The sequence below is a fragment of the Spermophilus citellus genome (assembly GCF_964194105.1).
Source record: "Spermophilus citellus genome assembly, chromosome: 1".
Lineage (NCBI taxonomy): Eukaryota > Metazoa > Chordata > Mammalia > Rodentia > Sciuridae > Spermophilus > Spermophilus citellus.
The window spans coordinates 277,307,705-277,379,793 of NC_138182.1; the positions used below are offsets into that span (position 1 = coordinate 277,307,705).

Genomic DNA, 72,089 nt, shown 5'->3' on the forward strand with positions numbered 1-72,089 from the left:
TCTAATTCCATTAAGAGACTGGAGGAGCAGATTGAAAGTCAAGATTCTATTTCATTGTGTCCAGACAGCTTTAGGCCAACAGAGTGGCATGGCCTTAACACAAGAGCCTTTATGTGGCTTAAAGGAGGTGAACCATAGGGAAATAATTCATCAACGTCAAATTTAGAAAAAGCATCCTGGAATTTAGCTGAGCACTTTCACCTGCTCTGGTGTACCAACCAACTTTTCTTCAGGACTTAGGGAATCACTCCACCCTGGCTGGTGTCTGTCTTGTCAGCTCACTGCTCACACTTGAGTTCCACTCTAGGAACTGCCCTCAGTGAAGGGAGACTGTCTTGTGCAAGATTATGTGTGCTTTCTTGGGGTACCCTAAATTTAATGAACTGATCTAGGAATGGAAGATGAGGCTCCCTTGCCTCAGTTAGAACAAGCCGAAGTTTTCCCAACCCCAGAATCCCACCACAATATCAGTTGAAACCACCCATAAAATTTCACCACAGTTTAATCTCTCTACCTGGCCTATCCTACTCTCTTCATTCCTCCTCCTGAATAAGCCACTTTTTTTTTTTGCAAACATCAGAAATTCAATATATTTGTTTCCTAGTAATCTTATTTATGACAGTTGATGACAACTGTTCCCAGAAGGAAGCTGACCCTGAAATGTGGGTTTCAAGCTGGATTGTCCAGTGATTGGCTGGCAGTGGAAACTGTATTAGTTGTGAAAGATGGAGCATGATTTTTCATGACATGGGGCTATGGTACAAACACTCAGCTCTCATTGTACAGCCCTGGGATGGAATAGTAGGGAAGGGAATGTGTTGGTATGCACACCATATCAGGTGTTTGATGAATTTGGAGCAAAGTGGTGCAGGAAAGCCTTGCTGGGGGATATAGGTGAATTCAGGAAGGGTAATCAGAAGTTGAAGGTGGGCAACTCCAAAAGAAAGCAAAGCATGAAGAACAGAAAGCTGTTGCTGCAGTACATGGAAAGCATCTTAGCACCTGCGATCGGTGGACAGAATAAATGAGAACCCAGTTCAGGTCTTATTTATGAAATAAGTGACAGAGATGTAGAAAGCACTGAATCTTCAACATCTGGTATACACAAGATCTGGCATGATAAGGTCAGGAAGCCCATTGTGAAGAAGTGAGATTCTTAAATCTGGAATGAGAACATCTGGATTGAACCCTCAAAGCCTCAAATATCCATATTCCTCTGAACTTGTCAGAAGCCACCCATTCTGTGAAAGACTAGAACTCTTCTTTTTGCTCAAGATTTTACAGAGGCTTCTGCCTTGTCAGACCACAGGAACCTCCAGGGCCTATTCTATCTACCTCCCTTCCTGACCTGTCTGGGAGAGTCCTGGGCCTGCACAAGCATAATGTAGACCAATGGGCTGCAGAGCTCAACCAAGATGCTCCATTGAGAGTGGATTTGTACCCAAATATGAGAAAGTTGGATCATGACAAATAGGATATAAAGTTGGTTAAGGAAGAGATGTGGAATGGAATTAAAGATCTTGTAGTGGGACATACTGAGATCCCTGAAATCCACTGGAAAGACAGAACTTTGAAACAATTGAGGCCACATGGCAGTTTTTCTAATTAGTACATGATATATATATATATATATATATATATATATATATATATATATATATATGTGTGTGTGTGTGTGTGTATATATACACACACACACACACACACTATTATGGTTCATTTTGACATAATTATACAAACATGGAATATAATTTGCTCGAATTCAGTCCCTAATACTTCCCTTTTTAACCCATCTTACTACCCCATTCTGTTTTCTCTACTGTAGTGATATTTCTTCTGTTTATTTATAGTTTTTTTAGGTTAATGAATTATGGATATGCATAAAGGTGAAATGCAGTGTAATGTATTCTTACACGTACATAAGAATGTTTGGTCCCCTCAATATCCTTCCTCAACTCCACTGATCTTTCTTCTACTTTCCAAATGGAAGTTCTTATTCATTAACAAGGAAAATGTTATAATATAAGTGTTGGCTCCCTCCAAAACTCATGCTGAAATTTAATGGCCATTGTGATGGTATTTGGAAGTGGGATCATGAAGAGGTGTCTCAGTCTTGGGGGATCCACCGTCAAAAATGGACTAATGCCATTATCTCTGGAGCTGTTTTATTATTGTGAGAGTGGGTTTGATTTACCTTGCTCACTCATTTGCCCGCCCCCTCTCTCTCCCCTCTTTTACCAATGTGAAGCACTCTGTCATGTTATGATTTAGGTGGGAAGGGACTTGCCCAATTCCAGCAACTTTGTATTGGAGTTCCTAGTCTGTAGAAATATGAGTCAATAAATTCTGTTCACTGTAAGTTACCAACTCTATCATATTCTGTTACAAAAGCACAAAACCATAAAGATATAGGAAAAATAATTCTAATGAATAACTAGATGAGAATGTCAACTGGGAGTCCTGACCACAAGAGTTTAAAATATGCTTAATAGAAGATAACAGTATCCTAAACAAGAAGTGTACCGGTCAATCTACAACCAAAGGAAACAGAGGGATGATCAGGAGGAGGAGGTTATGTACCTGAATGAAAAATCATGTCCCTGGAAGAGTTTCTGAACTTTAGATAAGAGAATCTGTGTAGGAAGTTCTGTGTCAAAATGAGCAAAAAAAACTATAATGAATTTTTCAGTTCTTCACCAAAGGGACTTGTTTTAGTCAGCTTTTTGGCTGCTATGTCTAAAAAATCTGTCCAGAACAAGTTTAGTGGAGAAAAAGTTTATTTTAGGGCTCACAGTTTCAGAGGTCTTAATCCATAGAAAGCCAGCTCCATTCCTCAGGGTTGAGGTGAGGCAAAAACATCATGGAGGAAGAGTGTGGCAGAGGGAAGCCGCTCACATCACGATCAGAAAGCAGAGATGGAACAACTCCACCCCCCAGATACAAAATATATACCTATAGCCATATCCCATTCCTACTTCCTCCAGCCATACCCTACTACTTCAGTGAACACCCAGTTGATCCCTATTAGGGGATTGAATCACTGATTGGGTTAAGACTCTTACTGCCCAATTATTTCTCCTTTGAATCTTCTTGCATTGTCTCTCATGTGAGCTTTCGGGGAACATCTCACATCCAAACCATAACAGGACTAGAGCCTTGTATTCAAGACTACTGGACAATGGCCATTCTTAGAATTGGTGCTTGGAAACTTCAAGCATCATTGTGGAACCCTATTAGGGTGGAGGAATAATAAAGTCAAGTAGTAGATAGATCCTTAGCCCAGTTTTGTCTCACAGATGATCCACTAGTTCTAAGGACCCACTGAGTAGTAATTTTCCCTTTCCTGCCATAATAGAATGAAGAATGTCTGGACTTACTGGCAAGGACTCTGAAATTGGGCAATGCCAGAATGACTTCTGACACTACCATTCTCTTGGTTAAGATACATAAAACATAAGGAATATTGCATTCATGGGGGACAGGAATCAGAGACTACTGTTATGTTTAAGGACAACACTTTTGGAGTATGATCTCCATCATATCCCCATTTAATTTATAAATTTGGTTATAAAAACAGATCGATCCTGGAGGATGACAGTCAATGATTGCAACTCAATCAAGATAAAAGCTGGAGTAAGTGTTGTATTATTACAGAACATGTTAGTGGGAGTTCTGGTAGGCGGTGAACAGCCATTGGTATGGTGCTTCTCATTCCTACTAGGAAGGAAGATCAGAAGCAGTTCACACACAGGCATATCAAGAGTGCACATTCATGGTCTTACTTCTGAGATGTGTTAATTTACCCTCTACCTTAACACATTCTGAAATAACTGGGAACATTCTGCAGAATACCACATGAATCTACTAAGTCTATGACATCTTATTAGTTGAAAAATAAGAGCAAAAAACCGCAGGTATGCTGAAGGCATTTGAAAGATATATGTACTTCACAGAATGGGAGATAAACCTAAGAAGTTTCAGGACCCTAACACATTGGAGAAGATTGTGGGGTTCAATGGTCTTAAACACACTGTGTTAGCTCCTTTTGTCACCAAGAAAAAAGATGAAAATCTGGTAGGTCTCTACAGGTCCTGGGCAACATAATCCATACTTGGCAACTACTCAGTTAATTTATAAAATGACAATGAGAGCTGCCATATTGTGATAAGGAACAGAGAAGGTAAAGATGCTGCAGGAGGTACAGTTTGCATTAGAAGCATACTTTCTACTTGATCCATATAAACGAACAGTTCCTGTGGTGTAGAGGTGGCTACAGTGGGTAAAAATGGTATGGATTTATGGCAACTCCCAGATGGTCAGAATGTATACACCTGAGTTGTGGGAGCACTATATGGCATACATGACAGGCAATTATATGTCACATAAAAGTTAGTGAGTTAGGAAAGAGAAGATAAAATGACCATAAGGCATTAGCTGTCCTGTGTTCTAAGGCATCAATCTATAACTGGATATATCAGTCCTCTCAAAACAATATATTCTGTTGTCCTGAAAGCAACCATGAAAAAAAAATGGAAAAAGAACATCTGGGTTTACACATAGACAAGGAAAGAAAGCACAAATAAGCTGCATAAGCAGCAACTGAGTCCTCCATATTATCCACCACATTTCACTAATGTCTACATGTGCTCACACCTATGGCCACATGGAGACTTCCTTATGCCACCACATTTCACTAATGTCTACATGTGCTCACACCTATGGCCACATGGAGACTTCCTTATGAACAGCTGATGGGAGAAGAAAAATATCAGTGTTGATAGATGAGTCTTCTGGGTATGTGCAAAATGAAAACAGAAGATCCTAAATTTCTCTCAGGGTGGCCTCAAAAACAGCAGTGATGTGAAATCCTCCCATTGGCCAAGTTCAGGCAATATATCATGTTGTGAAATTTGTGTGGATAGAAAGTCATCCTGAAGTAAAATAATATATTGGACTTATGGGCAACAAGCTTGGTTTAGTAAATGGCTGGGCATGAAAAATAATGGACGATCAAAGACAAGAACTATGTAAAAACTGGCATATCTGGCTAACATATATAAGTGGGCATAAAGTGTGAACATCTTTATATGACATAAATGTTCAACAGAGCACATTGACCTATGTCACCTGCCTATATCAGTGGCAACTCTAGTGCTTGCACAGTGGACATATAAATTGAATGTTCATGGTGCCCTTTATGGTCATACTTGCTGGAATGTACGTTGTCTCTTGATCCAGCATGGACTCCCACTCACCTGGATAATTCACATTTACTGCTTTGGAGAATTCAATCCTGAGGTCCTGACGTGACTCTGTCTCTTGAGGAAGTCAACCCCCACTACAACCTTCACACTTGCCAATTTGTCCTTCTCGCTTATGAGACTCTCAAGCTTGTCTGCTCTGCAGGTTTCAGTTTTGAGAGGGGGATGCTTCCATTTGGAGATGCAGCAAAAGTTCTACTGAACTTAAGACTATGAAGCAATCCATGGTCCTGACTGCACAGAGTTTTGCCAAGATAGATAAAGGTTAAGCCCTTATATGGAAATTGACATTGTCAAAGAAGCTGCCTTTCCTAGGGGTATAGAACATGACTAATAGCAGGTCCATGGAGTAGACATAGATCCCATCCTCTTTCCCCAACTGGGAAAAGTCCAAGGGGTTTCCAGTTCCCAATCGCAAAACATATCACCAATAGCTTCTCTGCAACTGCACCAGGACTCAACTCCTCCATCCTCCAGTCTTACTTCCCTCACTGCTGCATGTGATTTTCTAAAGACCACGTCCCAATATATACACCTTCTACAAATCTCAGCATTCTGAAGTCTGTTTCTTGGGGCATGTGATCTACAGCAACACTTAGGGTAGAAACCAATGCTGTAAGGAGAGTCTCTAAGCCACAGAGGCTAAAAAGGAGAAAGCACTAATTTTAGCACAGAAGATAGAGACACTGAGTTTGACTCCTAGAGGGGATCCACTGAAGGTCAGCTGTGCTTTGACTCAACATATCTCCATTCAGAGAGCTAGTCTGATGGAACTCTTTATCTCTGTCATTGGCCTTCCTGTGGCAGAGAGGAAATAGGTCATGGAGAATTATCAGTAGCTCTTCTGTATCCTCCCCAGAATGAATTCCTGTCACTGCACTCAGACATTATTGCCCAAAACACATCATGTGGCCATACTTTACACAGTGATGTTTCCCTGGGGGATGGAGCCATGGAGTGGAGTTCTCGACATGGATAAGCAGTGCTGTAGGCTACCACCTGGACTATGGCAGGAACCACCAGACACGGCTTAGGTAAGAGAATTTGAGCACAAGTGGCAGACAGGTTCACAGGGAAAAACTAGAAACTATGAACTTGTGAGAGCTTTTGACACCCCCAGATCAGAGGTTATGTGTTTAAATTATGTAGTTCAAAGCATGTGGGTTGGCTAAGAGTAAAGTGTATAAACTCTGTAGCCTCCGGAAAATTCTTCAATATATATTAAACTCAGAAAATGACACAATAGAAGTTACCATGTAGTGTTTTTGGAAAGATGCAATGAGATAAGTCTTATAAAATGAATAGGATTCTGCCTGGCCATCTAGAGTCTGCTCAGTGGATATTAGCTTTTATGGTCAGTAAAGGTGATTTTTGCTCTCTTCAAGTAGTAGATCAAAGTTGATTTGATATTTTTTTTTCTGAAATCGCATTTTTTTTTGAAGATTACAAGTATCCCTGAATTGGTAGTGGGTCAAATAGTTGGTGAATGAGAGAAAAAGGATACAAGGAAGGCATGGGACTATATTTCTAAACGTTCTGGCCCTCTCTTACAGAAATTAAACCTTTCCATCTTATAGTACAGGTATATTTTATTAATTTTGTCAAGTATATGTTAAGTAATTTTTCCTTTCTCAGCCCATATACTATCCCTTATTAAGCTTGGTTTTCATGCAATACCATTCCCAATTTAGATGATTATGATTTATTAATAGGATCTAATGTTGTCTTTCCTGTTTCCATTATTATAATTCAATTTTTTGTTTAAAAATCATGCAGGGGAATAGAAGTTCATTGGATTTCCAAAAAAAAAAAAAAATGGGTGTGCAGGGAAGGAAGGGGAGATACAAATAGGAAAGACAATAGAATGAATTGGACAAAACGTCCTTTGTTCACATATGGATACACAACCAATGTAACTCCAGTCATGTACAACCACAAGAATGGGAAGTTATACTCCTTGTATGTACGATACGTCAAAATGCATTCTACTGTTGTGTATAATTGAGCAGAACAAATAAAAAATTTTAAAAAATCACAAAGGGTATGGGTACAGCTTGGATAGTATCCCTCAAAAGCTCATGTGTGAGATAATGCAAGAAAATTCACAAGTAGAATGGATTGTGTTATGAGAGCCTTAACCTAAGTCAGTGTATTAACCACTTGAAAGGATTAACTGAGTGATACCTGCAGGCAGGTAGGGTGTAGCTGAGGAGATGGGTCACTGGGGGTATGCATTAGAGGTTTATATTTTATTCATAGTCATGAAGCTCTTCCTGCCTCTTTGTTACCATGTCCCAAAAAAATTTTCCTCTGCCACACGCTTTCACCGTGATGTTCTGTGTCACCATGGGTCCAGAGCTCTGCAGTCAGTGGTATAGAGGCTGAAACCTCTAAAATCATGAGCCAAACAAACTTGTCATCTTTCAGTGGCTCATGTTAGGTCTTTTGGTCACAGTGGTGAAAAAGCTGACTAAAACAGGTGTCTCAGATATTTTTTGAGTTTTGACTTCCTTGGCTTGCCAAATAGTATCATTTATAATCTGGTTCCAACATAAATTTCTAGTTTTATTTCCTACTAACTACCTTCATGCACCATCTAAACTAAGCTATTTTTTTATTTTTCTGTACCTGTTCATAGATTTTCTGAAGTCCCAATTTTGGCATATCTCTTAATTTTATTCCCATTTGTGGTTATTAGACATCTTTTATCATACCTTTCCTGCCAGTCACCCACATTGCTGTTCTGCTCCAAAACATTTAAAAGATTTCCTGGTCATAAGTAAATGTAAAAAACATATTAAATTAATAAATAAAAAGTTGGAGCATGACTAATCAATACAGACCCAAGGACTGAAAAACTAAAAGATGGCAGGATGAGTCTGGATGCTGAGACTAGTTGGTTTCCACCATGTAGAGAGTGGTTCATGCCCATGAGTAAGCTCCTTAACTGCCTATGTGTATCTGAGCAAGGAACAAATGGTCATATGCACTGGGTTGGATGGCAGTGTGTTATGGACTAAGACACTGGGCTAATGTTGTGGCTCTAGGCATGAGTTCTGGGCCCCCAAATAATCCTGCCCTGTTTGTAATATGAGTTTCCCCATGGAATAAGAATATTGTAGATAACTGTATAAGCAAAACTAACATTTTTGGATTTGGACTCAGTTATGACAGCATTTTAAAACATTGTTTTCATTGTTCTAGGCAGACTTTGTTGTATAACAGAAATATAATTTTATGTACAGTATTGAACTTAGGTCAGGGGGCATATTTTGTAGCAGCTTAATAAGAAATAAGAATAGAATGAATTATGACTTGAAATTTTTTTCTGCATTAACAATGGCAATTTAATCTAACCATCTAAGATCCTATTTTATAGAACCTAGTATGAATGGTTTATTAAAAATTTAGAGTTGGATGTGATAAGTGTTTCTTGTCCCCCCACCCCCCAAAATGCCATCTTTTCAGTTTCTGGTCCTTGGGTCTGTATTTATTAGTATTAAGTCCATACTCCAAGTTTTTATTTTTTTAATTTTTAATTTTTTTACATTTACTTGCAACCAGGAAATCTTATAAATGTTTTTGGGAAAGACACTTTAATATATTCAGAACAAAAAAACATAAAATCATGGTACTTAATTTTTAATGAGACAGAGCCTTCTATAGACATAAAAAGACAGGTGTTCCATGCACATGGATTAGAAAAGCCTATTTAAACACAAATTTGATTTCATGATTGCTATTCGGAAAATATCTCAGAATAAAACAAATAAAGTGTGGTGCTACGTGAATGTGAAGGATTGCAAAAATGAGTTTGAAATGAAACTGTACCAATTTAACTAATCTAAGTGAAAATTAAAGCATGCTATAAATACCTGGATATGTTCTCCACATGTTACCAAATGTCCAAATATGTGGAAACATTTGGCTAATTTATTATTGTCATTTTCATTGACATAACTGGTGCTGTGGCAGAATCACAGAAGTAGGGAGATGAAATCGTCCATGTCATCGAGATGAACAACGTTAACTCAGCAATGAGAAAATTAAGACATTACTTAGTCAAGCACAGCCTATGGTAGAGCTGATAGAGGGGCAAATTGACTACTAGCTAAAAAAATATCCCACATTATCTCATAGTTCAAACTCTACTACAGTTTTTGTGTTCAAATAGAAAAAAAAAAACAATTTTGGTAACACAGTGGTGGTAAACCCTAATAACTAGCTTGGGATTGCCCAGGACTGACTCATGAAGACTCGTGGAAACTAAGGACTGGAAGTAAATTGATCTCCCAAGGGATTAGAAACAGAGTCAGGAAAGGGTGCTGGGGCAAAGCTCCTCTGTTCTTGCCACAGGACTGGACTGTCCTCCTTTTGGCCTTTGTTCCATTTGTCCTCTCCACAGATCAGCTTTCTCTTCTCTCCATCTTGCAATGGGGGCGTGTGGCATTCCCAGCCCATAGTCCACCTTACTGCCCTCTTTAGTCACTGTTTGTACCCCAGTTCTCTCAACTACTACTTCTGCAAGAATAAGGAAGGATCTGACTAGATTGCTCAGGTCAGTTGTACACCACAGGGCCGGTCACTTGTGGCCAACATAGAGGAGACTTTACTACCTACCAGGTTCACCTCCAGCTGGGGAAGGAGTCTTCTCAAAAGTGGGGGTTTGAACTTGCAGACATTCCGTGTAATCTGACAGAATAAGTTTTCTTCATTCATCATGCATTTACTGAGGACCCCATACTGCATTCTAGGTTGAACAAAGAACCCATGTGCTTGCATTCTAACCTACAGGGCACAGAGATGCATGCAGAGTGTAAGTGTCAATGTGACACATTCTCTCAGCTTACAGTGAGTTAGTTGACTCACACACCAGTAAGAACCCAAGTCTAGAATCCTAATAACTGAAGAGATTAAGTACTTTTACAATTTACCATTTATGACATTACCAAATAAAATCTATGAACATTTTTGAGTACCAACTAAGTAGTATTCTAGGTACTTCATGGGATATATAGATGGAATAACGTAGATCCTGCTGACAGGATATTAAACACTGTCGGAGTAATAATTTATACTGAGAACAATTATAGAGGTTAAATATATGTGATTAAGTTTATGCTGAGAGCTATAAATGAAAAAGGCAGGTGGAGAAAACACAAATCTCTGCAGGCTGGGGTCACTAAGGAACACGTGAACATCCATCTGGGATTTGTATTTGGACAGAATTCCAATATGAAAATAATTTTAGTTTCTATGAATTATAATCTTCTCTAGTGAACTGTTAAGAAATGGTATTTTTTTTTCTGGAGGTACTTCAGGCAATAGGGTTTTTTTCTGGAGGTACTACAGGCATGAGTAGGTATGAACCCTAAATACCAAGATGAGACATGAATGGCAAGGATAACAGATATAGGATTTCAGGCATGTGTGATACTCTGGGGTTTACTGAGGGATGCAGGTGCTTCCCAAAGGCAGATTAGGTGAGAAAACTGTCATGGGTCAGTGCCAAATGCCCACCCATAATGGAAAAAGTAAATCAAACTTCCTTCCTTTCTTCCTCCCTTCCTCCCTTCCTCCTCCTCCTCCTCCTCCTCTTCCTCCTCCTCCTCCTCCTCCTCCTCCTCCTTCTTCTTCTTCTTTCTCTCTCTCTCTCTCTCTCTCTCTCTCTCTCTCTCTCTCTCTCTCTCTCTCTCTCTCTCCTATTTATCTATTTTTACAGGATGAAACCCAAGGCCTCATGCATGCTAGGTAGAGCTCTACCACTGAGCTATACCCTAACAAAAAGTGATTTTAATATGGCTTTAAAATTATACTTCCTGTACCTATTTTCCCTTTCCTCAGCACTCAACTACAAATATCTGCAAAATTATGGATCATGTTATTTTACACTATGCTTTATTACTGTCATTTGGGGGGGGGATTTACATTACTTAAATTTCAGATCACTAATACATTTCAGATCCTGGAATTTCCTGTCGTTATTGCAGACTCTAAGGTTTTAGAACATATAATTTGGGTTGAAGAATTCTTAACCAGTTACCATTTCTTTTTCCTGAAGCACTCTTTCCTGAAGTCTTCTCCCAAAGGGAGAAGGCGACGTGCTCAGTCGCCTTCCCAAACAGTGAGATTCAACACAATCTTTCTTCTTCTCCTGTGGGCCTAAAATATTTTCCAGGTAAAACTGTACACACATCTGTAAAAAAAGATGGATTCTGATGTGGGAACATAAAGTTCAGAGAAGATGAAATGTGGATGATAGAATTAACTGTCAAGCATAGTTAATATTCAGAGAAATTATACGAAAGAATCACAAGCTCACTGCTGGTTGAAATCTCACCTTGAGTGTTGAGATGGCCTTGGATGGTTGTGTCCTTGAAGAATGTCTACTGGAAGACTAAAGTATAGATTCATGGGCAGAATGAGGTAACTTTTCTTACTTTCTCTGAACAGGCTGTAGAGAACTGTCAGGGTACTATAGAAAACATGAATCATGCACAAACCTTTTAATAAGAAATGTGCTCAACACAATAGGTGCGGCTGTCTTTGAATCAGGCCACAGTTTTATTAGTTTGATTTCCCATATAGAAATCGAGTGAAATCTTATTTAAGGTTTCACAGCTGAACTTCTACCATTTCCTTCCTCAAAATAACACACATACACACACACACACACATACACAATATGTACACATGTACACACAACTAAAAAGGTATACACTGACACACAGTACTCATATATATCCTCAAACACTATAAATATGTACACATACCCCACAAACATACCACCACATGCACATATTCTGCATATTTCAAAATTGAAGTCTTACCTTTGTACAAGTCATTTTTTATGAAGTAGAAAAGCAGAGAAAACTTACCTTTCACAGAATTCCATAATAATCAGAACAGAAGATTACTGAAAAACTCCTTTTTGTGTCTACACCTAGACTATCTCCCTTAGCCTTTGACACATGAGGAAACGGGAGTCTGCCAGCTTTCTCCAGACTTGAGCTCTATGTGGAGACGTGGTTCCAAGAAAACTTCACTGATGAGTTCTGTCAGCACAAGATCTCCATATAGCTGTATTCTACTCCTGAGTCACAAAAGACCATTTTGATTGTCAAAGGCAACATATCTTTCTCTCCCCTAAAACACTTTCATCTCTCTTATTCTAGAGAACCAAGTCCCCCACACTGTCCTTTTCCATAATATGGCTTTATTCATCTTTCTAGCTTTATTCCACACCCGTTTCTTTCTGCTGACTGCCTTGTCATTTCCTTTCCTGAGTAAAGTTTGAGTTAGTGGTCACTGAAAAGCAAAAGTTTTTATTATCAAATTTCTAGGCAGTATTGAAAAGATATTTGGGGGAAAATAACAAGGAAAGTTATTTTTTCTCTGGATCCTCCAGCTGTCTATGGTTTTATTAAATTGACTTGTGGGGTGATTATCTCCCCTGTTTCTGAAAATCAGACTATTCTGGAGGCTACACTGGGGACAAAGGAGGAAGAACTGCATGTTCCATAGCATTACAGCCCTCATGAGGACCAGAGGATGCTGAAGCTGCATGCCCACAAGTTTTCCCAGGTAAGCATGGGCAAAGGGACCCACATCTAGATTTTTGGGCTGCTATTTACTCATTTCTAAGTTCTGCAACTTGTAAGTAACAGTTTCCGATCTTTAATTACTTTGACTCCAGTATGAATTATAAGGCTAATTATCACCTCCAAAGGAAGGCCAGTGTTCTCTGCAACTGTGTTCAGCTTCCTGGCCAGCCTGCACCAAGCCCTGGCTGTTGGAAGTCCCCTGATTGGCTAGAGAGCAAAGAAAGCCATTTGCCTCCCAGTGAGGAGTGCTTCTGTTAAATTGGGCTGTGGGGCTTCTCACCAACACTGCTCATAGAAATACTGCTGTGAATTAACTCCCCAGATAATGACGAGGTAAAGAAAATGATAAACCATTGCCTTAAAATATCCTGTACAGCAGTTTGTTCTTGGTTCTATGCCCTGGAAGAAACGCTTACTGTGTTTAATGTGGTGTGATTTAGGTCATATAAGGGAAAATATCACATTGTTTTTTATTCCATTTTCTCCTACTTTCCACTTGTTTTGTCTCTATTAAAATAGTAGAAATTTCTTCCCAATTTTCTTTTAACAATTGGAATTAAAAATTCCCTTTGATTTATACTTATTCTCTGGGAAACTTATTCCTAAATTATTCTCCAATTCATTATCTGACAAGAGATCTCTTTTTTCTCAAGGACATTTACAATTTCTTAAAAATTCTTTCATAAGTGAAACCATGTATGAAGTTAATCTAGATATTTTAAAGTAATTAGAAAAGTTATATTAAATGTTTCTATTGTCCAGTGTCTGACACAATGAACCCACCAGAATATGGACTCTGTTACTTTCATTTATTTTATTCACCATTCCTGAGCTCAAATCTAAGCACTTTAGTACACTTTATATGAATGTTAAAATTTAAAAATAAATCAATTGTCTTTATTATAAGGAAATAGAATTCTAACATGCAAGAATTATGAAGACATCTACACAATAACTGATGGATACTGATAAAATTCCTCATTTAATTTGGATGTAGTTGAAGCTAGTTTGAAGTCCAATGCTAATTAGAAAATTTTTCTCATTCTTAACATTTATTCTTATTGATATTGGTCTTAAAAATTTAGAAATAATATAAATTCTTTGTATAACATACCCAAGAAGACTAAATGGAAATATATGTATATATAATAAGTATATATATATATTATATATATAATGAAAGAGATAATGAGAAAGTATATAAGGTGTTAATATAAAAATCAGATGTGCATTTTATGGTATAAGTAACAGAAAGACACTTTAAGATAATGCAAATTCATACCATAAACATTATAGAATGTTGAGTAATTGTGGTAAAAATTTAAATTTTAACTGGGCATGGTGGTGCATGCCTGTAATAACATTCACTTGGGAGGCTGAGGCAGAGGGGATTTTAAGTACAAAGCCAAACTCAGCAATGTAGCCAGGCCCTGACCTGTCTCAAAATAAAAAATAAAAATGTGATGTGCTCAGTGCTTGAGTACCAGGTTCCATCCCTGGTACCTAACTAACTAAATAAATAAATAAATAAATAAATTTCCTGTACAGAACTAGGTGATATTAACAAATGTAATGTCTTGATCCCACAAAAATAAAATGTTTCTAAAACCAGTATCTGCATAATGTAGGGAACCAGTGTATCCCAAATGAGTAATAAATGATGTGAGAAAATCACGACTGGGTAAATGATCCTTCAGATTGAAAGAAAATGAATTTTTATGTAAAAAGTACATAACACAAATTTAGATTCTAAATTATAACTAATCATTAATAACTCTAGCAAATCACCACTTGTCAAACTTTATTATTAAAACAAATAATTTCCACAATTGTATAAAAATTCTTTTAAAAACTTTTCCATTTTTAAACTTCATGTATGTGGGAAGCAAGAAATAACCCTGCTGTGATCTGTTAAGCCAAACATGAAAAAATGTGCAAAGCTGTAATATAATTCTACTCTCTCTCTTTTTTGGTGTATGTGGGGGTAGAATATGGTAAGATATAGTATTTTTTTCATAAAGACAGACTATTTATATGAACAAAATATATTTATTAGTAATTAAAATGAATTAGTAAATATATATTTAAAATTTCATAGTTTTAATTTGTAATGTGGTAGATTTATATATATAATTCCACAAAAATCCCTTTATATCCTCAATCTATTTATGTAATATAAAGTGTTCCTGTGAATGAAAAAAAGTTTTAGAATTTATAATCTAGAGAGTTGACATATTTATATTGTTAGAATTTTGGTGGGGGACATAGACAACTGGAAATTGAACACAGGAGTACTTTAACACTGAGTACTTTTTTCAAATCTTGAGACAAGGTCTTACTCAATTCTTGAGGTCTCACTAACTTGCTGAGGCTAGCTTTGGACTTGAAATCCTCCCATCTCAGCCTCCAGAGTTTCTGGGATTACAGACCAGGAGTGTGGCAACACACTAAGCTGTTGTTTGACTATTTTTAAAAGAAATGTTTTCTATAAAATCTTGTTTTTCTCAAAAACTACTTTTAAATGTGGTATCTTTTTTTAGGGGGAGTGTATCTCATCGAAGACAGAATGAATAAATTTGTTTAAATCAATATTGAGTGAATTAATTTGTCTAAAGGAACATTCATCTGCAAGCAATAAATATTTCTTTCTTTTCTTATTAAATTTCTTTATAATAGAAAAAAAGAAATCATGCTCCATGTCACATTGTATTTCTCAGTCTCTTTTCCCAGAAGCAATGTTTGCTGAATTCATGCCCAATGACTAAAAGTTACACAAATGGGATCGTGTAGGAGCTGATATAATTGAAACTCTGCATTAGATCATGCTACTTCCTTACTCCATGATAAATCAAACTGAATAAAAATTTTCACTCTAGAAAGTACTATTTAGATTCACGAAGAGATATTTTATCAAATATTATTTCAATTAAGTTTTTTTAATGTTAAATTCTATTGCTTAAGATATTTAATCTCAAAGGGTTTCCATCTAATTATCCAGTTCTATTTGTGGCCTGCAATGTAAAAGCTCCTATTAACATTTCAGACTCTTCTGCTAAAAATAAAAGCAGTGACCCAAGATGGGTGTCTGCACCTAGCAGAGAGATAGGACACCTGCTGGCTATTTATTGGTAGATATCTACAAAAGTAGTAAGTAAGTCAAATTTAGCAGAAGGAAAACATGTTTTTTTTTTTTTTAGAACTAAAAGATAAATCATTGTTTGAGGGTAGGGGGAGGAGGTTTAAAGTCATCCTGGAATGTGAGAATTGCCGTATAAACAAGAAATGGCATACCTTTGTATTCTCAGGTTTTTCTTAGTAGTATGGGCATATTGATTCTTACATCTGAACATAGTATACCTGCTATATACACAGTATATCTAATATGTATTTACTAGTCATCTTCTATTTTTCTCATTAATGTTCCTTAATTTTGAGAATACAGATCATTCAACTTTTTAACTAAATTTATTCCTAAATATATTTTTGATGACATTATAAACAAGATTAATTTATTTTTCAGATACTTTACTCTTAGTGTATAGAAATGTTCACTCTTGGATCTTGCAACTCAATTGAGTCTGTTTATTAGTTCTAACACCTTTTTTTGTGGAGTCTTTAGGGTTTCCTGTATAAACCCTGTTTCCCTTTTTATCATGTCCAAACAGAAAGAATTTTGCTTCTTATTTTCCAATTTGAAGGTCTTTTGTTTTTTTACTTGTGTGGCTGCCTCTGGGTAGGACTTCAAGTTCTATATTGGATAAAAGTGGCAAGTCTGTGTATTCTTGTTTTATTTTTGGTCTTAGAGGAAATGTTTCAATGTGCATGATGAAGACTGGTTAGCTATGGGTTTGTGATGTGTGGCCCCTATACATTCCTTCTATACTTAATTTGGTGAGAGCTTTTACCATGAAAGGATGTTAAAATTTGTCAATATTTTTCCTGACTATTGCATTGATCATATAATCAGTATCCTTCATTGTGCTCATGTAGTAAATAGCACCATTATCTGCAGGGGAAAATCCACAGAACGTCCCACAAATGCCTGAAAATATGGATAGCATAGAATGATATATATTTGTGTGTGTGTGTGTGTGTATATATATATATATGTGCTATTGTATAATAGTTCAGAATAGTCTTTCTGAATATATTGTATTTCTGTGGTATCAGTTATCGTGTTATGATATCTCTTTTCATTCTTAATGTTGTTTCAGTCTTCTGTCTTTCCCTGTTAGTCTATCTTAAGATTTATTAATTCAGTATATGTTTTCAAGGATATCAACTGTGTTTTGTTGATCTTCTCTAAGTGCATGTGCATGGTATGATTTTTTTTTTCTACAAACATATACCCAGGAAAAAAAATTAATTTAAAATTAAACACAGTAATGGACTCACAACAATTTATCAATTTAATTGAACTGATATAAAATAAAACAATTAGAACAATACTCTAAAATACAAGTTATTTAAAACTTAAGAATTCCTACTTTCCTCGGGAATATCGACCTATAATTTCCTTCCTTCCTTCCTTCCTTCCTTCCTTCCTTCCTTCCTTCCTTCCTTCCTTCCTTCCTTCCTTCCTTCCTCTCTTTCTTCCTTCCTTCCTTCCTTTCTTTCTTACTTTCTATTTTTTGTATCTCTTTCTGGCTGTGATTTCAAGGTAATGCTGCCCTTGTAAGAAAAAAATGGATATGTTCTTTCTTCTTTAGTTTTTTGAAAGAGTTTAAGGATTAAACTAAGTCTTCAAATGTTTGGTAGAACACACCAGTGAAGCCATTAGGTCCTCAGCTTTTGTTGGATGGGAGATTATTTTAAAAATTAACAATTAAATATCTTTACTCATTTTTGGTCTGTTCAGATTTTTATTTATTCATGATTCTGTGTTGGTAGGTTGTATGTGTCTGGGAACTTACCCATTACTTCTAGTCTGTCCAATTCATTATTGTTTAATGGTTCAGAACATTTTTTCTGATATTCTGTATTTCTTTGGTATCAGTTATAGTATTAAAATTTCTCTTCTTTCATTCCTGATGTCATTTCAGTTTCTGTCTTTTCCTTCTAGTCTAGCTTAAGATTTATTAATTTACTGTATTTTTGCAAAGACATAAACTGTGTTTTGTTGATCTTCTCTATAGTTTTCCTAGTTTCTATTTATTTCTGCTTTTTAATATTAATTTCCACTTACTACCTTTGGACTTAGATTCTTCTTTTTCTGCAACATTAGACCAGTCATTTGAGGTCTTTCTTATCTGTTGTCCTTCATAGTCTTGTTTTTGCCCCCATCTATACATTAGGATATTTCCATTCTTCATTTGTCTCAAGGTATTTTTAAATTTTCCTGTTTGAATTCTTACTTGACTCCTTGGTTGTTCAGGAGTAATTAATTTCCATGTATTTGTAAAATGTCCGCCATTTTGTTGTGATACAGAAAATTCACCTGGTACAACTTCATGCTTGTTAACTTTGTTTGACTTGTTTTGTGGCTCTGCACTCTGTCTGTCTTAGAGAATGCTCCACGCACTTGTGGGAAGGAAGTGTGTTCTGCTGGTGTGTGTGCAAGGCTTTGCAACTTGTCCTTCTGGTCTAAGTGTGCTTAAGTCCTGTGATCTCATTGACAAGACAATGAGAAACTTTGGTTTCATGGAAGAATTGTTCTTTTAGTGCCTTATTATTGTTATTAAATTGCAGTCTTTATTTCTCTTTAGCTCTATACTATTTTTTCATATTATAAGCATTTTAGTGTTGGGTTTATATAGAGCTATTCTATCCTTTTGATGAATTGAGCTTTATGAGTACATAATAATCTTTTTTTGTTGTTTCTTGGGACAGTTTTTAATTTAAAGTCCATTTTCTCTGATATAAATATAACCACCCTTCCTATCTTTTGGTTTTTATTAGCATGGAATATCATTTTCTAATACTATATACATTCTTAAAGCAGAAATAGTCACTTTTAGGTAGCTTATAATCAAATCTTATATTTATTAATTTTTTATTCATTTTAATTAGCTATACATGACAGTAGAATACATTTTTGCACTTTGATATATCATATATAGATCAGATATAATTTCTAATTTTTCTAAGTGTACATGTTACAGAATCATATTGGTCATGCAGTTGCATATATACATAAAATAATAATTACTGTTTCATTCCATTATCTTTCCTATCCCCACATCTCTTCCTCTCCCCTCCCATCACTTCCCTCTACCTAATCTAAGGTAATTCTATTCTTCTCTAGTGCCCCACACTTTATTGTGAATTAGCATCTGCATATTAGAGAAAACATTCAGCCTTTAGTTTTGTGGGATTGGCTTTTTTCGCTTAGGATGATATTCTCCAACTTCAACCATTTACTGGCAAATGCCATAATTTCACTCTTCTTTAAAGCTGAGTAATATTCCCTTAGGGAAAAAAAATATATATATATATCACATTTTCTTTATCTATTTATCTATTGGGGGACGCCTATATTGGTGCCATAGTCTAGCTATTGTGAATTGAGCTGCTATAAAAATTGACAAGGCTGCATTACTGTAGTATGCTGATTTTAAGTCCTTTGGGATAAACTGAGGAGTGAGATAGCTGGGTCAAATGGTGTTTCCATTTCCAGTTTTATGAGGAATCTCCATACTGCTTTCCTTAAGTGATTGCACCAATCTGCAGTCCCACCAGCCATGTATGAGTGTGCCTTTTTCCCCACATCCTTGCCAACAGTTATTGTTGTTTGTTGTCATAATAGCCATCATTCTGATAGGAGTGAGATGAAATCTTAAAGTAGTTTTGATTTGCATTTCTCTAATTGCTAGAGATGTTGAACACTTTTTTTTTATATATTTGTTAATCAGTTGTATTTCTTCTGTGAAGTGTCTGTTAAGTTCCTTAGCCCATTTATTGATTGGGTTATTTGTTTTCTTGATGTTACGTTTTTTTTTTTTTTTGTTTTAGTTCTTTATATACCCTAGAGATTAATGCTTTATTAGAGGTACATGTGGTAAAGATTTTCTCCCAATCTGTAGGCTATCTCCTCACATTATTGATTGTTTCTTTTACTGATAAGAAGCTTTTTCATTTGAATCCATCCCATTTATTGATTTATTGATTTTACTTCTTGGGATTTAGAAGTTTTGTTAAGGAAGTCAGATCATAAGCCAACATGGTAAAATTTGGGCCTACTTTTTCTTCTCTTACTCTCAGGGTATCTGTTCTAGTACCTAAGTTTTTGATCCTCTTTCAGTTGATTTTTGTGCAGGGTGAGAGAGAGAGGTTTACTTTCATTTTGCTACATAGACTCTTCTCCAGTGAATGTTTTTGGCACCTTTGTCTAGTAAGACATAACCACATTTATGTGGGTTTGTCTCTGTGTCCTGTATTCTGTACCTTTGGTCTACAAGTCTATTTTGATGCCAATACCATGGTATTATTATTTATGTAGCTCTGTAGTATAGTTTAAAGTCTGGTATTGTGATGCCTCCTGCTTCACTTTTCTTGCTAAGGATTGCTTTAGCTATTCTGGGTCTCTCATTTTTTAAAATAAATTTAATGATTCCTTTTTCTATTTCTGGAAGAATGTCATTGGGATTTTAATATAAATTGCATTAAATCTGTATAACGCTTTTGGTAGTATGGCTATTTTGGCAATATTAATTCTGCAATATTAGTATGGCTAATAAGTATATACTTTTATAGTATGGTTACTTTGGCAGTATTAATTAAACTTTATATTTTGTTAATTTTTTAATAAATTGGAGATTTTTCAATCTTCTGAGCTTAGGTTTTCTTCAGTTTCTTTCTTTAGTGTTCTGTAGTTTTCATAGTAGAGGTCTTTTACCTCTTTTGTTAGTTTGATTCCTAGGTACTTTTTTATATTTATTTTTGAGGCTATTGTGAATGGGGTAGTTTTTCTAATTTCTCTTTCAGTGGATTCATCGCTTATGTATAGGAATGTGTTTGATTTCTGGGGGTTGATATTATATCCTGCTACTTTCCTGAATTCACTTATTAGTTATAGAAGTTTTCTTGTGGAATTTTTTGGATCTTCTACATATAGAATCATGTCATTAACAAATAGTAATACTTTGGGTTCTTCTTCACATACTTAGATCCCTATAATTTCTTTCTTTTGTTTGATTGCTCTGGCAAGAGTTTCAAGAATAATGTTGAATAGAAGTGATGAAAGAGGATGTCCTCGTCTTGTTCCAGTCTTTAGAGGGAATGCTTTGAATTTTTCTCCATTTAGAATGGTGCTGGCCTTTAACATATATGGATTTTAAAATATTGAGGCACATTTCTACTATTTCTAGTTTTTCTAGTGTTTTGAACATGAATGTGTGCTGTATTTTGTAAAATGCTTTTCCTGCATCTATTGAGATGATTATATGATTCTTCTAAGATTATTAATATGATGAATTATCTTTATTGATTTCTGTATGTTGAACTCTCCCCACATCCTTGGGATGAACTCCACTTGACTATGGTGCACAATCTTTTTAATATGTGTTTGTATGCAATTTGCCAGAATTTTGTTTAGAATTTTTTCATCTATGTTCATCAGGGATATTGGTCTGAAGTTTTCTTTCCTTGAAGTATCTTTGTCTGGTTTTGGTGTCAGGGTGATATTAGCCTCATAGAATGAGTTTGGAAGGGTTCCCTCCTTTTCTATTTAATGGAATACTTTGAGGAGTATTGGTGTTAATTCTTCTTTGAAAGTCTTGTAGAACTCAGCCGAGAATCCATCTGATTCTAGGCTTTTCTTGGTTGGTAGGCTTTGGATGGCATTTTCTATTTCAGTACTTGAAATTGATTTGTTTAACTCATGTATGACTACCCATTCAGTTTGGTTAAGTCATATATCTCTAGATTCCACTCTACCCCAGTTTATTTCAGGTTATACATGGGAAAGAACATCTCAAAACCTCCCCTGGATGCTCCACTTTGTGCAATTATTCTCACTGTACCTTGTTCAGCAGGATGGCTCTTTAATACCTACTGTAAGAGAAGGCACCCAGCAGAGCTTGTGGGGGGGTGTGAGGGTGCTAGTGGCTCTGAAGTGGGAAGTCATTCCTATGAGGAGGACATCTGGAAAACAGAGCAGTGATGTCTCCAGGAAAAATAGGCAGTTCAGTGGGACCAAAGCCAAACAGTATTTAATGTTGAAGGAGCCTAGAGGAGTGTTCTCATCCATCATTCTCCTGCAGGAAAAACTAGGAATGAGGAAAATAGATTTTTGTTCCTTAGCCTGCTCACATATCTATTTCATAATCTGACAGATATTTTTTTAAAGTTCCTTCCATTTCTGAAATTCTTACAGCACTTGAAAAATGCCGTGATTTTAGAGCATGTGTTTAAAACATTACTTCATAACATCAAACAGAACAGAAAACTCAACCTAAATTTTTCAATAATAATTTCTAAGGACCTAGATCTGCGTTTGATGAACTCAGTCTTTTCTCAGTTAACATCTTAGTCAGACCTATGCACTTGGTAAGTGGAAGATCCAAAGAGAGGATGTAGCTTAAGACAGTAAGACAATGCAGTTAAGGACCAAGGTCATGCCTCCCTCCATCCGTGCAATGCTTATTTGCTTCCTTCACATTAAGCTTATGTTGCAAAAAAGAGACAAATATTACATGATCTCACTTACATGCATATTGCAAAATAGTTAAATTCATAGAAAAAGAGAGAAGAATGGTGGTGACCCAGGATCAAGATAAAAAGAGTAGGGAAGAGCAGAACTTCATCAAAAGTAAAAACTCACAGTTCTAAGTTGTGGAGAACTAGTGTATAGCATGGGGACTATGGTTAATGATAATGCAATGTTTACCTGAAATTGATTGTAGACCTTAAGAGCATTTAGATAGGTGGGTGGCAATTATTAAAGCTGCAGCATGTGTTGTTTCTATGTTGGTTAAAAGGAATCAACTGTAAACTTTTAGCAATCTCTATAACATACAGAGGGAACAAAAGTTTTGATAGCAAGTATGGAAATTAAAGAAAGGGAGTGGAGTTATAGCTCAGTGGTAGAGCACTTGCCTAGCATGTGTGAGGCACTGGGTTTAATTCTCTGTATCCCATATAAGTGAATAAAATAAAGTTACATGAACAACTAAAAAATATGTATTTAAAAAAATTTAAAAGAAAATTAAAGAAAAAAAAATACAAACTTTATTCTAAAGAAAGACTGCATCAGGGGTAGATCATATAAAAATCAAACTTTAACTCTTAAGGCTGTAATTATTAAGAGTCACCACTTGCCAGGTATTAACAGCCAATGCAAAGGGCTAGGGTGTTGCAGGTCCTTGGCACTTGGGAAGAACAGCAATGTGACGCATGTGCCTGGACCAGGACAGTGAGGTTGTAGGATGTGGGGATAGCAGGTCACAGAGGTAAGAGGATGTCATATTGTATCTGAGGGGCTTTATTTTGGAAAAAAATAGAAAATTAAATATTAAAAACAGGAAATAAATTTGGAGGGCTTTTAGGAAGACAGAATAGTAGGCAACTACTATTTTTATCAACTTCATTCTGGCTGCTGAACTGAGACCAGGCTTTCATTGAAAGATTTTGCTTTAAAATTATGTTCATAAATTATTTTTCACCAAAAGATTCTCCATAGAAGCCCCCAATCACTCTCTCATTCATTTGTACATACATTTATATATTCATTTATTCATTTGTCAAAATCTATGGAATGCTGACTGGTTTTCCAGCACTGTTCTGTGTATGGGGAATATCCTGAAGAATCTGAGATTCTCTGCTCTTAGTAGAGGATCCTGAGAGATGTATAAAATCAGTAGAGTTTACCGAGCTAGATGAATTATATGATCTTTTTAAATTTAAAAAAATAGGTATCAGTGGAAGAGAAATTTTACTGAGAGCACACAATATTATTCAAAGCTTTCAAATGTGTGATAATTTGAATGGTTCTATTTCATAAATTTATTTTATGAACTATTAAATATATTCTGCAAAATTTTATATATATGGAATGATACACAAGAAAAGTTATGTATTACACATGTATACATATTATATATTATTCTTATGTATACATTGCATATTAGATGCATACAATACATACATATATGCTATGTTTACATGTTATACACATATATGTACATATACACTATATATACGTGTGTGTATATTTGCGGATGTGAGGGGGGATGTAAACTCAAAGATTTCAAAATGTTGAAAATAAGCAAACCACTTCAGGAATGTATCTCAGCCCTAAAAGAAAAAATGTTTTTAGTCATTATAAAGTTGTGAAGATGTGAGATTTCACGGAAACATATTTAACTCTAACTGCTTTAATTCCAAATGCATTTGCTGCTATTAAAATAGTTCATATTGTGTTTTCATTCATTTGACTCACAAAGCAAGTTAACAGTTTTTTTATGGAATTTTCATTTGTTTCCTATATTCAATACACTAGAAATGATGAAAAGTTTTTGGATGGCATTTCCCTTGAATGTAATGTTTACATTGATTCTCCCTTTACACAAAGAAAACCATGTCTAAGGAAGTAGAGAGTTCATTTCCCCATCAGGGAAACCAGACTAGTGGTTGAAAATATATATCCCCTTGGGATTGGTTCAATGGTAGAGCAGCTCCTTAGCATGTGTGAGGCCCTGAGATCAATCCCCAGTGCCACAGGAAAGAAAGAAAGAGAGAAAGAAAGAGAGAGAGAGAGAGAAAGAAAGAAAAAAGAAAGTAAGTAAGAAAGAAAGAAAGAAAGAAAGAAAGAAAGAAAGAAAGAAAGAGGAAAATATATCACCTTATTAGGCATCTTCAACAGTTGACTGAAGGCTACTTGTACACCTGGATATTGGAAACTGAAAGGTCTCAAAATTCCCATCATTGATTTGAGCAGGGTTCACAAGACAGCTAAGAAATTTGGATTATGATCTCAGTGTAGGTGTTACTCACTATGTATACTGACGTGCAGTTTGCCTTTTCTAGGTCAAGTTTTCTGATTTATTTCCCCATTCAAGATTCTGTGCTTTCTGATATCTAAACTCTTTTGTGAGTAATCTGAAATTTTATGACTTTTTATTTTATTTTATCTCTTCTTAAAAAACATAGTCTTTCTATAATATTTGGAAAGAATTTGTGAAGACAGTTGATGTCATATAGCCATTTCAATTCAGCAAGTAGTTTTTTAAGCATAAAACACAGATCTTGTTTTACATACATGTAGTATATGAGATGAGTTTAGCAATATGTGTTACAGTAAATGTACACATAAAATTTGCTGGAGAACTTCTGCCTCTGGGTAGCCTTTTGTGAATGTCTCACTATAGTTTAGGACTCTGCTATATTATAGTAATGAAACAGTAGTAATGACTATTATTTACAGAGTATCAGACACAATTCTAAGTAGTTTACATCTACCAATTAATTTACTCCTTTGCATATTTTGGTCTCTATCATTATCAGAACATGGGAAAGCAAGGCCCACAGAATTGAAGCAGTTTCTCAAATTCACAGAGCTACAACGTGTCAGATCCAGTATTTAATCTTCTATAGCTTGATTCTCCACTTTTCTTCCATGAATCATATTTTAATGTGAAATTTTAAAAACATATACAATGCTATTGTTACTGACCCAGCTTTTTTTTTTCCCATAGCACAGTATGCCATTCACCGAAACTACAGGTTTTGCAAGAAAGAAACAGCTTATTCTCATGATGCTCAAGCTCAGAGATGTGATAATAAGTCTAAAATCTGCCACCCCAAAGATAAAGTTTAAGGGTATTGGTGGGATAAAGAAGCAGGGTGGTCTGAGGAGTGGATAAAAGCATTGTATGAAAGCAGAGAGAAGTAATCTGTGGACTGCATATGTTTAATAACCTTCATGCTTCTTCAGAGAAGGCGTACTCAGAGCATGGCTGCTTCTAAAATCAGAAAGGAAATCAAGCCACTAGGAGCAAGCTAAATTAGAGACTTATTCAGGTTTTCTGTTAATTTCACTCTTTGGTCTCCTAATCCAAGGAAACAATAACATGGATAAATTAACCATTATTTCATGACTCTTGCCTAAGACTTGAAAGATCTAGAGTCCCGTTTTTAATATTCTCATTACACAGAAGTGTAGCATGATTATTATGAAGCTCATCAATTATAGTTTTTCTGCTCAAACTCTAGAACAATTTTAATTCAGTGCCTACTATTTACCTACTTTTAAGTAAAAATAAATTACTCATGAATAGGAGGCCCAATATTCTACTTTAGAATGCCTTATTCCCTGGTTAATTCTTTTTTACTGTGTTCTGTTATTTCAAACAGAGGATGATTTATTTAAAAAAAAAAAAACAAAAAAACGTGTTGGACGTTTGTTTCCTGTTACTTGGAAGTTCATTATAGCTGTAACAAAATGACACTTCTCTCATCTTCTGTCCCTTCCATATGGAGGCATTTCTTTAAGGTGGCTCCTTGAAAGTAGTACAAAATTCTATTTGGTATTTTCTTTGGATTTGGGATACATTTTATGATCTGATAAAAATAATAAAATATTAATTGTTTATTTTCTGTGGGTAGTATAAAGTTGTATTGATTTAATAATTTATAAAAACTTCTAAGTGAAAGGTTGAATGTTTATTTTGTCTCCTGGAAACTAGAGAGAAATAAAGAAATAAAATTAAAAAAAAAAAACAGCTACTTAACAGTAGCCCAGGAAAATAGAAGAAAGATCAGTGAAGTGGAGGAAGAGGATCAAAGGGGAGGGAGCAGGGACAAGAAAAGGGAGAAACTGTGGAATGAAATCGACCAAATTGTGCTGTATACATGTGCCACAGTGAATTCCGCCTTTATATGTACCTATAAAGCACCAACTAAAAAAAGAACAAATAAATAAAAGGAAGACCAGTAGAGGAGGGGGAAGAGAGGGAGGGAGGAAGGGAAGGAAAGAGAAAGTACTGGGGATTGAAATAGAGTAAATTATATTCCATGCATGTATGAATATGTCAGAATGAACCCCAATATTATCTATAAATATCATGCACTAATAAAAAATCATTTCAGTAAAACCTTCTAAATGGAACTCACACCCACATGGACCAAGTGAATTAACCTTGCTACTGGGGGAGTCATTCAAAGATCATTTAGGACAGAAATCCCTCCATACACAATTTGTAAATTATTAGATTGGTCCATTGCTCACACCAGATAAATTATAATGTCCCCAACTCATTTACAAATTAGGGTTTCTTCCTTCTGGAGAAAAAGAGAGTGTTCCTCCAAAGAATGGAAGTCGTTTTACTCAAATTCTCTTGTCTCTTCTTTGTTCAAATCCCAGGGTGTAGTTATTCAAATTTTATGTCTACTCATTTTTCTCCAAGTTTTATTTTCTCCTCTTTGATTATTTTGTCATAGTTAATATATTTCCTATGTGCAGATATTTGATTCAGCTCTAAAATTTGAGACATTCTACTTAACAAGTGTAAATTTACAATGGAAGAGGAAAAACAGTTATTTAAATTAATATTTTAAATTTATAGAACAGATTTTCTGTAAGTCTTTGTATAGAACCGGATTCAGAAATAAAATGAATATATGGGATCTGTTCAAGACTTATTAAGAATTTTAAAACAATTTAACAAAACGTTTAACCAAGCACAGTGACAGTCTGATCCGGAAGCTCTGTAGGATTAGAGTCACCTTCATATAAAGCCAGCTCTGTCTTCTTTTCTCCTGAATGGAATGCAGGAAAGAAAAAATGTTCTGGAAATATTGAATATTTATGTGTGAGATTAATCAAAGTTGTGGTTTTCTACATGTTCTTTTTAAAATCAATATATGTTTCTTCTTTTCACCACCCTGGTCCGTCCCTCCCTCCCTCCCTCCCTTCCTTCCTTCCTTCCTTCCTACTTCCTTCCTTTCTTCCTTCCTTCTTTCCTTCCCTTCTTCTGTCTTTCTTTCATCAAATGATTATAGATTGCTTAGGAGCAAACTATAATCACAGTTAGAGATGAAACAAATGTGTCCTGGGGTATATACTAGTAAAAGTCATAGAACTGATAAAAAAAAAAATGTTGACTTTAGGAATTTCAGAAGATTGTCACGGTAAAATCTAAATGTTTTGTGTAGTCTGAGTTTCACAAGATCTGTTTCTCCTTATAAACATCAAATAATTCCGTATACAAACATCAAATCCATTTATGTGATGAAAGGAAATTCTGTACATAAGAGAAACAGAAAGCTAAATTCCTACAGTGTTTTTAAATGCTACCTAGCCAGATTTCCTTTCTCCAATTATGCTTGGAATAGGGATTTCAGGAGCCTATAAAAATTAACCTAGAATTCTAGGAAAATCTTTATTTTGAAATTACTTGTTTTAACTAAAGATGAATTTTAATTTTATTTTGGTCCACTGTTCTTCATGTTTGGACCTGCTTCAGAAACATCAGAACCACCTGCAGTTTCTTAGATGCACTCTTTCTCAGGCCCTGCCCCAGATCTTCTGAGTTAGAGAGCCTGGATGGGGGGGGGGGGGGGCGGTACTTAGGCCAGCAGTGTGTTTAAGGAGCACATCAGCTTATTTCAACGCAAGCTGAAATTAAGGACGTGGCACTGGTCTATTTCCTCCATTTTAAAGCCTTTAAATGAAGATTGTTATCAGTGTAATGAAATAGTAAAGCTATTATTTAGATCAATTAACCTTTTAAATGTTATAAATTCATAGGACTTTTAAAAATTGAAAAGTAAACAGATGTAGGCATTGCATGATTAGAACTGGAATAAGTGCTGTACTTATAATGACAGTCTATGATCAATTACATCTACAAATAAATACAGTTCCTATAGGGAATTTGAAAAATGTTTTATTCATAGTCTAAATTTTATTTAATTTTGTATAATCATTTATAGAAAAAAACATAGCTCTTTGTGAAATTACCACCATACCTCAGATTTATATCATGCAAACATCTCTCTTTCATTTCTAGTATTTATCTGTAAGAATTTATACCTTTGTAAGAAAATACTTTTGTATGTTGTTTGCCTGAAGTCAAAATCGAAATTACAATAAAGTTTGCTTCTGAAATGGAAAATCCCCTGAAAAGAAACTTCCAGCCAATGAACACATTCTTAGAAGAGAACTTTCCACAGATTTAGAAATGATACAACACATTTTCATTCATCAGGTGAACAAAGAATTAAGTATCTTGTGCATCTGAACTAGACTCTCATTTATATACATGGACAAGTAAATTGAAGAGCACATATGCCAGAATTATACCAAGTTTGCATTTTTTTGTGTTCAGTACTGACATTTTAGCTTACAGAGCCAATATTAGTAAAACTTTTCTTTGAGGAATTTGGTACTTTTTGTCTGTGCATGTGTGTGTGTGTGTATGTGTACATACATTATAGTTATACTATGTGAAGATATCTCTATATAATTACATATGATATGTATATACACATATATATATGAGTTATTATATAAATTGAAGTAGTATAATATATATTAAATATAAGTAATAGCTACAGGATATGAACATTTGTAGGCTTTTTCTGAGAGTAATATATTCTATCCTTCAGAAAACTCTTCCATATTCTGCAGGTAACTGAGTGAAATCCAAAGGCACCTGTACAGAGTTTGCAGTGGGGAGCATGAGGCCTCCTTTGCCCTGCATCACAAATGAGTTAGATTTTTTGAAAACTAATATGGAATGGCAGACACATTGGTAATATTTAAAGATTTAGGAATCATCAGGCAGGACTTCATTCTCATTATCTTCAGATAATGTAATGATAGTATCTAGGATCTTGAGACTTACATAGGTTAAAATAATTTTCATGGAAATTTACTGCTTTATAGCAGGTATACCACAGTGCAATATTAGTTCCACTGTTTAACAGTATATATTTTTCTTTCAGGCTTATATTTCACAATATTTTCCATTTCCAAAATAATAGGTATTTTAAATTGTCTACAGGAATTCAACAGCTGCTTTCTCAATTTTCATGGTGTGAACAGAAACCACTACTTAAAATGGCAGGGAGAAATTTAAGGACTATGTGCAAATCAGGTCTGTGAATAATGGTCATTACCAGGGATACATATTGCTGGGAAGCTGTTAAGCAAGAAATTTGAAACATTTTTTTCTCTTCAAATGGAAGATCTTATTCTATAACTTGAATTCTAATGTTCAATAACAGCTTATGCCTCGTTGGTCACTCCATAAAATGTGTGAGATACAGACCATTACATTCAGGTTCCAGTTGATCGGGTTTTAAGTGTGAAGCTTCAGGAATATTATTCACTGAAGTGGGATGTGAAGTTTAAACATATCACTTTTGTTCCTTTTGACAAACACATCCAACAGGAGCAATGCTTACACCCAAGAAGGCAGAGACTTAATGGGAATCAGATCAGTCTTGTGCTGATACACACTGCTCCCCCAAATGTGATCTATCCATGTAACAATATCTAGTTCCATCATAAAAAGAAGTTCTGACACATGTTAAAATAGGGTAAGCCTTGAAAACCAATGCTAAGTGAAAGACATAGTCATAAAAGGCCCAAAGTTGTACAATTCCATTTATTTCAATTATCTAAAGTAGGTAAACCCCACAGACAGAAAGTAGATTAATGGTTACCTTGGGATGAGGATAGCTTATTTAACGGATCTGGGGGTTCTTCTTGGGATAAAAAAAGTTCTTGAATAGATAATTGTGAAGGTTGTACAATTGTGTATCTATCTAATGCCATTGATTTGAACTTTTTACAATAGTTAAAATGGTAGAGATGTTATATTTTAAATTATGTATATTTTCTTGCAATAATAAAAAAACACTCAGGAAAAAAATAAAGGAAGAAGGGCCAAGCTTACATATGAAACCACAGATGGTCTCCAGTGATATTTTTTTATAAAGACAAGATCTCTTGAAGAAGCAGGTCTCTCTAGTTGGTCATGGTGTCAAAATTTCCATCATATGCAACTTATTTCTAAGTTGAAGTAGCAACTACATCTAGAAGAAACTTTAAAATGTTTCCTGGACAAACTTAAAAACCTTTGGAAGAAGCAATACATTTAACTGCTTCCAATTCAGTGGATGTTAGTCTAATAGAGAATGAGCAGTCTGTCTTTCAGAAGACCATGGGTGTAGACAGCTTCTCTCTTGAAGAAAGTTGGTCAAATTCTTCCAAGTCTGGAGCATCATGTGATGGCAGAGAGCAAGGTATTCCCTTGGATGGGCTCTGTACCTGGGGAGTTCTTGTCAACCACTGTAGAACATGGGTATGAATAGCTGGCGGAAATGAAAGAGAAATTGAAATTTAAAGACATTTTTGCACTTATATCAAATATCTGGAATAAGTATATTTTTAAAGATAGAAAGTAGATGAGAAGTTTCCCACAATTAGGAAATAGGACATGAGAAATTTTTGACTGGTGAAAATAGAATTTTTGTTAGCGGTATGATAAATTTTGTGAAAAAAAAGGTAGTGATAGTGATAGAATACTGCTAGGAAAATTAATGTCCTTGAACTTTACAGTTAAAATGATAAAACAGTAAAATTTATTTACATGTATATATTACCACAATTTAAAAATGAGGATAAGTGCTGGGTGGGGTGGCTCACTTCTCTAATCCCAACAACTCAGGAAGCTGAGGCAGGAGGATCACAAGTTCAAAGTCAGCCTCAGCCACTTAGTGAGGCCCTAAGCAATTTCATGACCCTCAAAATTTAAAAAATAAAATAAAACAGAAAGGGCTAGGAATGTGGTTCAGTGGTTTAGAGCTCCTGGATTCAATCCACAGTTCTGACCCCCTCAAAAAAAAAAAAAAAGAGGGAGAGAGAGAGAGAAAGAGAGAGAGAGGAATGGCACTGAAGGGTGGGTCTGCTTGATCTCATTTTGAGGTTCTAGACTGAACTCCCCTATCAGTCAATGCTGGTTGTAGCTTCTTTCTTGCCTGGGACAGCAATGTATAGGTGCATTCTGCTCTTGCTTTTAGGGATCCCATAGTCAAGTAGATTATGAAATATATGAAACAATAGGAAGAAGTATTATTCACTGAAGTGGGATGTGAAGTTTAAAAATATCATGTTTGAAATATTGCCTTAGATGGTAATGTCTACATGTTACTCAACTTGAAAGACAGAATGTCAAATATGTTACTTTGATCTGAACCAGGATCAATTAAATGGGTAAGATAACAACAACAACAACAACAAAAACTTACCATTATTTTCTTTGAGAATTTCTTTTCATTTTAATATTTTAAAGTAGATATTCAGATATTATTGTTCTGACACAGCATATTCACATGATCAGAGAACGTTATTTTGTGTGTAATACCCCAGTATTCACCCTGCACCCTTATTTTAGGTAAGTATTGTGTATACCCATGCCTAAATATATATTTCATGTGGACAATTATGGACCAGAAGAAATTCAATTTGTATGTTATCAACAAGTGGAAACTGAAGTGGAAAATTGAAGCTACTTTCTGAATAATTCAGTATTCACCACTTTCACTAAAAATATAGAGATTTGATTTTAAAATGTAAATTTGTGTGAATGCCTTAAGAATTGTTTGAATATATTTTATTTGGAAAATCACTTCATTCTTGAAACATGATTTTTATACATTATGTTTCTAAATAATCAATAGTCCTAACATCTTGTGGTATTTTCAAATTTTCATGCATTATTATGAAAAAATAAATTACCAAACAGAATTATTCACATTTCCTTGTTCTCAATACACTGAGTTATTTAGCTATGGTCCAAAATTTAATTCCCATGTATTTATGGAAAAAATAAGGGGAGTCTTTGTGGTATTTCATTAACTAGAAATATTATTTATTACTGTTCACAGAAAACTTAGATTAGAAACATCCAATTTTGTTCAATTTTAAGATGTTAATTCTTTATGACTTAAGTTGTAAAGAAGAGAAATTAGTCATCTGAAGCTATTGAATTAATTATCCAGATGATTTAGCCTCATGAATACTTAAAAAAATGGGGCAAAAAAATTAGGGTATATCTACTTGCCTCATTTCTACTTCCTTTAGTAGACACTATAATTTACTCTTTTTTTCTGTTCTTCCCTGCAACATGGTTTGACTGAAGCCCATGAATCCAAATAAACCACACGCTAAAGCAAAAGGGCACAACCTGATGTTTATGGGACTAAAGCCTTTTTATTCCATTCTACATTCTACTGAAAGAATCCCCCAAAGCTCATTATGTGTTCATCATTATCATGGTGCAGAAGGTCAGGTCCACCCTCATTACTCACAGCACAATTTTAGATGGGAGAAGAGAGAAAGATTTGCCCTGTGGCTCCACACTGAATGACCCCCTGTGGAAAGGTCAGCAGGACCTCTCACCCAGGGAGGTGCTCCTTTACTCTTTGCTGTGGCAAACCTTGTCATTTCTGTGTCATCCACAGCTGTATCTTTATGAGCAGACATAACGCTTCTGCTCACATTTAAAAGCTTCACTAGGTAAATAAGATGCACTTTATTTTATTCTATTCTGCTATTGCCTAAAGTTTTGGCTTCAGCTGGCAGGGTCCAGAGGCCTACTTAGATATTCAGATTATTCAGATTAAAATAGCATCTAAATACGACGGAGACCTCTCTCAACTAGCACTGATATACACAACACACACACACACACACACACACACACAAAATCTTGTACATTGGGTTCTAATTCATCTTAACCTTGGCTCCCAGAAACTTGTTCAAACTGAATCATATTCACAAATTGTCACCAAATAAAATGAAAAGTTACTGCCTAAGTTTTTTGAGCTAAACAATAGCTGCATGTAGAGCAACAGGAAGTGCCTTGGTCAGCTTGGTCTACTGTAACAAAATAACAGACTGGGTGGCTTAAACAAGAATAATTGCAAACTGAGGAGAAAGAGTCAAATACAGGTAGTCTAAAATTCTCATTTTGCAACACTGATGAAATTGAGGGAGAGGTGGGACCTTAAAGACCACTGTCACATTATAGCCTTGTGATTGCTGTTATTGTGCTACCACAGAGGCTATGCATGGGGGGGGGGGCTATGTTGATAATGATTTAAGGACGTTCAGACCTGGTGACTGTAATCCCAATTGAAATCACAATCTCATTTCTTAAGAGAAATGTTCAATGTAGGTTAATGTGGTTTACTCATTAGCCATTCTCACCCCTGAGTTATTACCAGGCTTCTGAGAAAACCAATCATCAAGATAATTATGCTTTGCAGTTTAGTGCAGGATTAAGACCAACTGTCTGTTTTTTTTTGGAAAAACAAAAATAAGTTTTTAACTTTCAAGAACATTGACATAGTTATATATAGGGACTTGGACTCTAGTGTGATTAAAAAAAATCAGATAGTATTTGTTTCATATATTTAAAAACTTAGTGAAGCCTTTGTTGAAAGAGTAGGCTATTTCTCCTCTAGCAAACAGCAGGAAAAAAAAATCAGAGGAAAGAATATGTATTTTAAGTGAAGATGAGGAATTTCACTTAGAACACAAAATTTACCAAAAAACCCCTAACATTTAATATATGGGCTCTTGAAGTATTAACCTTGCTTTGCATGATGTCTTGGGACTTCCAGGGCTCCTCTTGATGTGAGTGTGCAGCACCAATGGTGGGAATGGCATGCATGACATCAGGTAAGTCCCTTTATTTTATTTTTGTGTCAGTTGGATTTTTGTTGCTGAGATCAAGATACCCGAGAACGATTTAGAGAAAACACAGGTTATTTTGGCTCATGGTTTCAGGGGTTCAGCCCATGGTCAATGGACCCCATTGCTCTGAGCCCAAGGTGAGGGGAACATCATAGTGGAAGGAGGTGGTGGAGAATCTGTGCACATGAAGTCAGGAAGCAGAGGGAGAGAGGGAAAAGGACCACTGGGAAGATGCAGACTCCCAGGGCATGTACCAAGGACCCACCTCCTGCAGTCACAGTTACCATCTGCCTGCAGTTACCATCCAATGAGTCCATTCAAATCAGGATGGACCAATTAGGTTACAGCCCATATAATCTAATGATTTCACCTCCAAATATTCCTGCACTAACACAGGAACATTGGGGGAATTAACACCTTAGAGCCAAACCATAATTGTCTTTATCTACCCCCAACCTTCCCTCTTTCTTTCCTTTCTTTCTCTCTTTTTCTTTTTCTCTTTATCTTCCTTTCTTCCTTTCTTTCCCCCTTTCTTTCCTTTGTCTTTCTCCCTCTCTCCCTCACTCTCTCTCTTTCTCTTGCTTGCTTTCCATGCCAGAAATTGAACTGCAGCCTCAGACATACCAAGTACCTGCTGTACATCTGAATTTTCTAATTTGTAACCTATGAAAATATTTATTTATCCTGAAAGGTTTTTTTGGCATCATGAAAAATAAAAATATGATACTTTATTAGAAAGTATCTGAAATAAATTGTATCTCTTTCTATAATTAACTTCAGAGAATGCTTTTGAATTTTTCCATTTGCCATTGAAGTCCTTCATGAATTTATTTAGGCAGCAAATAGCTCTGGAGCATTGTCTATATTCCCGGGAGCTCTAGCGTTGCTGACTTGGCTCTCTTGTCTTACCTCCCAACACGCTGGTCATTGTAACAAAGTCATTCATATTCCTGTATTTAGTTCTAAACAAAAAGAAAGAGGATGCTCTTTTATTTTTTTAAGAGAGAGAAGAGAGAGAGAGAGAATATTTTAACATTTTATTTTTCAGTTTTCAGTGGACACAACATCTTTATTTTATTTTATTTTTTTAGGTGGTGCTGAGGATCAAACCCAGTGCCCCACATATGCCAGGCAACCATGTTACCGTTTGAGCCACATCCCCAGCCCAAGGATGCTCTTTTATTTGAATTCTCCTGTCATTTTTATATTAAATGGATGATGTATTCTAGAAACCTTGAATGCTTGCCCATGTTGATCTCTTCTCTGTGATGGCCTGTCTCCACACACATATTGTATCTCTTACATATTTGTGAAGTCATTTTATGCCAGTTGCAATCTCTAAAGCAGATAAAGACCAGCTGGAAATGTCTCTTTTTATTACCAGTCTAGATTTCTTGTTATTGCTGTTGTTGTTGTTGTTGTTGTTATTGTTGTGGTTGTTATGTGGTACACAGAATCCAACCCAGGGCTTTGTGAACACAGATCAAGTGCTTTAGCAGAGAACTATATCCCTAGATCCTGTAAATCTTCCTAGCAGTGAGGAGTCCATATCTCTGTTCTCAGGACAGTGATAAGGGTAGAACTACATATGTAGTACACACAGAAGCCCAGAGGATGGTCTGAAGGTGGACTTCAAAAATTATCTGCACGCTCTATTTCCTTGTCTTTTAGTCATTCAGGGTTCCATATCGTCCCAAAGCAGATATAACTCCCCTGACAAAAGAGCCCATATCACAATCTTTACACATCAAAAATACCTGGAAGATGGCTAAATATGACTCTGCTTAAATACATTTTGCACCCTTTTATAAACCTAAATTTCTTTGTGTTTTAGAATGAATACCTATAAGTAAATCAAAAGAATAATGTTTATAGAAATAGAGCACAGCATGTTTAAATTCTACGTATTTATTAGATGACCTTATTTCCGATTATGTATTTACATTTTAGTAGCTTTCATGAGATCTTCTTATCATGACACATGATATAAAAATACAATTATATGTTATAAAATATATCAGACCTGTGGATGAAGAATGTTAAGATTTTCCAGTTTCTCCTGAACCATACAAATAGTATTTGATATTAAAAACTATGTTTACCTGAGATTTTTCTGTTGTGTTATTATCACTTTGAAACAATTTGAACACTGGCTTTCTTATTTATGATCTACACTAATGTGTCTGGGTATGTCTTTGAGTCTCAGTTTGTTAATATTTGTAACAGATTCTGCATTAGTATGTTCCTCCAAGGATTTTTTTTTATTGATTAATAACACATAAAGTGTTTTGAACCTGCTTGGTTTATGATAAGCAATATGCATATAACTATTAAATAATTGGACATCCACAGGTGACAGGGAAGCATTGGTTAGAACTGAGGTGCTGGGAATTTCAACAATGTTTTCCTAAGTTGACCCCTTGACTAGGGATCATAGTAGAAGTACTATAAACCACTAAATAGGTTTTCCCCAACCGACAAATGCCACAATTTCCAAAATTTCATTCAGTGATCCTTCAGTAGGAATCAAGAACACAGAAAATTGATGTAATGCAGATTGGTTGTAGAAAGTCTAATATTTATTTAACCACAGAAAATATGTTACAAAGAGCCAAGTAAAATTTTGAAAATTTACTTAGTATCATACATGCATGAACAAAAGACAAACAACATCCCCCCCCAAAAAAAGATTAAAATATGCCCCTCTATTCTTTAATCCATCTCATTAATCCCAGATATAATTTAAAGCTAGATAAATTCACCTCACATATCTTTCTTTGGTCTCTAAAAATTGTTCCTTACCTTTCAGGTTCCCAGGGTAGCTGAAGTTTTTGATACTTGAAACATTCCATTGCACTTTTCAAAGCCTGTTTTACAATTAAAGAGAATTTCTTTCTTTTAAAGTTATTCATTTCTTTCAATCTGGCATAACCAAAAAGGTGTCACTTTCCTTGCTTGTCCAGAGAAGTGGTTTTTGAGTGCTCATCCTACTGAAGGCTGTTGACCTTTGAAAGTGAAAACAGGATAATCAAATGCCTTTCTCCATGGGGGGCTGGGGGGGGGTTGACACACAGTCCATAGCTAAAACCCTCACTCTTTGTCTAATAACAATTGATGTCTTTTAACTATGACACGGTAGCTACCATTTCAAGCCTTTTTTTTTCACGTTTTAGTGTATTTTTAAATTATTATAATTAATTATACATGATAGTAGAGTATATTTTGATAAATTTTATATATATGGAGTATAACTTCCCATTCTTCTGGTTGTACATGATGTAGAATCACATTGGTCGTGTACTCATGTTTGCACATAGGATAGTAATGTCTGTTTCATACTACTACCTTTCCTCTTTTCATTCCCCTTCCCTTCCCTTCATTTCCTTTTGTCTAATCCAAAGTACTTTTAGTCTTCCCTAACACTCCTCCTCTTATTGTGAAATTAGCATTGACATATCAGAGAAAAGACTTAGATTTTTTGGGATTGGTTTATTTAACTTAAGATGATATTCTCCAGTTCCACCCATTTACCTGCAAATGTCATCATTTCATTATTTTTTATGGCTGAGTAATATTCCATTCCATTTGTGTGTTGAAGGGCATCTAGATTGTTTCCTTAGTTTATCTCTTGTGATTTGAGCTGCTATAAACATTCATGTGACTGCATCACCATAGTATGATGATTTGAAGTCCTTTGGGTATAAAATGAAGAGTGGGATAACTGAGTCAAATGGTGGTTCCATTCCAAGTTTTCTGATGAATCTCCATACTGCTTTCCAGAGTGGTTGCACCAATTTGCAGTCCCACCAGCAATGTATGAATGAACATTTTTCCCTATATCCTCACCAACATCTTTTGTTGCTTGTATTCTTGACAAATGATTTGAATTTCTTTAATTGCTAGAGATGTTAAACATGATTTCATATATTTGTTGACCAATCATATTTCTTATTTGGTGAAGTACCTGTTCAGTTCTTTGGCCCACTTATTGATTGGGTTATTTGGGTTTTTTGGTGTTCAATTTTCTGAGTTTTTTTTTTTTTTTTTTTTTTTATATATATATCCTGGAGATCAATGCTGTATCTGAGGTGCAGGTGACAAAGACTTTCTCCCCTTTTGTAGACTCGCTCTTCACATTATTGATTGTTTCCTTTTATGTTGAGAGGCTTTTTAGTTTAACTCCATCCCATTTATTAAGTCATAATGGAAATTCCTTGGAGAAAGGGTGTATGGTTCCAGAGACCCTGCCAAGGGATACTCTTGGGGGCAGAAGGTAGATTGTCTTCCTATGTTCATCAACAGGTCACTGTATTGAAGCATTCAATAGCCTGGAATTCTTTTATTAGGCTTGGTGGGAAAATCCAGAAAGAAATTGACATTTTTGTCTCAAACATTTGGTTAAAACTCTTTCTTAAAAGAATCAGTTGCTTTTTTGACATGGCAGTTAATTTTGCTAAAAGTAATTGCTGAAACCTCCTTCCGTGACTTGGTTTTGCTCAACATCTTACTGTACAAACCCATGTCTGAGGAATGAAAGTGATCAGACTTCATAGATACTGCCCTGAGGTGTATTGTAGAATTATATAGAGAGACAATCCTTAATTCCTCTTTTAATGTGAATTATCTTTTGTTTATTAAATTAATTGATGAGGTGTAGAAATAATTTGGCTGAGGTTTTATTCTATAAATTTAACCATTAAAATATCTTATTGAAAAAGTGTTTATAAATCATCAACTGCAATATTAATGTATAAAATTGTGTGCTTTTGATTGACTTTACAAGTGCAATGTTACCATTCTATTATTTCATTTTCCTTAGCCTATCAAATTGTAGCTAGATGCATTAAATTCTAGCAACCATTATTTGCATTAATCAAAATGCAAAATATGTTAAAACATGGTATAAATCTTTATGGAGCTAATGTACAGATACTAAGGCACAGATCAAAAATATTTGCCCCAATTTAACAATGTCCAATTTTCTTTGAATTAATAATAAAACAACACTTTTAGGGCACATTTTCAAAACAAGAAAGGAAATTATCCAATACAAATTTCCATTCTTTGAAAAAAAAATTGGCATTAGTTTTGTCTAAAGCTTGTTAACAGTTTTTACAGAGAAAAATTGTATTTTTTGTTTAGTTTTCACAATTATATTTTCCAAGACTTCAATGTGGCCTTTTTTTTTGTTACAGCAAAGAGAAGATATTAAATGCAAAATATTGTATTTAAATGCAAATGTTAGAATTGAATCTAACAGAAGGCCATAATTTGCCATGAGATCCGATGAATACTCATTAAACTGAAGAAGTGCTAGTTTTATTATTTATGAATTCATTTTAAGAGTTGGTACAAATGGGAATATTCAGGTAGTTCACTGTCAGAAATATGTATTTGTGTGAATGTACACATACTACATATGTAAAAAAATATATATATTTAACACATAAATGTATATCTACTTATTGCCAAAGTATAGACAAATAGCTTTATAGAAATGTAACACCGTACATAGTGAGTATTTCAGCTTCATTTTCATATTCCAAGAAAAAAAATTACAGGTTAGAAAACTGAAAATAAGAACATGGCATTTATATACTTTTTAAAAAATTCCTGAAACTAATATTAAATTTTATTTAAATCTTCCAGAAAAGAGTCTTCAGAAGCCTTTCCATCACTGATTCACAATTTGTCATGTCTTGAGTTTTAGGGCCAGTACTGTCTCTAAGAGAGGAAATCAGTGATGTAACAGCTATATTCATCTCTTTCAAATCTTTTAACATTGAAACTTCTAGGATTCTTGGAGTTTTACTGTCAGGGCAATAAAATGCCCAAATGCACCCAGCAATAGGTGTACCCAAACAGCAGGAGGTCTATGGTTCAGAGATGGTCTGCAGAGACCTACAGTGATAAATGTTTTCTCTGATGTTCTTAAACTCATGAAGGAAGAATTTCTTGGTTGTTGTTTACCCCAGGCCTACCTAGAGTGCTCCAAGATCTTCCATTTAACCTGACATTTAATTCCCTAGACAATGAAACAAGGTAGCTTTTGTGCATCAGCTTAGAACAGGATCCTCATTACCATTTCAGAAGTAGAATCTTTCCAAATATTTTTAATAGTTTCTGGCCCAGATGACAACTCTTCCCAGTCTTTTGCTCTCATGGTTGCTTGTTGAAAATCAAATTTAATAACCTTGGACTCACCCTCTTTGTCTGACTTTCTTCTAGCCTCAGAGACCAAATCACTCAATTTCTTCTACATGGTTGTGCTAAATCATTTTCAGACATCAAGGTGAAACTCGGGGTAGGAGGGTCATCATGAGATGGTGTGGGCAGGTAGGGAGCTTGGGCAAGTTTACCTCTCATGAATATCTTCATTGCCTTGATCATAGTGATGAAAGGAGTTTTCCTGGGGTTCTGGGTTTCAGTTGTGATCCAAATTCCCAAGGTTACAGAGACCTCAACTATTCATCAACCAGATATCCAAGGGTGTTGTGCACAAAAACAGGCTGCACCTGGGATATGAATTAATTCAGTCTTTTTAAATTATCAGATGTCTTTATACTGTTGTTATTTTTTCTCTAACAATTAAATTCAAGTCACTGAGGCATACAAACATGTAGACCGATTTTTCTAAGATTATCATGTTTTGAGGAGTCACGACTGCTTAAGTAGTCACCAACTACCTGTAAGAATATTGGGTACCTGGGGAAGGGACACCTCACTTCCTGCACCCTGACTGTCTACCTTCTCAACGGAAGCATTTTATTTTCAGTCAGTAATGACCTATTTCACAACCCTAAGTAGTAACCCTAAGAATAACAGTTGTGCTTTCTTTCAAAATGAAACTTTCCTTTTCACGGATCAGAATATATGGCATATAAAATGAAGAAGGGGATAAATCACAGTGAAATGAGCTAAAGGAAGAATGATCTAATTAAATATCAGCTGTTTGTGTCACAAGCCTTGAGAGCAATTTTCATAAAATGAAACTTTTTAAAATTAAAGTCTTAGTCATCTTTCTCTCTCTCCTCTTTCTCTCTAATTAGCAAAGAAGAAGATGCAGTTATTTTCTCCTGGAGTGATAAAAGTAAAAGTGGAGCAAAGATTTGCATGAAGCTTCACATGATTGAGGATGACCTTTTGGGTGAGGAGTAATTGTCCCAATCAGTCTGACTGAAGGCACAGTGTATAAGACCCAGGTCCTAAATGATGTTTAAAAATCACCATCCATTCAATTTCCATACTTTCCTTGCATCTCTTCAGATTTCAAATATCATCTTTAAAACATTGTCTTTGCTTAAAAATATGTAGATCAGAAAAAGAGGCTTCTTGGTGAATGATAGCAAAATATTATCTTAAATGGATTAAGGTAAATATAAAATCATTATATTTCTCAATTTACTACTTTTTGACAATTACAAATTTCATCTTACTTGGCTTGTCTCTGAAAAAATACGTTATATTAATTTCAAAAAAATAAATATATGAATGTGTTGGTATAGAACTAGGAATGCAGAACTACAATGTGTGTTGGGAACATCGAGTAGAATTTCCTGCCTGCCGAAAGCTGAGTGGTTGGTTTAGCCTTCTCACCTGCTACTATGGGCTTGGCGTTGAAGGACTTCAGATTTATACTTTAGGGACCCTGGAGGCCCACAGTTGAAGGTCACAGTGCCATAATTTAATGCCTCTAGTTCTCCTCCTAGCCATGTTAGATGTTTTTTTCAGTAATAAGAGAACGAAGATGGAGCCTGTGCAGTAGACATCCAGGGTGTTGGGGGCTATTTATTCCAGGTCAGGGTGACCTCACAGCTAGAAGGCTAACTATCAGAAACTATTACTGTTTGTGTTATTATTGCTGTCATGTGTTCAGATGCATTTATCAGTTAAATTTTGTTTTGTCCTCTTTATGTGTACATGTTAAATTTCGGGGTTATATTCCCAAGTACTTTTCACAGGAACAGGTTGAATTCCACAGTAAACCACTTCCTTGTTTTACTTCATACTTTGCAAGAGGGCTTCATTTTAACAATTAAGAATTATATGGATTGAATTACAGATACTTTTATTTTTTTACTGAACATTAAGCTTTTTTAATTACTTCAGGTTGCTGCTTCTGGCTATGATACATTCATTATTGTGGGCCACATTGTATTTACTTATTATATGGGTATATCATAAATTATCAATTTTATATTTTGACATCAAGGTTGTTTCTTTATGGTGCTCTCATTAAATTGTTGCTCTGAACTTGTTAGCAAATATCTTCTTGAGCATAACTCTTACTGTGCTTACTGAGACATGGGTTTCTATTTTCAGTATGGTAGTTCATGATGAACTATTTTCTCATGTCATGATGTTTTAAATACTTCCCAGCAGTATTTTACAATTTCTTATGTTCTTGCCAATTCTTGATAAGATCAACTTAAGAATTTGAAGCATGCTATACAAAAACAGTGAAGCAAAAATAAGTATACTTTTCCATATGTGAAAATATTTGACCCAGCTGTTCCTCTCCTCAGTCTATACCCAAGGACTTAAAAATAGCATACTACAGAGACACAGCTGTGATTATAGCAGCGCAATTCACAATAGCTAAACTGTGGGACCAACCTAGATGCTCTTCAGTAGATGTATGGATAAAGAAAATGTGGCATATATACACAATGGAATATTACTCAGCAATAAAAGAGAATAAAATCATGGAGTTTGCAGGTAAAAGGGTGGAGTTAGAGAAGACAATGCTAAATGATGTTAGCCAATCCCAAAATACCAAATGCCAAATGTTTTCTTTGATATAAGTAAGCTGATTCATAGTGGGATTGAGAGGGAACATGGAAGGAATAAACAAACTCTAGACAGGGCAGAGGGGCTAGAGGGAAAGGGAGGGACCTGGGGTTGTTAAAGATGGTGGAATGTGATGATCATTATTATCCAAAGTACAGGTATGAAGACACAAATTGGTGTGAATATACATTGTATACAACCAGAATATGAAAAATTGTGCTCTATATGTGTAATAAGAAGAGTAATACATTCCACCGTCATATATAAATTTAAAAATTTAAGAAGTAAATATCAAAGAACAACAATAACAAAAGAAGTAGAACATAGAATGTACTAGAAGCTTCATGTTATTTCTGTGCAGTGGCTACTGCTCCACAAAGTCCTCTACCCTAATCTCTCGTTCTATTTTTTAGTTTTGCCACTTTTCCAAATTCTTATATGTGCATTGTACAGAACATGTTCTTCAGTTTCTAGATTTTGTTTCTTAAAGTTTTTAATGAGTTTATTTATGTTATTACAGGCAGAAAGCATTTGTTTATTCTCCTTATAGATTAATGCTCTGTTAAGTAAATATTCCACATCATAGTCAACCTATAAATGTGTTCATATAACTAGATAAAATTGTTAAAAAGTAATAATTGCTTCTAATTTTGGCAGCTACAATTAGAACTCCTTGAACATAAATATGATTTTTCATCGAATATGTGCATAGAAGCGCTGCAACTTGGGATATGTGCGTGTTGGATTTACTAACTTTTGACAATAGGGCTTTTTCTCATATAGTTGAACCTGTTTGCTCTCCTATGTGCAGAGTCCCTGAGTTCTTGTGCAACATTCAAATAAAGACTTGGTTTTGTCTATACCATTTTAGCCATGCTACTGTATTGCATCAGTATCCCATTGTGACATTCATTTGCTTTCTTTAATGTAAAGAATTACTTCTAGATAAATGTACTCATAATTTTGCATTATCTCTATTAGTTACTTGTCTTTCCACTATTGGGTTGCTCTTATTTTTTATTTATTAGTTTATGCAAATTTAAACTATATTTTAGGTATGAACTATTAGGTACTTAGCATGTTGCAAATGGCTGTTCTGATTCTATTGCTCCCAATTCTCCCCTTATTAATTTTGTCTTCTGGTGAACTTTCCACAAACTTTGAGAAAATCTTAAAAATTTAAATTTTAATAGATAATATTAATATGGTCTTTCATTTTCGACTAAAATTTAGGAAAAATATTTCACTAATATCTCTGCCTATTCCCATGGTCAAAAGCATGCTCTTTTTCCTTCTTTAAGATTTACAGTTTTGTATTTTACATTAAAAATTATTTAATTTTGTACTAAGCAATTTTTGCATATCATATGTTTGGCATTGGAATTCATTTTCCCATACAACATTCTTCTGGTATAGAATATATATATATTTCCATTTTTGTGTCCTGAATCAAGTTTCCACAGATCTGCACACCAGGATCTAAGATATCTATCCTTTACCATTTGTCCATATATTTATCCATTACCACACTGTATTCATTACTATAGCTTTAACCATGAGTTATCTATATATAATTTTTGATATCTAGAGAGGTTGCATTGTAGTAATAAAACATATATTTCATGGTTTTAATTTGACTGAGGGTCACATTTTTATGTTTTTTATTTCTCCATATGTACTTTATTTTTAATATTTTAGTGCATAGTGTAAATTATGGATGATACATTATAAATTGTTTTTTTATTATGTTCCTCTGAAGTTTATCTTGGGTTTTGCCTTAGAGGGCAATTAAACTACCAGCAATTATTGTGGATTTTGTGAAGTTTTTGGTTTCGGGTTTTTCGAAGTAAGTCTCTTTCCTTTTGAAGCTTTATCTTAGGCATATACCTTGGGTTCACTTGTGGCCCATATACCTATGTTCTGCCTCTTCTAGGGTTTCAATTGAAAATTTATGAAGCCCTTCTTACTGGGCAGGATTAAACCCAGAATATTCTTCTAATTTCTAGAAAGTTGCTTAAATCTTTTTAATTATAATTTTTAGTCTAATATTTGTTGTTTTACCTCTGATCTTCTTTGGAAAAATTGACTTTAAACATCAGGGAATTTATCAGATACTAGAATGAATATTTTTGGGATCTTTTCTATGTTGCTTTCTTCTTTTTCCAGTGTTTCTTCTCTCAACATTAATTTTTTTATGGAAGCTCTAACAATTAATGCAATTGCTGATCCTTGAAGCCAACAAGTTTGCAACTTTGGGCTGCAATATGCTTATAAGTGCATGACTCTGTAGAGCTTTCTTCCTCTGGAACTTCTGCTGTCTTTGTCATGGCCCAATTTTCATACTCTCTTATTATTAGTATATGTCAATCACATTCTGTAGCTGGTTTGTGTTTCCTGTCATTTAGTCAGTTAAGATTCTTTACCTACACTTCAAATAAGCTTTGTTGGAGAGAAGAATGACGTTAAGAATTATTTTTCTAACTCAGAGAGCAGTCCAGTTTCCTTTCCAAATTGTTACAAATACCCACTGTTATCTACAGTGACCATGCAGTCTGAACATGGGAGTTCATCCTGACTCAAACACTCGTCATACCATGCTTCTTTCAAATTCTTATTTCGAAAATATGTACAGAATTTTGGTCCATTAGCAAAACTGAATAGAGAACACACACTTGTTTATATATGGTTTGATGCTTCAATTAGTTGTTGAAGAATTTGAGCTGGACTTAACACTTTTCTTTTCCTCAAGAATACTCTTTAGGCTTCTCATACTAACATTATCCATACCCCCTCTTCCCCTTATCGTAAGTAATCCTTGCTTTCCTTCTTCTCTAAATAAAGCTCCGCTTGTGCCTAAAAAAAAAAAAAAAAAAAAAAAAAAAAAAAAAAAAAAACCTTTGGAGGTTTCATAATTATTAACATGCACATTTCCTAAATACTAAAACCAAGGAGAAATATGCTGTACTGAAGGCATGCATTTTCACTGAAAAAAATAGATTTAGATTGTACAAGTATGTTTTGAATATGCAATGATACCAACAAAAAAATATGGAAAAAATAAAAATTGGAATATTGTCATAAATGTAAATTCCTGGATGGGATTCATAGTAGGAAGAGCAAAATGAAATTGTTGAAGATGATAAAATATAGAATCAATCTTGATGCAAATTTGAAGAAACATGAATGAATTCATTACAAAGGAAGTGAAAGCCATTTCTTTCTCAGTTGAGTATTGAAGTAATTAATTTGTTTTCCTTTGATAAAGTGCACTTCCAGAATGGAGAATAGTTAGTAAAGGGTGCAGCTTCTGCAGCTTTTTTTGTTCCTGAGATGCCACCATGGCAGCAAATGGAAGAATTCCGGTGGTGTCCAGTGACTGAAGGCTCCACAATGAAGTCTACAGTTTGGTCAATCTAATCTCTGGTGAGCAGCTGCTTTTATGTTCTTAGACTTGTCACTTCTGTCTGTTTTATCTTTTATCTTCTCACGGAGCTATTCACAATTCTAATCACATGTGCCTATGTCATTGCAGCACCAGAAGATTAATTGCTAAATGTCTCCCTGGAGCTCAGGAGGAAAAGGATGTTAATAAAAAAAGAGCTGCCAAAAGTGTTGCACTGTCACATTTTTTAATATCAGAATATCTAGTAGGCTCTTCCACACATTTTCATTTGTCAAAGTCTTGCTCATCTTCCAAGGCTAGCTTAAATTTCACCCTCTTTTGTGAAGATTTTCTTCATCTTCAGTCAGAATAAATCAAAAGTAAAATCTCCTCAATGCGCCCTACAATTTAGTTTTCACTTTGGATCCAAAATTGTTCACAGTCCTTTTATACCATGAAAATACTTTGTTTCTATTTCAAATACTCTCTTAGGGTTCCAAGTTAGGTAAATAAGAGATTGTAAAACATTCTTAGTTAAGTTTAGGGAAATTTTAGCTCCATTTTTTTTTTTTTTGTGAATCCCATAGACCAAAAAAGTGAAAGCATTGATTGCTATAGTATCATCAACCCTTCATCCTTCATCTACCTGCACTCTAAGATCAAACTAAGAAAAAAAGTGAGGGTGAGAAAAACATCTGGCCAAAGAACAAAGAAAGAATTGCAAGGATTGAATAAGAACTTCCTTCATTGTGACTCATGTGGCAGAGGTGACCTTTGGCAGACATTTCCTTAGGAGTGAAGGTGTTCTAAAGCTCCTCTTTGTTTTGTTTTGTTTTCTTAGTTGTAGTTGGACACAATACCTTTATTTTATTTATTTATTTTTATGTGGTGCTGAGGATGGAGCCCAACACCTTGCACATGCTAGGCGAGCGCTCTAGTGCTGAGCCACCACCCCAGCCCTCCCACACTGTGTTTTATTACTCCTTTGAAGGTTGTGTTGGGTAATGTTATGGTTTGGATGTGAAGTGTCTCCCAAAGGCTCCTATGTGAGACAATGCAAGAAAGTTCAGAGAAGAAATGATCCGGCTCTAAGAGTCTTAACCCAATCAGTGATTTAATCCCCTGATAAGGATTAATGAGTGGTAGCTGAATTGGTGAGGTGTGGTTGGAGGAGGTGGGAATTGGACAGTGGCTTTGGGGTATATCTTTGTATCTGGTTAGTGGGGTGTCTCTCTCTCTCTCTCTCTCTCTCTCTCTCCTATCTAATCATCATGTGAACTGCTTCCCTATACCACACTCTTCTGCTATGACATCCTGCCTAACCTCAACCCAGAGGAATGGAGTAGGCCTTCTATGGACTGTGACCTCTGACACTGTGGCCGCCTAAATAAATTTTTCCTCCTCTACAGTTGTTCTGGTTGGGTCCTTTAATAACAGGAGTGAAAAAAGCTAACTAAAGTAGGTAACAATAATAAAAATAATGGTTAAAACTGGACTTGTAAAGTATTGGGATGAGTACATATGAAGGACCATTAGCAGTCCTAAGCAGGGTCTATTCTGCTCCTTTTTGCAAAGATGCTCTATTAGAAAGTATATATTATTCCTAATGTTAATTTACTGCCCTGCCAAATCTCTAATATGGATTATGAGCATCTTCTTTTTCTCCAAATAAGTCTTTTCCAAAGCTACCTATTTTTTTTCCATTTTCAGGGAGCTTACTTGATATACAAAGATATTAGAAAACTTTGGAAGGGGATTGAATTATTTTATAATAGTATACAACTCATCCATCAGTCCTTCAGAATAAGAAGGGTATAACACACATAAGTAGCTTCATAAAGTGCATTTTTTAAAAAATATCAGCTTTTCCATGACTAATTATTTATTCAAACACCAAATTCCCACATAACAAGTGAAATTAAACTAATAATTTTGTTTGAATAAGAATAGAAACCCAAAGGCAGTAATAGGACATGGACAATACATTAAACATTCATAGCACCCTGATAAGGAATTATGAATGTCAATGAAGAATTAAAGATAATATTCAGAAGGAAGACATGCCAATTTATTTATTTTTTAGTACTGGGGATTGAATCCAGGGGCATTTAATTGCTAAGCCACATTCCCAGCCCTTTTTATTTTTTATCTTGAGACAAGGTCTTGCAAAGTTGTTTAGAGTGTCGCTAAATTGCTAAAGCTGTCTTTGAACTTGCAATCTTCCTGTCTTAGCCTCCCAAGAAGCTAGGATTATAGGCATGTATCACCATACCTAGTAATACTTTAATGTAAATTATTGGAACAAAGTTTCCTGCCTTATGGAGAAATATTCTGATGTACTATGATGTGCTAACCTAGTCTGATTTACTTGGAGTAATAAATCAGTATACATGTGTATGTGTGGTTATGTCTTCTTTTTGGATCTACATGACAGTAGCATATATTATATTATACATACATGAAGTATAACTTATTCTATTTAGGATCCAATTCTTGTTGAATATGATGTCAATTTACCCTAGTCATATATTTATATATAAACATAGAAATGTCATGTCTAATTCATTCTACTAAGACTTTTTCTTAGAGCCATTTTATGTTCAAAGCAAAAAAGAAAGGTACAGCTATTTCCTATATATCCCCTGCTTCACACATGTGTAAGCTCTCTTATTAGCAATATCCCCTGCCAGAGTGATACATTTGTTACAACCAACGAATGTGCATTGAAAATTCAAGATCACCCAGACTCCAATTTACATTATAGTTCATTCTTTATGTCCTAGGTTCTATTAGCGTGTAATGACATTTATCAACTATTTTAATGTTATATATTTTTACTGCCCTAAAAATCTGTGTTCTGTGTCTTCATTTGTCTTCCACTTAAAATCTCAGACCACCACTAATCATTTTTATTGTCTCATAGCTTTGTCTTTTATGAAATGTCACATGTTTGGAATCATACAGTACACTACATTCTCAGGTTGGCTTTCACCTAATAATATGTACTTAAGGTTTTCATGTCTTTTCCTGGCTTGATAGCTCATTTTTTTGTAGTGCTGAATGATGTCTATGATATCTTGTAGTCTAGATGAACCTCATTTTCTATCCATTTACCTACCGAAGGACATCTGTTTCTTCCAAATCTTGGCAATTATGAAAGAAGTGCAGGTATTTGTGTGGTGATGAGGTTAAAACACTCTTGAGTAAATACTAAGGAGTGTGCTTGCTGGGTTGAAGAGTAAAGGTGTGTTTCATTTTGTAAGAAACTGCCAGCCCTCCAAAGTGGCTCTGACTTTGTGTGTTCCACAGGCAATGAACACAAGTTCTTGTTGTCTCAAGTCCTCATCAGCATCCCTCTTGTTGGGGTTCTGCCGGGGTCCTGCCCTAGCGGGATCCAGGGAGTCCTGAAGGATGAGTGGTGTCAGCGAAAAGATGAGACAGGAGTTGTTCCGTTGGAGCAATCTCCAGAGAGAGAGCTAATGCAGCTTTCTCTGGGTCATCTTTTATTACAATTTTTCTCATCATTATAGATTCAGAATACATCATTGATTATATAATTTAAAACTTTGCCAAGACATGACATCTTCTTAACCATGATTGGGGGTACAAAAAATGTAACATTAATTTACATTTTTCCAGGATATGTCCTTCAGTTATGTAATTATTAAAAGTACAGAATCATTAATAAAATACATCACTAATTTAAATTTTTCAGATTTTCCCAAGATTTACTATTTTTCCCAAGATATGCTATTTTCTTATTAACTAATTCCAAACTACATAACCAGACTCTAAGTCTCCTAACCAATCATTAACCTAAAGTACACTAGTACTTTATTTCTAATCTAAAATTCCCATCTAAAAAAAGTCCCTTTAAATCTTATTCTTAAAACATCTAAAGTTTATAAATCATTCTTAAAACATATCAGAAACCTATACAACTAAAAACTTAAGAATTTCTAAACTTAAGAATCTAAATAAAATAATATTTCTAACATTATTCTAAAACCGTGTCTTATAAAGCTGTTTTAATTAATTCCTAAATTTATTCCCATAAAACTGGTTGAGCTGCTTTCTCAAAGAGTTTCTTTGTTTCTCAGTCAAGGTGCACTAGTTCTCATATCTTTATAATCTTTCTCAATAGAAAGTAAGTTCTAAACATCAATCTACTTTCTACCAATATTAACTATGCTCATCATATATCCCTATGTAAAATATAAAAGGGTTTATAAAAAGAGAAGAATATATCTTTATATGTTTTAACTTTCCTAAGTGTATAATATAACTTTCCTTAATCAAAAATGAGACTGCATGTGGTGAACTTTATAGAATAAGCATAATGATTAGGTTTTCTAAGAGGCCGGAAATATGGGCTTGGGTTCTAGTTGATATAATCAATGTGGCGCCTAAAATTCTCATGACCTTTCAGAGGATGATTGTTGTCCATTATCAGGTTTGTCCACAATGTACTGAGATAGAAGAACAGCCTTCTACTTTGTCCTTGATATGCTGAGGGGTAGTAGAACAGCCTCCAAGGCATGAACTACCTGTTCTGTTCTAGCCATCTGAAATTTAATTTGTTTGGCATTTAACATACTCGTGCCTCCTGTCAGAAACATAAGCATGAAAATGCAAAGTCCCAATTACATAAAAAAGGGTCTCAACCAGCGTGGCTTGGCCAGCATTCATCCTCACTGTGACCCTGTCAAGACAGTGGGTGAGCGGCTTTGCCAACACTTTTTCTCACTGTGACCCTGTCAAGACAGTGAGTGGGGGATCGCCTTCACCAGGGTTCTATATATTTTGACATTTTGATGAATGTGTAGTAGGCTCTGAGACTTGAATTTGCAATTTCTTGATGACTCGTGACATGGAGCATCTGTGTATCTTGTTTGGTGAAATATTCTTTCAGGTCTTTGGTTCTTTTCCTTATTAAATTGATACCTTATTGAGGAGTTTTAAGAGTTCGTTGTGTATTTGGGATACAGTCCTTCATTAGATGTGTGCTTTGCGGATATTTTGTCCCAGTTTCTGACTTGTATTCTCATTCTGTTGACATTAACTTTACAGAACAGTAGTTTCAAATTGTAACGAAGATGAGTTTGTCAGTTATTGTGGTGGATGGATCACGTCTTTGTGTCTTTGGTTTTTTACTTGATATTCATCACTATATCCAAGCTTTTAGTAAATATCTGCACACGGTTTTGGAAAGTTGAATGATCTTCTATGATACATTCCTAGGGGGAACCGGGATTCCTGGTAAATGATTTGGATTACAACATCCTTTCCCATATTTAAATGTCTAAGAAATATTTGGAGAGGTTTAATGATTTTCTAAACCTTGTGTCACTAATGAATGAGAGATAAAAATCACCTAGCCCATCAAATTAGTCTTTAATTGTTTCCTTAGGTGAGGAAGAACACAGATAAAACAGTATAGAAAGTGTAAATTGACACCAACTTTGAGAAAATGAGCCAATTAAATAATTGGCCTATGATAGATTTTACTCCCCACTAATATTTGTGGTTATTTGGGAGCTTTGTTTTTTCTTAGCCTTTTCAGAAAGTGCCAGAAGAAAATATCTTGAAAAAATAATCTACTAGTTATTGTTGCCTATCGTTATTAGAGAGCATGAGTTTTATAATTATCAACAAAACTCTAGGGCATTCTAATGTAAGAATGCCTCAAACCAATTACACACACTTTATACATACATACAAATTGATTTTTTTTTTCCTCACTTAGTTTACCTGGACTTTTGAGTGACATTTAATTTTACTTTCAAGTTAAATACAGAATTGATTCATCATAAACATAATCACATTTTCTAATTTAATTATGTTATTTATGTATAGCAACAGCAGTTAAAGAAAATGTAGTAATCAGGGGCTTGGTAATTATGGGGCATTAATTTTGGGATCTTACAAATAACATGCCTTGGGGAATATCTGAACAAATATTAAAGTTTCAGAAAGTCAATATTAGAGTATAATTCATTTCCTTATATTCCCACTGGACTGAGTTTTGCCTGATTGCTCACAGATTGGTTCCCTCTTAACCAACTCTTTCCTACTCTTTTGGTAGGCAAGGGAATGCATTGGGGCCAACTCTGAGGATGAAGGATGAGAGAAACACGCATCTTCTTCTCTGTTCCAGGAAGCAGGTTTGGAAGTAGCCAAGTCATATCTGCAGCTTTCATTTCCATCAGAAGCCTTGGATGCAGGCCCAGGACAACTCACCTGCCCCTAGAGGTGGCAACAGCTTCCTGTTATTGCTTACACTGGTTGCCACTGGATGTCTGCTGTCACCTTTTCCATGTTTTCACTCCTCAATACTCTTCTGTTCTATTCTATTATTCAACACATCTTCTATTTTTTTTTTTCTGACAGGACTCTACCTGATACTTTGACTTACTAATTCAAGTTTTTTTTTTTTTTTTTTGATGTAACATCATTGTATTCGCACATTACCAACAAAGCCAGATGGGGCTGGAGTTTTCATAATACAGACAGAAAAAAAATAATAATATTCCATTTATTTGACACAAATTCAGCAATTTAAATTCCCAACTAAAACTATCAACCTAAAGCAAGCATAAATGTGTCTGAGCTCTTACAAGTAAAAATTATTTTCTTTGCTTTGTTCTGCAAGAATCATCTAAGTCCACTTTAGTTTGCCTTGTGTTTTAAAATGAGATTTGGCTAGCTTTTTTGCAGTACATCATTGTAACAGAGTATTGAATTCAATGTCTGCAGGACATCAGTAAAACTATATGTATTGAATATGTGGGAAGAAGATTATCTTCTAGCACATCAATGCAATCTGGATTATTTTATTAAAGAAAAACAATCACATACCAATGAATTCTGAGATTCTTGTTCCTTTCAAAGTTTCACAACTGATAACCATAAAAAAGAACTCTCACTCTCACCTAAGCCTGGAGGAGAGGCTTAACTTCAGGTACTTACTTTAATCAATTAGATAGAAAGAAATGCAAAGATACCCAAAATATAATACAAAATGTTTTCATGTTCTAGTAATAAACTTAAATAAAATCACATCAAATATGCTTTTATTAGACAAAATGAATTAAATTAAAACCTTGAGATATCACTACTTACATATAGTTGGAAGACCTCAAAAACCTTCAACAAGGTATATTCAGTGGCAAAGCATTCCTGGGTTCATATACTTGAATATATGAATAGAATCAGAATCACATTTGAAAGGAAACTAAAGAGAAAAATAAAATAAGTGAATTCAAAACTAATTGAACCAGTTCAATAAATTAAGAATAACTGAAATCAACATTAGTCAGTTTAAAAATAAATTTGTAGAAATTATCTAGGACCCAGCACAAAAACATTAAGATTTTTTTTAAATTCAGTAACAATGAAAGTCAAAATGAGGAGAAAAACACACATCTAGTCAGTGTTCCTGAGAAAACAGAGAGAGAATAGGGAAGAGGCAAAGTTGGAGACATGAGAGAATATTCCAGAAATAATTGGAAGTGCAAGAACAACAAGTAGGATAAATAAAGAGAATGCCTGGCCCAAGTATGTTGGAGTGAAAACCGAGATCATCCATGAGAAAACTCAGCTTTACAAAAAGAGCAAAGGCAGAGTGTCTTCAAAGACAGGAGAATCCTCCTGCTGCTCACTTCTCCAACACAGGAACAGAACTCAGTGGACGGTGGGAAAAACTGTCTTAAATAGCTTACCTTGTGGAAAATGAAAACAGAGCTTACAGATATGTCAGCTGGAAGTATCACAGATGAGAGCAGTGCAAAGATATTTTCAGGCAAAGTGCTCAGATTTCACACCACAGACACTCTTTAAAGCAAATATTTAAAATTTTTCTGAAAAGCAAAATTAAAGTGATCTCACATGGAATTTCTGGAATGGAAAAAGGGAAAGGTGAACAGAAAAGGTGCCAAACATTGGCTAATCTGAATGAGCAGACTGGAAAACATAGGCAGGTACTGATCAGTTACAAGCCAAGAGGTTGTGGATGAACTTATTCCAGTATGAATAAGTAATTTTAATTAGCAAAAAGCATCATTAGGAATAAAAGAAATTAGTGCTTAAGTTAGTTTCAACTCGGGGCTGGGGTTGTGGCTCAGCAGTAGAGAGCTCGCCTAGCACATGCGAGATGCTGGGTTTGATCCTCAGCACCACGTAAAAATAAATAAAATAAAGAAGGTATTGTGTCTAACTACAACTTAAAAAAAAAAAATGAATGCTCCAACTCATCAGAAACAGAGTTAAGTTGATGTACCTAACTACATAGAAAGCAAAATTTTTCAGAAAAACACATTAATAAGATAGTAAAAAATTCACAATCACAGTGGGGGTTTTGGCTAGACTTTTTAAAATTAATTAATTTATTTGTTCTAATTAATTATATATGACAGCAGAATACATTTTGATTCAGAGTGCACAAATGGAGCATAATTTTTCATGTCTCTGTTTTTATACAGAGTCACACCATTCATGTCTCCATACATGTACTTAGGTTAATGATGTCCATCTCATTCCACCATCTTTCCTACTCCCATGCCCCCTCCCTTCTCCTCCCTCTCCTTTGCGCTATCCAAAGTTTTGGCTAGACTTTCTTAATAGTTGTAAAACAAAGAAAATTGAAAATATCAGTAGGGTCACAAAAGATTTCAATAAAGCAATACAAAAGTTAGATCTAGTGTTACAACCATAAAATATGAAGTTTGTGTGGGAATTGGGACACAAGACAACTCAAATATTTTCAAAGCAGTGAAATGTTCTGTGATTATAATGTGCTTGAGTTTAAAGTGTGAGAGAGATCTAGAAAAATCATGTTTTGAATCTAGAAAAATAAGCCAATGATCAATAATTTGGGGATAAAGTAATGGAAACTAGGTGATTAGACATAAAAGACAAAATTCTGCTTGTCAAAACCAGCACCTTTAGAGATGCAGCTAAAGCAACATTTATATGTAAATTCATAGTTTTAAATAATTAAATTGGAAAAGAAAGGCTGAGCATTAATGAGTCAAGAACCTAACTTTAGATGTTATAAAGGAAAAGAAAGAGAATAAATCCAAATAAATTAGGGTTACATAAATAATGTGAATCTCTGATGTCATGGCCTGTCCTAAGCAGTTTGTCCAGTTTAGTTCAATCAGGACTAGGGCTCTGTGAAGGCTGCCTCTATACTCTGATCTATTCACTTTTATTCTGTTCTCTCTTTATCAGTGGAGAAACAGAGAAAGTTAGCAATGAAATAGAAAGCAATGTTAAAATAAGGTCAAATTGAACCCTAACTTTGCCAAGTACCTCAGGATTATAAACTGCTTGATAAGATTCAATACTTATGATAGTCCAATCTCCTCTTGAAAAGTGTGAGGGGGCTGGTGGCTAAATCTTGAAGAGCCATAAAATGTAAAAATTCAGATATCAAACCATCTGGTAATCACAACTGTACAGGTGGGGTAATAATTACAGAACTTAATGTTTTGTTGCTTTGAGGATTAAAAGAGAGAGAATTTCTGTTACATATCCGCCATGTTCATTCACTACTTGACAATAAGACACCATTAAATGGGCAGTTCTTTGCTTGCCACGTATGGCTTACAGGATGGACAAAAACTCTTTGTAATTTGGCATTCTAATCCTAATCACTTCCTTTGATTTCTCTTTAATTTTTCCATTTTAAGATACTTCTTTTTTTCCAAGTTGTAATGAAGTCATTACATTTTCATCTAACATTGATAAGAGGCAGAACTGATAAATCATTAACCTTTTAGGGCCAGCATCTTGACTTCTTCATTTTTCTCATAGTGGTGATCATACCAGAGTTCACATTCTTTAAAATCTAATTTAAAGAGTCCTAAAGGGTCTATGATCCTAATGAGCTCTACAACACCAGTCTACCTCATAGTGCTCTTGAGTTCTAATTACTTTTAGCCCCAGCAGACTCTTAACTTTGAATATAACTTACACCATTCACTGAGAGAGTTTGCCCAATTCTATCAATGCTTTTTCTCATGTTTCTATGATTCTAATTGGAAATTACTCTCAGAATTTGTCCTGGTGTATAAATTACACCAGGCTGCTAGTAAAACTCTCCAAGAGTTGACCAGGAGTAAATTAGCATTTTTGATTATCATTCAAGAGGTTATTTTGTGCCATATATTTTTTAAGGTGACCCTTATGTTGTTGCAGTAAATATGATCTTTTTTCTATAATAAGGGCTAGCATATCTGCATCAAAATTCACCCTTTCTAGTATATTATTTTGTGATTTAAAACATGTGTATACAGTTATACAATCACTACCACAGTCAAAATAATTAACAATAACACATGATCTAAATAGTGCTCTAGTTCTATTTGTAAAAATTTCTCTAGTAACATCTGACTTGCTTTGTGTCTGAATGAGTTTGTCTGAAAATTCAAATAAATTTAAGTACACCAGCTAGCTTTCAAATTTGACTTTGTTGCTAAATGCAATGCATTTGTGTTTTATCACTGTGTGTTTGTCAGAAGCTCATTTCTTATGACTGTCGAATGTTATTTTATTTGACAAATTAACTACAGTTGATAAATTTTCTAGTTCATATAACAGTCATCACTTGTGTTTGTGGCAATGAAAAATAAAGCTACTATAAAACACTACTCATATCAATTACTATTCTCATATCAGCATTGGTGTTAACAGAATTAATTCTACTTGGGAAATGGTGAGTATTTACTTAAATTTTTTTAAATGCAGTTTTATTTTGAAGCAGTTTTAGATTAATAGAAAAATTGAAAATAGTACAGAGAGGTCTCATATACTGGAACTTGTTTCCCATATTATTAACATCTTAATTTATTATTATACTTTTGCACAATTAATGTACCGATATTCATATCATATTATTAACTAAATCATATATTTTACTGTGATTTCTTCATTCCTTTTTAATTAGTTTTAATTAGTTATACATGACTCATTTCTAATAGCTTTCTTTTTAAGAGATCAATAAAAAGTACAGAATTATACACACTTATGTGGTACTTTAATAAAATCGTATACATTTACATGATGTTTTGATAATGTATATATTATATAATATTTATGATTAAACATTTCTGTATATTTCAACATTTTCCATTTCTTTATGATAAAATATTCAAAACCTTTTCTCTAGTTTTTTGAAGCATATTTTCATAATCTAAAGTCACCCTGCTGTGCAATAGATTGTTAGAGCATTTTATTTCTTTCTAACTCTAAGTTAATAGCCATTGGTCAACCTCTCCCCACCTGGCCTTCCCCCCATTCTCCACAGACCCTGGGAATCATTGTTCCACTGTCAGTCTCCATGAGATCATAATTTTAGATTCTCCATGAAATGAGAGTATGTGATGGTGCTTGTCTTTCTGTGCCTATCTGGCTTCACTCAACATAATCATCTCCAGTTCTATCCACACTGGCAAAAATGACCCAGTTTCATTTCTGTGGACCAACAATATTCCACTGGGTCCATGTACCACAGTTTCTTAATCCTTTAGACTCTGATGGACACTTAGGTTGTTTCCATTTCTTGATTATTGTGACTAGTGTTCCAATGAACATGGCAGGGTACGTGTCTCTCTGACATAATGATTTCATTTTCTTTGGATACATTCCCAGTAGTGGATTGCCAGATCACAACAGTAGTTTTGTTTTTAATTCTTTAGAGAAACTCCATATTGCTTTTGTTCTATCGTGTGCAAGAGTCCCCTTTATCTCCATAGCCTCGACAGCACCTGATATCTTTAGTTGTTTTGATAATAGTCATTCTTAATTGGGTGAGAGGAGAGGATAGCTCAGCACAGTTTTTATTTGCATTGCCTGAATGATTAGTGCTGCTCAGAATTTTTTTTTGTTGTTGCTGTTTGTTTGTGGTGCTAGGGATTGAACCCAGGGCCTTGTGCATGCACTCTACCAACTGAGCTATATCCCCAGCCCCAGTGCTCAGAATTTTTTTTTCCTATAACTCTTTGTCATTTATGTGTCTTCTTTTAAGAAATATATAATTTAAATGTATTGCTTCTGTATCTTGAACATTATTTCCTTGTCAGATGTACAGTTTGCAAATATTTTCCCCATTCTGTAGGTTGTTTATTTACTCTCTTGATTGTTTCCTTTGTGGAAGAGAATCTTACCAATTTAATGTAACCCCATTTGTTTGTTTGTTTGTTTCCTGTACTTTTTGGATCTTGTCAAAATATCCTTATCCATTCCAATGTCCTGAGATGTTTATATAGCTTCAGGTCTTACACTGAACTCTTCAATCCATTTTGAGCTGATTTTTTTTCTAACTGGCAAGAGACACAGGACATTTATCCTTACTGTGTTCTCCCGTTACAGCATCTCATTCAGACTGCCTCCTTCCACATAGCAAAGGAGGCATCCCAAGCTCCTCCTAGCTGTGAGGTTTCTCCCACTTCTTTCACTGTTATGATTTGGTGGTTTTGAGCAGTAATGGACAGGTATTACATAGTCTGACCCTTAAATATCATAATTCAGATATTTTTCTCATGATTTGACCTGTGTTTTATATTTTTGGAAGGAAAACCATAGAGATGAGGGACCATTTTCATTGCATCATAAATGTGACACCACAATACATTGTATCACAAAGACAATCAATGAAATGTATTTTCTAGCACATTTACTTAATTATATTTTCACTGACATTCCATAATACTTATGAGTAATAAACTAAATGCTGTTTTTATTCATATGCAATTACAACTTTAGGATTCAAATTGCCTTCTTTAAATTTAAAATCTCTATGTGATGATAAGAATGCATTGTCATCTTCCAGTTTTGTTTTTATAATTTTTAAACACTATTATTGTGAAAGGAGAGAAGATATTTTTATTCTTAGCTTATTGTAATGTTAGATACCCAAACTTGTATTATTAACTTAGCTTGTCTGAGAGTCAGTTTTATACTTGCCAAACTAGTCAGAAAATGCAAATAGCCACTTTAATGTCTAATACTAGTAATGAGAATGCAGTGAAAAAAATGATTGGTAAAATACAGTTTAACATAGATAGCACTGTAAAGATATATAATTGTTTTCACCAAAGTTTTGGAATACACTCTGCCTTATGTAAGACATGGCTCTCACAGTGGGAAAATGGTTTTGCATATGGATTTATGGAATATGTTTAGATTTATATAACTCTTGAAGTTACCTTCCCAGGAATAATGATGGTTTGATGGAGAAATTAGATGCACCAGGAATTTTTCATTCACTTCAATGATGAATGGAAGAAGTGAGTTCACAGAGGAGACTGAGAAACTGCTGCCTAAAAGGGGGAGGGCTCCACGAAAATTCACTTACAGGCCCTAGGAAAGGGTCAAGAGCATCAAGAGTGTCAGGTCCCAGGGGAGAGTTCAGATGAAGAGTATGGGGAGGGTGCCAGGCTGGAAGTCTGGGGAGCTTGAAGCTAGAGGTCCTGAAGTAACGCAGAGAGGGAAGAGAAGATGGAAAAGCACAGACTGTAGGCCACATCTTCAAGGGTAGGTTTCTAAGCAGGCATACTCTGCATGTAGCTCTCATTGAACATTTTAGTTTTTAATAGAATTTCCTTTTAGGGTGTCATAAGCCTCATTTTCTCTCCCAAGTCCTTTGAAATGTTTATGTGGCAACAATGCTTCCAGCAACACGGTGCCCGCTCTCCAAAGCCTGTGTATTGACAAACATTACATTTGCCTGAAGCCAATGAACACTCCAGGTGATATGGCAGTGTCCAGATGAAATGGTCAAAGTGAAAATTGTCATACTTTAAGTGGCTTAAATCCACCCCCTTCTATTGCTTACTGAGAATTTATCTATGAAATCGCTCAATTTGACAATTTTGTCTCTTCATGAGAGGTTCCCAACACCTCTGACTAGTATCTCTTAAGTCTTCAAATACTATCCAGGGAGCAGTTTATTGTGATCTCTTTTATGCTGAATGTTGAATTTATCCTTTACTAAGCCCAGTCATGAATGTAAGCAGAAGTCAAACTCCCTGTAAGATCTCACTCAATCAAGTAAATCAAAGCTGGAGTTAAAAATCATAATTCGAAATTACCTTTTTTTTTTATTTTATTGTTGGTTGTTCAAAACATTACATAGTTCTTAGTATACCATATTTCACAGATTGATTCAAGTGGGTTATGAACTCCCATTTTTACCCCGTATACAGATTGCTGTGTCACATCAGTTACATTTCCATTGATTTACAAATTGCCTTTCTAGTGACTGATGTATTCTGCTGTCTATCCCATTCTCCACTATCCCCCCTCCCCTCCCCTCCCCTCCCCTCCCCTTTTCTCTCTCTACCCCCTCTACTGTAAATCATTTCTTCCACTTGTATTATTCTTCTCTTACCCCTCCTTTCCTCTTATATGTAATTGTGTATAACCCTGAGGCTCACCTTCCAATTCCATGCAATTTCCCTTCTCTCTCCCTTTCCCTCCCGCCTATCATCCCTGTTTAATGTTAATCTTCTTCTCAAGCTCTTCGTCTCTACCCTGTCCTTGGTTACTCCCCTTATATCAAAGAAGACATTTGGCATTTGTTTTTTAAGGATTGGCTAGCTTCGCTTAGCATAATCTGCTCTAATGCCATCCATTTCCCTCCCAAATAAGATGAATATGGATGATTATAAATTGAGATAATGTTATATTTCGATATGGGACGCCCCTTCCAAAATTTTGTGTGAGACAATTCAAGAAAGTTTAGAGGTGAAATGATTAGGTTATGAGAGCCTTAATCTAATTAGTGTATTACTGCTCTGATGTGGGTTAACTAGGCAGGAGTTGTAGGCAGGTAGTGTGTAGTTGGAAGAAGTAGGTCATTGTAGGTGTGTCTTTGGGTTTATATTTTGTCTCTGGTGAGCAGAGCTCTTTCTCTCTGCTTCCTGGGGCCATGAGCTCAACTGCTTTCCTCCACAATTCCCTTCTACTATGATATTCTGCCTCATCTTGAGACCAGGGCTATGGAGTGTGCTGTCTGGACTGAGACTTCTGAAACCATTAGCCAAAGTAAACTTTTCCTCCTCTCATCATTCTTCTCAGGTCTTTTGGACACATCACTGAAAAAGTTGACTGAAACAAATACGCTGTCCTTACCACACAGGTAGAAGGCAATGCCCCTGATTCTCCATGCTGGGACAGCGAGCACAATTGTCATCCTGTCCCCTTGATGCATGTTCTTATTGCTTTTAAATAAAATGAGAAACAAGAAGCTGTAGACTGTTTTTTAAAAATCTGTTAATATGCTTGATATTAAAATTTGAGAAGGAAAAAATTACATTGTAAATGTTTATAGGTAAAACAATATCCAACCCAGTGTTCTTGGGCTCATATTGTCCAAACAAAAGAATTGCTATTGCTGACCAGTTTTCTTTATTTTATTGACATTACTTTGGCAATTTTTTAAGTATAGTACATGAGTAGGTAAACACTGACAGGTGGTTTGGACCATGGCAGATTTTAGTGACAGGAAAAAAAAACTTCTTCTGCTGAATAATGCACCATCAAAATAGCCTGAGGCTCCTGCACATGTTCATGTTATTTGATAGCATTCGTAATTTGTTTTATCTTACTTACATAAGGTGAGCCAAATGTAACAAAGATATTTTGTGACACAATGAGCCTGAATATTGTCTTTAATATTTTTTTTTTAAGAGAGAGTGAGAGGGGAGAGAGAGAGAGAGGGAGAGAGAGAGAGAGGGAGAGAGAGAGAGAGAGAGAGAAAATTTTTAATATTTATTTTTTAGTTCTCGGCGGACACAACATCTTTGTTGGTATGTGGTGCTGAGGATCGAACCCGGGCCGCACGCCTGCCAGGCAAGCGCGCTACCACCTGAGCCACATCCCCAGCCCTGTCTTTAATAGTTAAAGGAATTTTTCTCTTTCTTTTTCTATTCCCTCCCTCCCTTCCTTCCTTCCTTCCTTCCTTCCTTCCTTCCTTCCTTCCTTCCTTCCTTTTTTCTTCCTCTCTTCCTCCTTCTCCTCCCCTCCTCCTCCTCCCCTCCGCCTCCTCCTCCTCCCCTCCTCCTCCTCCTCCTCCCCTCCTCCTCCTCCTCCTCCTCCCCTCCTCCTCCTCCTCCTCCTTCTTCTTCCTCTTGATGTGCTAAGGATTGAACCAGGCACCTTGCACGTGCTAGGCAAGTGATGGCAAGTACTCTCCTACTGACTACTTCCCCAACTATTTTCTCCCATCTTAATTATTCTATTTTGACACATGGCCTTGCTAAGATGCAGAGACTGGTCTTGGACTTGTGATTTTGCTGCCTCAGCCTCCAAAGTAGCTGGAATTACAGGTATGCACCACCATGACTGTTTTTATTTAAAATAATTTTGTTTAGACAGAAAATAGGAAACTATAATGTTTTCTCACTTGCTTACTTTATTAATCAGAAAGTTTGAACCTCCTGAGATGTTGAAAATAATTTCTTTTGTCAATTGGAAGAATTAGTAATTTTCTTTTTTTTTTCAGTTTAAAATTACAACCTGTAATAGCAACAACATTTTTAAAATGCCCTGCTTTGCCTTTCTTTGTAATTATAATATTTAACTTTGAAGGACAATACAAAGTAGCATAAATGAAGGAGGAGTGAAGGGATGGATTAAATTGTTAAAGTCAATATAAACTCTCAAATTTGCACTCAAAGAAAATTTGATTTTTGTTCAAGGACAAGACTTTCAGAATTATTTACTAATCACCTAAAAGATTCATAAGAATAGATTGTTAATATTGTTTTTCAGTCGGTAAATCCTTTTCAAAGACTTTCCTAGGAACTTTATCAAATGCTGAATGAATTTAAATAAAAGAATTTATGTAATAAATGAATCTATCAAATGAGTTTTGCTAGAAATAAGAATAGGTGCTTAGCTTCTAAGTGACAATATTCTTCCTACTCCCAAATATAGTGTCCATAGTTGTCTATACTCATTTTTCTTCATCCAATGATATGGTGTATAATACTGTCCCTTTAACCATTTCTCCCCCAAACAACAAACAAAAATAAAACAAAAATGGACAAAAAATGAAATGGAAAAAAAAGTTATCTAATCTTGTATATAATAAATAGACTCAGTCCTTCAATCATACCTTATAACTGTATTCACAAAAAGTTAACATGGACATATAGTTTTCTACATGTCTTTTTGGAAGGGGTCATTGGAATCTTTATCAGTAGCAGTCTTTCCCCCACATTTTCATTGTTATATTATGAAGGTTTTACAATTCACTTCTCTTTTCTTTATCTTCTAAAACCGTATGTGGCTTCTTATATACTTGACTCATATACACATATAATAGAGTATTGATGTTGACTATTAGTGTAGTGCCTCCTATGTCTTGCAGATATTAAAATTTGAGAATTTAAATTTGTAATATGCCAGAAAACAATGGTTTTCTAAAAATAAATCTGGCCAAATTATTATTAAAGTAGAATCACCCTGGAAACCATACCATTAGAGAAATAATATTACCTTTAATTGTGTAAGTCTTAACATGCTGATCTTCCCTTGAAACTAATCTAGAACTTCTAATTTGCTATCTGTATTAAATTTAGTATACTAAGCTTACAAAGGGGAAGAAAAAGATTTATGCATTAATTACTTGAAATTGTAGTAAGAAATATATTTAATATATTAATTCCAAAGCTCTTAAATTTTTTGATCTCAGGATGCCTGTACACTATAAAATAATTATTGAGGTTTTTAAATAGCTTAAATATCTCTCTCATTGTGCTATTGAAAATTAAAAGTAATAAATTTTTAAATAATATTTATTTGTATTTTATGATTTTATTATATGTTACTTATTATTTTATATATCAAGAAAACATATATCATGTTAATATAAATAACATATCTTTCACGTAAACTATATTGTCAAAAAAATAAAGGTGACAAGGAAGGCAGAATTATACTGTTGCAAATGTCTTTAATATCTGGAGTAATATAGGGCAGTTGGAGTTGCTGACCTGGAACTTATTGTCTATTACTACTTTTACTTTGGGGGGCATGCATGGAATTCAGCCTTACACAGATAATGTATTTGGAACTTGTGGGAATGTTTCAAGTGCCTTTACAGGTAATTATGAACGTTTGTCTTTGATACTACAACAAAATTTGACATGTTGCAGTTACTTAACGGTCATTTGCAGTTGTCTTAAACTGCATCAATTAGCTTCTCATACTTTGCTGTTTTAAGATTCACTGGATTTTCTTGAACTCTGGATGAATCTTTCTCCTTTGCATGGTTATCATGCATTTGGCATTTGGAAAGAATCAGTTCAGTAAGGATGCAGAGTTTCTGAATGTTAATGGATCTCCTTTAAATGTTGGTAGCTGTCAAGCTCATGGTGACAGTTTTATTTTTTTTTTAATTTTTTTAAATAATATTTTTTTAAAGAGAGAGTGAGAGAGGAGAGAGAGTGAGAGAGAGAGAGAGAGAGAGAATTTTTAATATTTATTTTTTAGTTCTCGGCGGACACAACATCTTTGTTGGTATGTGGTGCTGAGGATCGAACCCGGGCCGCACGCATGCGAGGCGAGCGTGCTACCGCTTGAGCCACATCCCCAGCCCATGGTGACAGTTTTAAATCTTCAAAAATTCTAATCTTCATTAGGAAGTAGAAACATTGTCATTAAAAAGCAATATCATCATTTTTTTAGTGTTAAGCTCACTTTGACCATTTTGTTTTTTAATTTTTTGATAGATGAATATCCTTTACTAGTCATTTTTTATATTTTTTAATTAGTTTTACATGATAGTAGAATGCACTATGACACATCATACATAAATGGAGTATAATTTCTCATTCTTCTGGTTGTACATAATGTAGAATCATACCTGTCATATAGTCATATATGTACATAGGGTAATAATGTCTGATTTCCTCTCCTCACACCCTTCTCCTCCTGTCACTCCCCTCTGGGTAATCCAAAATAACTCTATTCTTCCCTATCACTGCCCCCTGCCCCAAATTGTGAATTGGGGGATTAGCCTATTTCACTTAGCGTAATATTCTCCAGCTCCATCCATTCACCAGAAAATGCCTTAATTTCATAATTTGTTCATTTTATTTTAAAATATCTTCTGAGAGTCTAAGCTGAATTAGCATAGATTAGCTGTTAGTCTTCATTTCCAGCAAAGCTGGTGCTGCTTGGAAAATGTGACTTGTTCAGTTCCAACTCAAACACTTATTTATGATGTTTACTCCAAGATCCATTGCACTTGAGAGGGCAACAGAATGCTATATGTGCACTTTGAACTTTATCACACTGAATGTTGAAAGTACATTCTTAAGACATGCTTTTTTTTTCCTTTTTCTTCTAAGTGAGGTTGTTCACCTAGATAGTAGTAAGGTAACAGTCACAAGGCAGTCAGATGAGCTACTGACACCATGGATCTTAATAGTTCTATCTACTATTGATTTTGCACAATTAGTACAAGTTCAGAAAGATAGGAAAATTCATATAATAACTTGGTTCCATTATGAAGAGAGTTTGGTCTTTGCCTTGCTAGTGCACTCAGCAGACATTTGTTTTAAACAGATTGGGTTTATCACTCTTCTTAGTGAAGAGCTTGGATGTCAGTAGGGGATCTTAGGAAAAGCTTTTTATTGGATGTAGCCTTGTGTTTGGTTTTTGGAAAGGTTTGAGGAAGTGCGGATTAGCTTTGCGTTGCTGTCAGGAATCATGGATAATTACTGTCAGGAATAACTTTGTATTTTTAGAGGGATGATTAGAGATGAATCAAAAGCTATAATTCACAAAGCACTAGTGGTCACTCAGCCAGGGTCAGGATATGGATACTGGTCATGCTTTGTTTGCTCAGGAGTGATTGCAAAGTGGAAATGCTCTTGTCTTCGACACATATAGTCCCTAAATGGTCCTGTCTATGGTTGATGTTCTTCAACTTTACATCCTACAGAGCACCGAGGCTGCCTGGGGTGGGAGGCCAGCTCCTGGCTCTTCAAGCTGCTCTTTTTTGCTTGGACATCATGCTCCTTGCCTTTGGGGTCTAAAGACCATATTTTCCTTCTCCCCTTGTTATTTACTTCTCCAGAGCCAACAGCTAGACTCATTGTCTCCATTGTTTCAGGAGAAGAGTCATACAACAGAACAGAGGAAAAAATAGCCTATGTTTGTTGTTCAGTTCTTAAAGAATTAGTGCGAAAGACATGGATTTGGAAGAATTTATAAAGAGTCAGGTTGTCCTATCCACCATAATAGGTAGATATTTCCTGATGTGCAAGCGAGAAGAGGTTCAAAGAGAAGCAAATTCAGATATCCTGGGGTCCCTGAGAAGCCTCAGGTAAAATCCCTTATCCACAGGAGGAAGAAAAATGTGCAGATAGATTTGGTGATTTGAGAGCAAAGCTGACTCCTCCGGAGTGCCCACTTTTAAGGTTCTAGAAAGTCTCACAGCTGGGTGAGACAGTAGAGGGAGGATATGTGTGTATCTAATGCAGCTATGTTTCTACTGTGGGGCAGACTGTGAGCAATGGCTAAAAGTGTTCCATGCATGTCTGGAAATCTGTGTTCTTGATGTACATGTACTATACTTTATATGATTTATATAAAATAGAATGTATTTATTACATAATTTTTGATATAAATTTCATCCATGATTATATATCTATACACACACATGTATATATCATGTATACAATCTCTATACTATGTAAACCAGAATGTGACAATTACTTTTCAAGGGGTAGCAAAATTATTTGTTGCCAATATAATCTTTTTTTAATGTTTTATCTCTTCTTAGGATATTTAAATTGGCTACATTGTGAGAAATCTAAAATATTCTTGAAAATTCTGAATTAAACATTAGAAGAGGATGAACAAATGGTTTTGATGCACAAACATTTGCAAAATTGAGAAGATTTACAAATTTGTAAGGAGCTTGAGATAGCAAGAGGATTTGAATACGAAGAAAGATGATTGGAACTGAATAGAATAATCCAGTGAAACAGACAAAAATGAAAATTAGATCTGGATACGAAATAATCTGAAAGGAAAGGTCATATGAAGGGAAGCATGTGATTCTATGAGAACTGCAAAGGAGGCCAGTTGTGGCAAGAGGTAAATCATTTATGTAACTGGAACATTCCATTGAATGATGGAAATGCTTCAGTTGGCCCATCTCCTGAAATTCTAACTACATTCTGAAAACAGCTTAAAGCAATGTATAGGATTCTTTAAGCCACTGAATTAACATCACATGCAGTTTAATAATGCCTTATATAATTGGGTGCCAATTTTGAGCCTACTCTAGATTGAGTCATGTGTTAGATGTAAACTGAATGGATAAATAAGCCAATTAAAGCAGTTACATCATTAATCTCTTTGCATATGGTGATATGTCATGAAGGGCACAATTTAAACAGAGAAAATACATGTGTGTTTTAAAAGCAGATTTCCTATTGACTATAATATACAACATGCTTTCAAATGTCACATTTTTACAAAATTGTAACTTTTATTTTCCTTTCTCTGTGAAATCACAATCCAAATGGCAGTCAGAATTTGGATATTTCTCTTTTTTTTCCATTTCTTTTATGCTGCCTTCCACACCTGTGACCAAACTGCTATGCTTGTCAGAAACAATAAGGGAATACTTTCTTAAGCACTGGGAACAGATCTATCCTCAGGACCATAGGGAATCCTTCCCAGAGACCAGCTGCTCTGGTTAAATCTATTTGGCACTACAAGCAACCCCCAAGGAGCTTCTCTTAATGCTGTGCTTACATCATTCATTTTCAAAGAAGTTTCTTTTGTTAGAGTACAACAACACATGGCAACATTTCCGATTCAATATTTACCATCATATTTATAGATGCTATAAATTTGCATTCATAAACTAAGCATCAAGAGAGACTGGGTTCCTGTCTGTGTATTTTAATCTCATTCTAAAATGTTTTTTTCCCTTATATTAAGACCAAAGACTTTCAGTAAATATATGAAATTAAAGGTCCTGTTTCTTCCAGGTAGAATGTTTGATCCTGACCCAAGTTTCAAAAGATCAAAACAAATACAATTTTTGTCTGTGTATTGCAAATATCATTTGAAATTCAAATGGTCTTCATTCTAGGTAGAATTTGAGTATGTTCAAATTGACATGATTGAGTAATGTTACTATTTGAATAGAAAGTTGAGAAACAGCAAAATTGGTAGATTGCTATCCCTTAAAATGGGCCTTATTTGAAGACCCTGGAAGGTTGCTGGCTTATCACATTTATAATTATCATTTCTTGTATTTGACTCCAAAGGAGAGAAAATGAATTCAGAAATGATTGCTCTTTTATGTATTTTCATTTTTATTCTAACTCATTAGAGGATTGTGTTTTACCTTCTTTTTTTTCCACACAGTCCCAGAAAATAATAAAATGTATCGAAGGCTAAGTTGAAATTACTTTTGTATTTTATTTTACTTTCATTGCTATTGTTGGTTTATTCTCTTTGTAAATAATACTCCATTGTGTAAATATGCTGTCTCTTCCTGCAAATAATATGGCAAAGAAGTCATTCAATCCAATACTTTTGTTTTCTATTTAGAATTGACATCCAATTGAGAATTGACCAGAGAATTTTGTATATAGAGCATTCTTTTGTAAAATATATTACATAGGCCTGCTTATATAATTTTTCTTAGTGATATATTAATTATTACTTCTTAAAGTATAAATTCACTTTATAAATCTGTAAGAAAGCATCTCATGATATTTCATTTAACACTTTAAATTCCAGTGTTAAGATAGAACTTACTCAAAAATGAACAGTTAAAAATGTGGTACTGTTTAAGAATGTGTAATTAATGATTTTGACATTCTCTTGTTTCAGTTTAAAAAAAAAATACTAGTTGAAGTAATTAATTTGGCACCTAATGAAAAGAAACTATGACGTATATCATGATTTTGTAAATTATCAGTTGAGGACTAATTTTGGGAAAATATTCTTTGACAAAACCAATTCCCCTGGAAGGAAAGGACGCTAATTACCTCATGGTTATTGAATTTTGACCTTTTCATGAGGTTCCTTTTCTTCATAGTATAGGTTGGTTGGACACGTGTATAAAACACATAAAGGAAGACTATTCAAACAGGATGGACCAAGGAAAGTTCTCTCAGTTTGTAGCCTGGACCACAGAGACTGAGGGAGATTAGCAGGGGAGGGACACGGTGTCACATTAGGACAGCATGGAAGGACATGTTAAGATTCTGATTATCCAAAGAAACAGAGTTTTATAATGCAAGTTTAGAAGTTTTAAAACTTGGGATCTCCAAGTTTTAGAATATGAATTGACCACAATTGGATTTCTTTTTTTTTTTTTTTTTTTTGAGAGAGAATTTTCTAATCTTTATTTATTTTTTAGTTCTCGGCGGACACAATATCTTTGTTGGTATGTGGTACTGAGGATCGAATCCCGGCTTGAGCCACATCCCCAGCCCACCACAATTGGATTTCTAAGAGTAAATTCAGTCTACAAATGGCGGTAACCAAGCAATTTGATATGGAAGAGTACAAGATCTGTTTCTCAGGAATAGACTCCTGTTTGTTTCTTACGTCTTTCATTAACTTGTCTTCTGAACCTCCCTCCACTGCCAGCAGTGGTTCTATAGTTCTAAGAACAGACAGTTTTCTTAAGATTCATTGGAGCCTTCCCCAGAATTGGGACTCCTTACACCACCTAAGTTACTGATTTCCAAAAACTTAGGGGTTCAATGCTTGTTACATTGTTTTTCCCAGTAAGTCCTGAGGGAATTAATGCAATGTGATACCTGGGATAAGAGCAAATGTTACAAGAAAATACATGGGGACAGCAGAAAGTGTTACTTTGCTATCCTTCTGGTGAAATGATACAAGCGAGGCTGAGAAAATACTGGTAGCTTGGAATAAACACCAATGTTTCTAATGACAGGGGTGTCCTGGTTTATTCTGGTTTCTAAGTCATCATTCTCTTTTGGTTTTACTCATCCCAATTTTCTGATAATTAATTCCTTTGCTCTTCTGTAGGCGTCTATTCTTCTGTGCAACTTTACATATTTTTGTTGTAAATATCCAAATCATTTTTTAAAGAGTTCTGCATCTTCTATTTTGCCTTTAAATCCATCTCCTCGTCTACTCCAGAGTGATGTTTCTACAGCCTGCATATGGATGGGTTGGAGGTTTCTGCAAGCCCTCAGTGACACAGCTAACTTGACAATGTCAAAAGCCCAGGGGGGACAATGATGGCCTTCCCTGAACTGGTTCTTGTCTCCTTCTCATTTCTGAACTACCTGCCTGGAAACTGATGAATGAGCAAAGCTGGGTTATTTCTTCCTTCACTTTATTTCCCATGTTTCCTCTGAAAGGAATGTTCTATTGACCCTTCTACCACGACCTCAATAACCATTTCTAATTCCACTTCTCAGTTCCAGAATCCCCCCTGAGAACTTATCCATCTATGACTTTCCCCAGCTAAAAAAGTGTATCCCTTTTCTCTGTCCTCATATCCTCAAGAATAAAACTTTGCCTTTTCATTTACAACATGGTTCTGTATTTTACAATATGTGTTCCATGGTGAGCTGTGGCCTGTTAGAGGGCATGAAATGCATTTTTTATATACATGGCACCTAGTACTGAGGTTTGTTTTTAGAAATGTTAAAATTCTATCAGATTGAGTAAAGAGGAATCAATCTTTGATACTGCTTTGCTATTTAATAAATACTCCCAACTGCCTTCCTATTGCCTACTCTTCTTTATGTCCAAATATGGCTATGTCAAAATAAAAAATATAGAGATGAATATTCAGAAAAAAGAACTTTCATTTGGCATTAAATAATAGGACTGTAATATGGGACACACATGTACGGGCTGAGGTGTCTACTAGTGTCTGGGAACAAAAGAAGAAATGGGGGTTTTCTTAGAATAGGGAACTCTAAGTTTTTTTCTTTGTATTCCTGAGATGTGTGAACTTTTTTAAAAATTTGTTCTTTTTAGATATACATGACAGCATAGTGTATTTTGATATATGATACATATATGGACTATAACTTCCCATTCTTGCGGCTGTACATGATGTGAAGTTTCAGTGTTCATTATAAGATCATAGGAAAGTTATAACCAATTCCTTCTACTGTTTCTAAGTAAGTTATTTTGAATGAAAGCTCATTGGCATATTCAGAACTTGCTAGAGCAGACAAGCTCTGATTGGCAGGTTACTATGCAATGCTAGTTAATAAGGTCGTAGCTGGCTGTACTAGGGTCAGTATCTAAGTGAAGTACTTTTAAGAATAAGTCAGCTTGCTTTGTTAGATATGCTCATTGGTGACATAGTTCCTGGGGCAAGGATCCTCAAGTGTTTTGCTTTCTTTTTTCACTTTAATGGGGGT

At 35.0% G+C, this 72,089-nt stretch overlaps 1 long non-coding RNA gene across 1 annotated transcript; it reads left to right on the forward strand.

Moving 5' to 3' along the window:
* Positions 1-15,943: 15,943 nt before the first annotated feature.
* LOC308652860 lies at positions 15,944-26,280 on the forward strand. Its single transcript, XR_014022912.1, has 3 exons — positions 15,944-16,012; positions 24,830-24,892; positions 25,498-26,280. It is a non-coding gene; the product is annotated as an uncharacterized lncRNA (long non-coding RNA).
* The last annotated feature ends 45,809 nt before the right edge of the window (positions 26,281-72,089 follow it).